General features: G+C 45.3%; 3 protein-coding genes across 3 annotated transcripts; 1 reads left to right on the top strand and 2 right to left on the bottom strand.

Moving 5' to 3' along the window:
* Window positions 1-21,453: 21,453 nt before the first annotated feature.
* IDS (iduronate 2-sulfatase) lies at window positions 21,454-43,364 on the bottom strand. The gene is given in 11 exon segments (XM_016190202.2): window positions 21,454-25,973; window positions 25,976-26,069; window positions 26,071-26,167; window positions 29,334-29,507; window positions 34,799-34,925; window positions 35,283-35,453; window positions 36,591-36,791; window positions 38,957-39,045; window positions 41,418-41,595; window positions 42,204-42,340; window positions 43,108-43,364. Coding segments are annotated over 11 exon segments (1,653 nt in total). The 5' UTR covers window positions 43,208-43,364; the 3' UTR covers window positions 21,454-25,688.
* Window positions 43,365-59,473: 16,109 nt separating this feature from the next.
* On the top strand, window positions 59,474-62,065 carry EOLA1 (endothelium and lymphocyte associated ASCH domain 1). Its single transcript, XM_007527613.3, has 3 exons — window positions 59,474-59,731; window positions 60,602-60,882; window positions 61,281-62,065. The coding sequence occupies exons 1-3, from the start codon at window positions 59,679-59,681 to the stop codon at window positions 61,616-61,618; spliced, it is 672 nt and encodes a 223-aa protein (XP_007527675.2). The 5' UTR covers window positions 59,474-59,678; the 3' UTR covers window positions 61,619-62,065.
* A 7,822-nt stretch (window positions 62,066-69,887) lies between these two features.
* On the bottom strand, window positions 69,888-71,578 carry LOC103117539 (heat shock transcription factor, X-linked member 3-like). The gene is made up of 2 exons (XM_007527612.2): window positions 71,016-71,578; window positions 69,888-70,591 (listed from the first exon to the last, which is right to left on the bottom strand). The coding sequence occupies exons 1-2, from the start codon at window positions 71,505-71,507 to the stop codon at window positions 70,007-70,009; spliced, it is 1,077 nt and encodes a 358-aa protein (XP_007527674.2). The 5' UTR covers window positions 71,508-71,578; the 3' UTR covers window positions 69,888-70,006.
* Window positions 71,579-71,829: the final 251 nt, after the last annotated feature.

The following is a 71,829-nucleotide window of genomic DNA, read 5'->3' as shown; positions in this document are numbered from 1 at the left end:
GATTCTCCCTCCCAGGTCCCAGGTCCTGAAAGGGACACACAAAATCATTTCCATTTGAAAAAAGGAAAACATTGTTATACAGTATTTGATTTATTTGGTTTATATGCCACTGATATTTCAACTGGCTTGAGTCTAGCCTCATTTCTAGTACCCTAAGACAATCCAAGACCAGATTCCACAACCAGACAATAAACCTGGGCTTTACTGTCTTTTAGGACTGGCCTTGAAAAGTTCAGCAAACTCCCTGATGTGTATGTACAAATATACAAACAAGTGGAGAGGAGGAGCATGTGTGGGCTATTTCAGATTCCCAGGGTGGTTCATAACAATAAATAGAGAGGTTAGCAAGCCCTCCCCCTACATCCTTACTGGCTTTCTATGGAAGTATTACAAGTGTGGCTTACTCAGACAGGTACGGTGGTTCTGGGTTTCCGGTCCCACTACCTGCCCTATGCATCTCTCCCACTTGACTATTCCTGAGTTACATCTATTATGTTAAACCATAAAAAGTAAGTTATAAAGAAAAGACACTTCCCTATAATGTGGTCACCCAACTAAGAACTTGATTTTTTATGAGAAACACTGCCCACCACTAACAGTCACTCCCTACTTGGCACCTTGGTGCCTGGAGAATGTGATTGCATCCCTCCCATTCCAGAAGTGCACTTCTCACCCATACTAGACCATGCCATTTCTAGTATTCCTAAAGATCATCAAGGCAGTGTTACTATTTCTCTCAGTCATAACCCAAGAACGAAACATCTCTCCTCAAATAATTATTCTGTTTTAGGCTACCAAATTCCTTGCCCCACAGACAGGTTGGTGATTTCTATACTGCTAAGTTCTAGCGTAATTGACCCATCTCCCAGGAATTAGAAGAGAGGTGTGGTGGAAGGCTAGTTTTCCTCAATCCAATAACATCTGGATTTCTATGCCCTGTGATATATGAGGGCTCAAAAAGAGGTTACATTAATCTCATAACAATTAAGTGGAAACACGATGGCCAATTAACAGTAGCGAACAATGTATGAGCTGGCAGACTGTGCAGATGTCCTCTCAGACAAAGCAAGCCTTTCTGTGCAGTCAAATATACTGACAATAACATCACAAATTTATCATGGTGGTGGATGCCTGCACGGTCCCACAGAGTAAAACTTCACAGCTTCAGCCTTGGCAGCTGGCCAAAATTCACAGGCCATAAACAATGAAACCCTTTCCATGCAGAAAGGTAGGTGAGGGACTCACTTGGGGTCCCCAACTTTCTGAGGAAGTGCTCAAGCCATATGTCAAAGTAGCATTTTCACCGGCCGGCTGGCCAGAGGTGGCAGGCAGGATAAATGACCTGGCCATGAATGCACATGTTGAAAGGGAGCAGGGAGAGAGCCGAGCCCCTCCGGAAATACCTGTGGAATGCAGCCTTCCACCTCAGCAAGCCTGGGCTGGAGGGAAAGGCCCCATGGAAGGTGTTACACCACTGTGGGAAGACCAGTCTCACTCCAGTGCAACACAACAGCTTCATTGTTGACTTTCCTGTGGGAACAAAGTTCTGGTTTTTACTAGCAGCCAAGATTTGGGGTATGCTGGCTGCGCTTGTATGTGATGTGAAGCCAAGAAAGTTGAAGAAGGTCCTAAATCTGAGTCATAGATATGAAGGCCTCATGTAGGCCGAGTCCAGGAGAGTACATTTTTTTCTGCCATTACTGCTGCTCCAGGTAAGTAGATGTTCACACATCCTATATGAGATTTTCTGAAGGTGTTGGCATTTTTTGAGCTTTTGAAGATGTTAATTTGTGGTGTGTGAAATGAAAAGTGCAGTACCACTTCTTTTGACAAGCTAAAAGGAAAAAGCCTTTTAGAAAGAATTCTTTCCTTTTGAGGTCACTAAGTTGCTTCCACCTCCAGCTGCTTGTTTTCAAATTTCATTGCTAAGACTTCGTTTCTAAAAAGCAATGTTTCTTGATATTGAAGCAATGAGGATTTGGGGGGACTTGGAGTGACCAGAACTCTCAGTAGCTGGCCAGTTGGGACTCAGATCCCAAACAAGGAGTTTTCCATTGCTATAAGGCTCAATCAGTGGTCTCAAATCCACAAGGAATTGTGTAAATGAATTTACTTATCCTTTTATTCAAGAGGTAGAATATCTACAGGGTGATCTTGGGGTAAAGAATGAATCGATAAAAGGAAATGTGTGGCATAGGCAGAGCATGAAAGACATGACTTTTTTCTCATCCTTCACATTAAATCAACATTTCTGTTCTTTTTTTTTGGGGGGGGAGTGTTAATGGATTACAGAATAGTTGTTGACATAAATGGGGTTTAATTTCTAATATCCCTGTGATAGATGTCTGCAAAACACCCCACCTCCAATTTAGATGCATTTCTATCATCATGCACCATGGCCCCCCAAAAACAGATAAGTGGCTAAGAAAGCTGTGGTATACATCGGTGGGCTAAAATTAGATAGAGATAGATATAGATACATAGATAGATATAAGCTGTGGTTTATACAAATGGAAAATTATATAACTGTCCTTTGCCTCATCTTGAATGGGAATTGAAGGAATCATGTTAACTGAAATAAGCTAAAAAGAGAAGAATAAATACCAGATAAGCACTACTAAAGGCACTCCTCCTCTTGTCCTTATAACCTCTACAGACAAACTGTCATTCTATCTTGGCCCATTCAGAAGTCCCCTGTAACTGGTCTCCTTTTAACCTGTGGAAATCCTCCAAGCCTGTCCCAGCATGCCCCACTGTTCCATCAAGAAGATCTATATAAATTCATATCTGATCGCCACATCATCCTTGCTAAGACATCTCAGTGGATACCCTTGTACTTAGAATGAAGATTAAATCACTTACCATAATATGACAGGTAAAAGACAAAAGCTGAATAAGAGCAAGAGACTGGCATACTTTAATTATGACTCTTTAGTCACTATTAGGCAACCCCATCAGCTGGGTCCCTAGTCAGGGAGTCCTGGGATCCCCACACAAACACGATGAGCCTAGACCTCGAATAGATATTTATCTCTATTATCACTGGTCTTCTCCATCAGGAACAACATAATGTACCCCTTTGGGAGTCCCCATAGTACCCTGCCCTCAATGTGGTTCAACAATGGTAGAGAATGTTTCATCCTCCAAAGGAGGGTTGGACAACATACTCTATCTAACACCTAAAGAAGATGGGTCCTGAAATTGGTGCAACTCAGAATGTTCCTACTGACGACCACAAAATGCAAGTTTGGACCTACAGGGATATAGAGGTTACATAGGCTCCTAAGCTGAATATGGGCCCCAGATCAAGTTGATGGGGTTTACAGTCAACAATATTTATACACTTTTCCCATATTTGGGAGATACTCTCTTCCCTGATCCAGTTTTCTAGCCCTTTTTTCCAGCCATTACATCATTTCTCCAGACAATAGCTTGGGTCCACCTGCATATCAGATGTCAGGCTCAGGAAAAAATTAGTAAAGTCATGGGCCCTTTGGAATATAACTAAAATAGACCTACCAGCTATTTACAAAATGGGGACCCCCAAATCTTCATCTGCAATATTCCAGCCTTTATATTCATGATTAGTCAACAATTTGTATGGCTTTATATGTTAACTCTTTTTTAGCCACTGGGTTCCAGATGCTGCCATGATGCCAACTAGACTTCCGTGGACAGGTGACCCCACCAAAGTGTCCTGAAGCTCTGCTTCCTCAGAGCCCTGCCCCACTAGGGAAAGAGAGAGACAGGCTGGGAGTATGGACTGGCCTGTCAATGCCCATTTTCAGCGAGGAAGCAATTACAGAAACCAGATCCCACAATGACCCTGAGTCCATACTACCACTGGATTAAAGAATAGGAAAGCTGGGGGTCGGGTGGTGGCACACCTGGTTGAGCACACATGTTACAGTGTGCAAGGACCAAGGTTCAAGTCCCTGGTCCCCACCTGCAGGGGGAAAGCTTTGTGAGTGGTGAAGCAGGGATGCAGGGTCTCTCTGTCTCTCTCCCTATCTCCCCCCCTCAATTTCTGGCTGTCTCTATCCAATAAATAATTAAAGTTAATTTTAAAAATTAAAAAAAGGAAAGCTAACAGGGGAGGGGATGGGATACAGAGCTCTGGTGGTGGGAATTGTACCCCTCTTATCCTATGGTCTTGTCAGTGTTTCCATTTTATAAATAATACATTTAAAAAAAACAGCGGAAGCAGCCTAAATGCCCATCATTAGATGACTGGCTAAAGAATTTATGGGATATGTATAGTCTGTGGAATACTACTCTGCAATAAAAAAGATGATATTGTGTCTTTTGGGATAAAATGGATGGAACTGTAGGTGATTATGCTTAGCAGAATAAGAAAGATGAAAGACAATTACTAGATGCTTTTGCACATATGTATAATCTAGAGATGATTTACATGAACTATGGTGGTTAATTTTGGGGAGGAGGCAGGGTGGGGGTACAGAACTTTGGTGGTGGGTGTAATCTTGTAACAGACTATTAGTAACAAATAAAAAAAAATTAAAATAAAAAAAGACAAATGCAAATTATTTGCTGCTTCCCTTTACCCCACACACATACTTTGAGAGGTGGAATCTACTTCTCCTCCCCTTAAGACTGGATTGGGTTATATTTACCGAAGTCCTAGCTCTCAGAAGTAATGTTCAGGGATGTCTGCGATTATGTCAGCTTCTACCCAGCTGGCTGATTATAGTGCCCTCTAGAGAAATTCAGGTGTCATATAACAAGATCAAACACATTGGGCTGGCCATAATTGAGTTTGAAATGTCATGTGAGGAGAAAGATCAAAGAACACCAAAGCTTCATAAATGTGAGCAAAGAAGTCAACCAGAAAGTGGACCATCCAATCCTAAGCTTCTCCAGCTGAAGATACATGGACTAGAGATAACTTTCTCCAAAGATGAAACCACCCAGCCATCCCTCCCATGTTTCTGATCAGCAAAAACATTAGTAAAATGACTGCTTTAGACCACTAAGTTTGTGGGGTGTTTGTCATGTATTCATAAAGAATTCCTAGTATTGAAAAAATAAAAACTCTGCTGGGCTTTTCTTTGGGGTTTATATAAATGATGGGTTTATTAGGTATATAAAACCATGGTGGGAAAATAGTCGGGAGAAAAGGGATAGGTAGACATGTGGAAGGAGCCATGAGTCCTTAAACTTAGCCCATCAGTGTTCAGCTTTAACAAGTGCAGGCCCAAGGAGAAGATAAGAAAAGAACAACAACAGTGGAAAAGAGGCAAGAAGAGAACCGAAATGCCTGAACTTTCATCAGACACTTGCTAGAGTAATCTCCCATAATCATAATCCCTTGCAAGTCTACATGCTTTGCTATAGGTCACAATACCAGCCATATACTAATTTTGTTCATGCCCCTTAATGCCTTTCACTCACCATCAGAAAAGCAGTGTTCCCAACACATAAACTATAAGATCTGTATGAGTAAACCTCTGTTCCTTTTCCCAGAGTTATTTCTTGTCATTCTTCCCCTATTTTGCACCCAGCCCTGCTGGCCAGACATGATTTTTTAATATATATCATACCCTTGGAATATTCCCCTGTATAATCCCTTCTCTGTCACCATCACACAGTTACCACCTACTTCCTCTGTTTGAATGACTTTGTCTTTCAGGGCTCCAGTTCTCATCATGCCAAAGAAGTCCTCCCCAAATGCCTAGACTAGGTTTAGACTGATAGCAGCGGCCTTATAATGTCACTTACCATAGCATTATGTCATCATATATGGGTCCACTTTCCTCTCCAGGCTAAGCACAACCAGGTTATATTATATTACATAATTTAACATGGGAGTCACTCAATAAAATGTTTTCTATTTCTAATAATCCACAGACATATATATTTTTAAATGCCCCACATCACTTATCATTAGGGAAATGCAACTTAAAGTCACAATGAAATACCACCTCACACCTGTTTTTCTTCTAGCATTTGCCCTTCTTCCGTAGCCAGTCAACAGCGTCAGGTTGAGCCTGATGTAAAGTTTTGAGACCTCCTTTGAATCTGGAGAGGTGGCAGTCGTTGACTATGTGGGTCATAGTCTGTCTGGAGCCGCAGGGGCAGTTCGAGTCGTCTCTGGCTCCCCAGCGATGGAACATAGTGGCGCACCGGCCATGGCCTGTTCGATAGCGATTGAGGAGGGCCCAATCATAACATGCTAGGTCAAAGCCGGGTTGACGCTTGCACGGGTCTGTGATGAGGTGTTTGTTCTTTACCTCAACTGACTGCCAACTCTGTTTCCAAGAGTCTGGAACAGAGAAGTTCAGTGTAGGCATAGGGGACCAGATTGGGTGACGAGACGTCAAGCGTTGGACAGGGTGGGCGAAGATATCCGTGTATATTGGCAGGTCCAGTCGAGCGTAGACGTGGGAAATGAACTTAGATGATGCCGCATCCCGACGAATATCTGGCGGGGCGATGTTGCTAAGAACTGGCAGCCATGGAACCGGGGTGGAATGGATGGTTCCAGAAATTATCCTCATGGAGGAATATAATTTGGAATCGACCAAGTGGACATGGGGGCTACGGAACCATACTGGGGCACAGTATTCTGCAGTGGAATAGCATAATGCCAGAGAGGATGATCGTAGTGTGGAAGCGCTCGCGCCCCATGAGGAGCTGGCCAGTCTTGCAATGATGTTATTCCTCATGCCCACCTTTGCTGCAGTTTTTATGAGATGTTCGTGAAATGAAAGAGTGCAATCGAGAGTAACGCCAAGATAGACTGGCTGGGCTTCATGCTGGATTCTCGTATCGCCAAGCTGCACATGAAGCTCACGCGAGGCCAAGGCATGGTGTAGATGGAAAACAGATGATACCATTTTTGCAGTGCTAGGGATTAGTCGCCATTTTTTACAGTAATCAGATATCAGAGACATGTCTTTCGTGAGTGTTTCCTCAAGGATGTCGAACTTGGATGCCTGAGTTGCACAGCAGATGTCATCGGCGTAGATGAACTTCCTTGAAGAAGTTTCTGGGAGGTCATTGATGTAAATATTAAATAGCGTAGGAGCCAGAACAGAGCCCTGGGGGAGGCCACTTGAGACAAGTCTCCATCTGATAGACTTGTCACCCAGGTGCACACCTGTGAGACTGGTTCACATCAACAAAACAGAAAAATGACAAGGCAAGACTGAGAAGGAAAAGAATTCTGTTTCACTGTTGTTGGTACTGGCAACCATTGTACTTCTTTTTATTTTATTTTATTTATTTATTTATTTATTTATTTATTTATTTATTTTTTACCAGAGCACTGTCAAGCTCTGGCTTATGGTGGTGTGTGATTGAGAGACCAGAGCATCACTCTGTTATACACAATACAGGGTGTAGTAGAGAAGGCTGTTATTCAATGCTCCCCCCACCAGAGGCATCATGCACATGAATAAAGTGCTTTGCCTACTGCCTCTCCACCTCTCCACACAGCTCTGTGGATTTATATATAGCCAAGAATTCAGACCTGACTTTCCTCTCTCCCAAGAAATTAAACAACTTCACACTTGTACATGGAACACAATTCAGGGTGTGTTCATCAGGTTCTGTTTCTGTGATTATTCTGGAATCTGATATTCCTATGGGAGAGAAGGGTAGAGAGCAGGTTATTATGGGGAAGAGTACCAAACCCTCTTATAAAAACAACCATGGGGAGCATGTGGTGATCTTGCCTCTTATACCCAGAGGCATTGAGTGATCCTGTTGAGAGCATTCACAATGCCAAGCTCCTACTGGACAGGAAGAGAACGCCCATGGTCTACTGAATACCAAGGAAACATCAGTGACTGAAATATAGCTCATTTACATAATATAACAGGAATTTCTACATGGCCCTGTGTGATTGGCTATCAAACACTTTCATTTTCATGTATTGCACACTGACAACCCATACTCCTTTGAGTCTGTCAGTTTTGTACTTTATCTCAACTGATGATGAATGAATGGGTATTTCAGACTACTGCTCAATATTCTTCCAGTCATCCAGCCCAACAGCATTGCATTCTCTCAGTGACAATGTCTGTGAAATTGTTTGAGCATTGGATTGCGTTGTGCTACTATAATTTCATAAAGAAGTGGAAGACTAAAGATAGTGAAATGCTGGTCCAATCAATAAGATTGGTTTCACAGTCTTAATAAGATATAGAGAAAGCTGGAACACACTAGCCTTTGAAAGCAACAAGTGCTTAGTTTTAATTGACCATTCACTGTGCTTAAGTAAGTAGAGTGTCCAATTATAAAGGATAGGGGCATTTTAAGACGTGTTCAAAATGTCAGAAATCATTGTCTAAGATCATATAAGAGAGATTTGAAGAGGAGAGATTTAAATAAGCTAAGAAATCCCCCATCAGCTGTCACTAAAAATTAGAGATGAATCACACAGCTTCTGCCTGCTAGACATTCACAGGCTAGTTATAAATACAGTGAGAGAACTTCAGAATATTGTGAGGTATGGTATCCGCTAGGTAAGTATGATGTGTGGGTGCACAGAGGAGAACTGTCTAAACATTCCCGGGAGACGGGGGTCAGTCTTTCTAGTGGAGATGATGCCCCTTTGGAGTCACGATGTAAGCTCAAAGAAGTTAAGAAGGATATTTTCATCACAAAAAGGGCATATGACAACATGATGTCTATATAAATTATAAAAAGATAAGAAGAGTATCATTGTCCTCAAGTGCTTGAGGTTTTACAGACCATCAGAACCTGGTCCCCACCTACCAATCTGACCTCATCTTTTTTCTTCTTCTTTTTAAAACTGTCATTGCTGGACTTTACTGCCGAGCTCCAAGGTTACTGGCATGAACCCTGGATAAGAAGAAAAGAACACGGACTAATAAGAAAACTCACCTGGATAGTATGTCTGTTTTGCCATGCATGCAGCCCAGATTCAAGCCCAGGCCCCACTGCACTGGAGGAAGCTTTAAGATGGTTGTGTCTTTCCCTCCTCCACTTCCCTCTCTCTTCCTATCTGAGAAAAAGTCTGTTCAAAGCAGTAAAGTGTTGGGGACTGTGTGATTTATAATGACTGATGCTGATACATATAGTTACGTGTTTATATTGCTATTTTTCTGCTAACTCATTTCTCTGAGTATTAAGAGCCATGTATTAGAATTATAGAATGTCTGACTGGTCATTCTAGAAATTCTTTGTCTTCTCTTGAAATTTCTGTTTCCATCCTCCAGGGAAGTTTGGTCTGCATCAGGATAAACACAGATAATGGGATAAAGGGCTTCACAAGCAGAAAGACCTGTCTGATACCCCTAAACAATTCTGACATCCTTGAAGTAAGAACAGGGAATGCAAATTAAAGATATAATGTGATAGAATCACTAGAACTGGGGACAGAAAATTTGATATATAAGGTAGTTTATAAACTAGGAGAGAATCTACTCAAATGTGTACTCTCTTGTAATGTTTATACTTGATATAGAGCTTTTAATGTATGTGCATATACTCAATAAAAGGACTGAGGGAAAAGTCAGTGCACATGACACTAGGTGAAATCCCATCACAGGACATATACTGGAGGTTGGCCACCTCCAGACTCTTCTCTCACTGCTTGATGGTGTTTGAAGTAATTTACTCAATCCAGGGTTCATGCCAGTAACCTTGGAGCTCGGCAGTAAAGTCCAGCAATGACAGTTTTAAAAAGAAGAAGAAAAAAGATGAGGTCAGATTGGTAGGTGGGGACCAGGTTCTGATGGTCTGTAAAACCTCAAGCACTTGAGGACAATGAAATTATAACCAAAAGAAATCTCATCTCAAAAACATCAAATACCAGTAAGGAAGTCATTGATCTAGCCTGGATGGGAGGTGGTTAGTTTCTGAAAAGATGGAAGAGTGAAGATGGAGGAATCATCGGTTGGATCAAGTTTCTGGAAGCTGATGTCATTGACTAAAATGAGCAATATTTGGAGTGGAGTAGATGACAATGACATGAGGACTGAGCCTGGGCTATGGGAAAGTCATGGAATGCTCCAAAAGGAGGGCCTGAGAGAAACTAATCAAATTCCACAGGGACAAAAGTCGTTGTAGGGGTAACCTCAATGTACTTGGACATGCAGAACTCCTATGGCTGAGGCAAAGAGGACTGAGAACCACAGAGAAGATACTCTGGCTTTTGACTTCATCAAAGCTAAGGATTCTAAGTTAATAACCATGTTACTTCTTTATGTAAGTTTGAAGAGCCACTACACATGGTTACTATTCCTTATTCACCACCTTAATGGTGATGGTAAAAGCAAATGGTGACAGGAAATTCTCCCAAGTGACTAGGGAAGACAAATCTCCCTGCTGAGGTGGACTGAGGTAAGAATGAGAAATTGAACTTAGTTGTGTGTCACTACTAAAATATGTTGGAATGTTTATTATTGTAGCAACAATCCAGCTTATACCGACGGATACAGACTAGCTTTGAGGGAAAATTCATCTGTAAGGAAGTTGGTAGTATAAAATCTAACTTCAGGGGTTCTGGTGGTGGTGCAGCCAGTTAAGTGCACATGATACTAATCACAGGAACCTGTGCAAGGATCTCAGTTGGAGACCCCAGCTTCCCACCTACAGGGGGGTCACTTCACAAGCATTGAAGCAGTCTGCAAGTATCTTTCTTTCTCTCCCCCTCTCTGTCTTCCCCTCCTCTCTCAATTTTACTCTGGCCTATCCATTGGGGAAAAAATGGCCCCCAGGAACAGTGGATTTGTAGTGCCAGCACTGAGCCCCAGTGATAACCCTGGAGGCAAATAAATAAATATGAATAAGTAAATAAATCCTAACTTCAAAGGTGAGATGATTTGCATAAAAGATTTTCTTTTTTAAAATTATCTTTTCTAAATCTTTTTAAATTTTTTTGTATTATCTTTATTTATTCACTAGATAGAAACAGCCAGAAATAGAGAGAAAGGGGGAGATAGAGAAGTAGAGAGACAGACAGACAAGTAGATCAGAAGCAACCAATATCACAGCTATATACAAGATACTGGGTACTGTACAGCAAACCCTAACAAAAGGACTTTTCAAAGTTAACCCAATTACCAAATAATGTGATGATAACATTAACTATCGATTGTCTTTTGGAACCCTAAGACAGCAGGAACCTCACATCTCCACTATAGAGCCTCTACTTCCCCCAGTCCTAGAACCATTGGATAGGGCCCACTTTCCCGTATGCCTCTCCCAATTCATATCAAATAATATTGCATCTGCCAATCACAACCTAACCAACACAACGATTGCCACCTCAACATGCTTCAGCTCAGACTGTGTCCAGAGACTTCACGTGTGGAATGACAACCCTTCAGCTTCATTACTCGGGTGAGACCTTTCCTTTCATAGTATACTCTAATTCCATCTCAGGTGGTTCACTTTCTAACAAAGTCCCAAAACCTAGATATACATCAGTTTCTGTGAGAGAGAGCATATGTTCACACATATCCGTAAACTACTGCAAAATATATACCTGAAAGCAGAAGTACACTAGAGTTTGCAGTGCGTACCCCCCTAACACGTCCTTTCCACTATTCCAAGCTTTGGGTCCATGATTGCTCAACAATTTGTTTGGCTTCGTATGTTAACTCTCTTTTCAGTCACCAGGTTCCAGATGCCATGATGCCAGCCAGGCTTCCCTGGACTGAAGACCCCACCAATGTGCCCTGGAGCTCAGCTTCCCCAGAGACCCACCCTACTAGGGAAAGAGAGAGGCAGACTGTGAGTATGGACCGACAAGTCAACACCCATGTTCAGCGGGGAAGCAATTACAGAAGTCAGACCTTCTACCTTCTGCAACCCTCAATGACCCTGGGTCCATGCTCCCAGAGGGATAGAGAATGGGAAAGCTATCATGGGAGGGGGTGGGATATGGAGATTGGGTGCTGGGAATTGTGTGGAATTGTACCCCTCCTATCCTATGGTTTTATTAATTAATCCTCTCTTAAATAAAAAAGAAAAAAAAAACAATTCTGTGAACTTTTGTCACAAGTGCCCCCCAAACTACATGCCCCTCTTGCTTGTGTCTGTCCCTGCACTAGTGGCCTGGTGCAAGCAGAGTGAGCACTTTGAACTGAGGACCCACCTTTTTTCCAACTCCATGGAGTCTGGAAAAAGTAACCACACTTATGGTACAGGTACCAAATGTGCCCCAGCAGCAGCAGAAGATGTCCTCGGTGCTGGTTCACTGAAAGTGCCTAAGCTGGTACTGGAGAGGAGCCCAGAGAAGGACAGTGCTTGGTATGAGGTGACCCAGCTACAGGGGCAGAGTGAATCGACCTAGGTCTGGTTTCTCCTGGACCCCCTGAAGGTCCAAGCAGAGCCCAAAGAGGAAATCAGAAATTGGAGAAAGAGGGACTTTGTTAGGAAATCTGCTTTACTAACCTCACCAGAATGTGAACATTCTAGGGCTGCACATCCTCACTGAGTCCCAGAGACTTTGTGCAGAGAAGGTGAGGTCTAATGTGATCTTGGGGGACTTCAGGAGCCCCAAGATCAAAATACCTGGCACTTCCGGCACAATGCTGGGCTCTTTCTCTGATTACCCAGAATTCAATCTCCCAGCCATCTGGCCTGTACCCCTGTCTGGGAACCCAGTGAATGTCAAGGATCCTGTTAGTCCTCTGTCTCTGCAGATGTGGCACTTATTATCACTGCCCTTGCGACCAACCCTTCTGCCTGGCTTCGGACATGACCATCCCTAAGGACTCAAGAGTTTCCTCAGGAGGCTCACTGCCACCCCACCTGAGCCACTCTTCCTGGGTTGGATGACTGGATTCCACAAATAAAAATTGAGGGTGCCCAGTGAAGTTGGAATTTCAATAAAGCAGAAAGGCTTGTTTTTGTTAGACATGTCTAGATCCTATTTGAGTCAGCAGGTACTGTCCATCTGTAACTCCTACTTCACTGGGCATCCTGGATGTTGTTACTCTCACAATCCTATCTCTGTCACCCCTAGGTGGCTGGCACCTGCTACCAGCTCTAGTGGCTAGAGAACACCAGTAGCTGATCCCACAAAAGGGCTTGAGGATAAACACAATAGCAGCCTCCTTGACGTGGTGGTGTTGCCTCCTCTTCTGGCATTGGGATGGAAGGATAGATGAGAAGTGGGGTGGGGAGGGGCACGTGTTCCCTCTACAGAAAGTCGGTGTCTAGTGGGGTGTAAATGAGACCCAGTCCTGCAAGGGAAATGAGTTAGTAAGTATTTAGAAAACATCCCCGAGGGATCAGAGTACCATGCCTCAGCAGCAGGGTCTTTTCTTGTCTCCAGTGCCTAAAACAGGCTTCAAAATCCTGGACTCTACTACGAGCTAAGTTGGTGCCCAGTGTGACAGTCAGTCACAGTCAGCACTCCTGGGGAACGCATCCCTCGCCCCCCCCCCCCCCCCCCCCCCGTCTGCAGAGCGGCCTAAGCGCGTTCTCGGTACCACAGCGACCTCATGTGGCCACTGGATGAATTGCGCGCTGTGGTCTGCCTAAGAGGAAGGAGACCCCAGCATCTTGCTGCCTTGGGGCCTGGGCTACATGAGAGGTAACTTGTTTAAAGGGTCAGATCCAGCTACACTATGCAACACACAGCTCTTCCCTAACACTGCGAGGCTCCGCTCACTCCAGGGCTGTTTCCTCTTCGCTGCCTACTGACCCAGTGTCACAGATCTTCTCTTCCATGAGGACTTGACTCTGTGAATTTTTCTTTATTAACCTGTGTGGATGAAAATGTCACATGTGCACAGATACACCTTCAAATTAAATGAAGGTTGGACCCCCATTGATTATTCCCCTACCAGTCAATTATGCTGAAATGGATGCCTGAGGGGCAGGAGGTGGGCAGAAGGTGAAACCAGTGCAATGAAGACCCCCCTCCCCCGGCCCCACCTGCAGACACCTCCACCCTAGCAGCCATCACTGTATTTCCTACAAAGGGGAGTACCACTCAACCATGATCGAACACACACTATTCACATAGACCTGTTCATTTGTTCATTTTTCATATATGCAGATCAGAGCAAGAAATTCTGTGCCTCCACTTCTTTTTGATTCAAAAGCAATACAAAATACAAAGGGAAATGAGAAATACAGCCAGAGAGGTCAGCACTTCACACACACACACACACACACACACACACACACACACATACATACCATGGCAATGGCACCAAGGGAAGCTCCAATGCTATAGTATTCCAGCCTCTCTCTGTCCCTTTTGCCTCTGTCTGAATAAAACTGTCAGCCTAGGAGCTGTGAAATTACATGAGTGAGATCTCAACTCTGAAGAAGAAGAGAAAGAGAGAGAGAGAGAGAATTCCTAATTCTTCTGTGATGACTATGTAAATAATTCCATAATATGGGGAGAATCCAATATACTTTCTTTTTTTAATTTTTTATATTTATTTCCTTTTGTTGCCCTTATTGTTTTATTGTTGTAGTTCTTTTGTTGTTGTTGATGTTGTGACTGGATAGGACAGAGAGAAATGGAGAGAGGAGGGGAAGACAGAGAGGGGGGAGAGAAAGACAGACACTTGCAGACCTACTTCACCAACTGTGAAGTGATTCCCCTGCAGGTGGTGAGCTGGGGGCTCGAGCCCGGATACTTTGCCATCCTTGGCTTTGTGACATGTGCGCTTAACCCACTGCACTATGGCCTGACTCCCTGCAATATACTTTCTTAAAAGAAATTACCTAGCACATCTGCCTAACATTTCCTCTGCAGGAGAGTTGGCTGAAACTCTCTCCCTGGACAAAAGGAAGGAGAAATGCAACCCCTCACAGCCAGTCTACTTGTTTCTACATCTGCACCTTCATTGGAGAGGTCCATGGCTCTTGGTATATATATATACATATATATATATATATATATACATATATATACATATATATACATATATATATATAATTTATTGGATAGAGACAGAAAGAAATTGAGATGGAAGAGAAGATAGGGAGAGAGAATGAGACACCTGTAGCACTGCTTCACTGCTTGCAATGCTTTCTCCCTGCTGGCGGGGACAAGGAGCTTGAATCCAGGTCCTTGTGCATTTGGGCTCAACCAGATGTACCACTATCCAGTCTCCAGTCACAGGATTTTCAAAGCTTTATGCAAAAGGTTACCACCTCATGTAGTCTTATTTTATTAGCTGACTGCAGACACAGAATCCTTACAGTCTCAGAGACAGAAGGGGTTTAGAAATGAGCACTATAGCCATTTGAGGACCCCGAAGTTTTGTTATTGGGGGCTGTCCACTGCCTTCTCCTTGTCATCCCTGCTCTCTCTCCTAGTTGATACCAGTGGCAGTTATCCTCCTTGTGGGGCATGGCATCCTCAACTGTCAGTGCTGGGGTGACAACATAAGTATTATGCAAATAGATTCTCCTGCCTGAGGCTCTGAGGTCCCAGTTTCAATCCCCAGCACCACCATCAGCCAGAACTAAGCAGGACTCTGGCAAATAAATAAATAAATAAGAAAAAGAAACCTGTCACCAGCCTTGTCCAAATGTCTCCTCAGGGTAGAATCACCCCCATGTTGAACCCCCTGCCAAGGTGATATTGGACTGCTAGGGGACAAAGAACTCACCACCCCTAAGGGTGAGTTCCCACAGAAGTCCTGAGGATCCCTGCAGTTTCTGGTCCTGGGGAGGAGGTTCCTAAAAGCCCAATCAGTCTCTCCTGCCTGCATAGTTGGAGATGGCAGGGGCATGCCATCCTCACTGGACACCTCTGCCTGCTCAACTCCTCAAATCAACCTGACTCCTCCAGCTGGTCCACACATAGCATGTTGTCCCTCCTGGCTATCAGCATTTTCATGATAGTTCAGAGTCTTGAGCTCAATGCAATATCCAGATGCTGGCTGACTACAACTTCTTCTTGTACACATGCATATGTAGTCCCCAGCCACCACTTCTGGACAGTTCTGTTACACTAGGTTCTCACACAAAGTCACTGAGCAGAATGCTGATGGTTTGTTTGTGTTACAATACTCCCTGCGGTCACCCCCTCCAGCATCTTGGTTTTGGGGCCTACCTGTGAGGTTTAGAGGTACCCTTGTTAGCACAGATTCACAGATAGCTGGAAACCCTCGATGCTCCTGAGGATGGCAGCATGGCTAGAAAGGGGGTGGAAGAGAAAAATCACTTCTCAGGGTGGCTTTTTTTCTGCCTCATAATAGTCGACCCATATGTGCATTTTACTGTCACCATCAGTACACCAGCAAAGAAAACACTCTACAGTCCTTCTGACCTGCCCTATACTGCTCAGGAAATGAATGTTCTTCTAGTGGCTTCCTTGTCCTCCCCAACCACAAGAAGCACATGCCTTCCAGATCTCCCTAGAGAACTGTCAAGAAGGAAAGGTGGGGGAGTCGGGTGGTAGCGCAGCGGGTTAAGCGCACATGGCGCAAAGCGCAAGGACCAGCATAAGGATCCTGGTTCCAGCCCCCGGCTCCCTACCTACAGGGGAGTCACTTCACAAGTGGTGAAGCAAGTCTGCCGATGTTTCTTTCTCTCCCCCTCTCTGTCTTCCCCTCCTCTCTCAATTTCTCTCTGTCCTATCCAACAACGATGATATCAATAATAACTACAACAATAAAACAACAAGGGCAACAAAAGGAACAAATAAATAAAATATAAAAAGTAAAGGTGGGCAAAGGCACACCAACAAGGCACTTTTTTTTCTTCATACTTTAGTATCGACTATCAGATTTTATAAAATCTACATACATAGATACATACTTTTATTTTTGCTGGGGCATGGTCCTCACATATCTGTAATTTAGGCCACTTTTATTGGGGAATTGATGGTTTCCAGTATATATAGTTGTTGGTACATGTGTACAATTTCTCAGTTTTCTGCAAAACAGTCTCACCTCCAGCTTGGGTCCTTCTTCACCATCATACACCAGGATCTGCACCCCCACTTTCTCCCCTCCCCAGTCCTTTACTTTGATGCAAAACACCAAATCCAGTCCAAGTTCTACATTGAGTTTCCTCGTTCTGTTCTAATTTCTCAATTTCTGTCTGTGAGTGGTATCATCCCATATTCATCTTTCTGACTTACACATTTCACATGATCCCTTACAGCTCCATCCAAGATGAGGTGAATAAGGTGAATTCCTCATTCTTAATTGCTGAGTGGTATTCCATTGTGTATATAGACCACTACTTTCTCAGCCACTCATATGTTGTTGGACACTTAGGCTGCACAAGACACTTTTTAGTCAATGTCTCACCAGATGGCTGCATTACACACTGGGAGCCCAGAAGCCACCCATTGCCACCAAGCAGAGGGGTTGATTCTCCTTGACGTGGTGGCTGTTGTAGAAATGGCTTCCTTAGATAGGGGCCCACCTGATGAGCCACCTGCTTCCTCCTTCTCCTCCTCTCTGGGAACACTGACTACAGGTCAAGTGAAGGAAAGGTCACCACCCAGAATGGTGCCTCTTACATTCAAATGTATCCCACTCCCAACCATGGAGAAGCTAACTCCTTAAAAAATAAACCTTGGGTCCATACTCCCAGAGGGTTAAAGAATAGGAAAGCTATCAGGGGAGGTGATGAGATATGGAGTTCTGGTGGTGGGAATTGTGTGGAGTTTGTACCCCTCTTATCCTATGGTTTTGTCAATGTTTTCTTTTTTATAAATAAATAAGTAAATAAATAAACAAATAAACAAATAAACAAACTCAGGAGTCAAGCGGTAGAGCAGCGGGTTAAGCACACGTGGCGAAAAGCACAAGGACCAGTGTAAGGATCCCGGTTCGAGCGCCCAGCTCCCCATCTGCAGGGGATTCACTTCACAGGTGGTGAAGCAGGTCTGCAGGTGTCTTTCTTTCCTCCTCTCTGTCTTCCCCTCCTCTCTCCATTTCTCTCTGTCCTATCCAACAATGACAACACCAATAATAACTACAAAAACAATAAAAAACAAGGACAACAAAAGGGAAAATAAATAAATATTAAAAAATTAAAAATAAACTCACAGTACAGCTGCCCTGTCCGCACATGGGGGGGGGGGCAGAGAAGGGGCACTTGAAGAAGACAAACCTGCTTTGTGAGATGATTTGTTAAGTAGTTGCAGGTATTGGTATTTTAAGGAGGCCTCAAGCGATCCTGGCACAGCAGCGTGAATTGCATGCACAATAATGGCAAATTTAATTAGATTTATTCATACAATAACTCACGCTGCACTTAGCACAAATATAAGGAGGCCCTTTTTCAATAGTGCGGAAGAGACGAATTCATAAAACCTGTTCAGTAAATAATGAGTTTTGAGTATAAATCACCTGCAAAAGGTTCTTTTCAAAGCACACCGGAAATGACAATAAATCAGGACAAGGGTTTGTAAATGTCACCTTGGGCCTGCTCCAAGGGCTCTTACCCACATCAGTTATGGTCCCTGACTTTTACAGACAGGACAAAAGCAAATGCTGTTAACCCCTGACCTCAGCTACACTCTTCAGCTTCCTGTCTCTTGTTTCCCAGCAGGTGCCAAATGGATTAGGCCTTGACCTTTGTTCCTACTGTCAGTGGGCCCTGCCACTCCTGTTTGGCAAGTGCCATGTCACCTTGGGCGGGCACCTACAGCTGATTTTCCTGAGATCTCATCTGGAGCTGAGATAAACTATAGGGGTTTCCTTCAGTCCAGACTAGCTCCATCAGAGGCTTAGCGCCACTATCTTCCACCGAGTCCACCAGGCACCTCAGCAATTAGAACCATTGGCTGCTGAGTGAACTTGGGCAGGAGCAGCCAGAGAGTTCTGTCCCAAATGCAATCACTTGTGGGTAAGCTGCCCACATCACACTGCCTGCACTTCAGCAGACACTGGAGAGGAAAGTGGCATCTGCCACCAGTTGGGTGAATGAACAGAGGCACCAACAACATCTTCAGCACCCATGAAGACCAGTCTGAAGAGTATGAGTGCTTTTACCCATGATATCCACCTTATGGGGCATCAGAAGGCATTGTCCTCCCAGCTTCTGGTTTGCTTAGAATAGCCAAGAAAGCACCAAGGACATTGGGGCAGAAGGAGCAAGGCCAAGTTCAGCCATAATGGGTCATATCTAAGGCCCATAAAGGTAATAGGGCAGAGACCAAAGAGGCACCTGGGTTCTAGTTAAGTCCCACATCTTAGGCCAGATTATGAGAGGTGATGTTATGGCTGGCAGGTGTCAGTGAGCATGGGAAGAGCCAGCCTCTTGTCATCTAGAAAAACCTTGCCTCTGGGACCAGCAAATTAAGTCACTTGGCTAGTACACATGTGCACAACCCAGGTTTGAGCTCTGCCCCAGTGCACTGAAGGAAGCCTCGGTGCTATGGTTTATCTTTCCCTTTCTACAAACCAAATCAATACCTTGCCTCTGACACGGGGGAGAGGCTTCTTCTGAGTCACCCTGCTCATCTCTCAGTGTACACCCCAATTGTTAAGTGATACAAGTTTGTACTCAAGGGGAACTGGAGGTGGTGCACCTGGTTGAGTGCACACATGACAGTGTGCAAGGACACTGGTTCAAGTCCCCAGCCCCCACCTTCAGGGGTGAAGCTTTACATATGATAAAGCATATCTGCAAGTGTCTATCTCCCTCTCTATCTCCACTTCCCTCTTAATTTGTCTCTATCCAAAATTAATAAACTATTTTTCTTTTTTTTTTCACTTATTCCCTTTTGTTGCCCTTGTTTTATTGTAGTTTTTTTATTGTTATTGATTTCTTCGTTGTTGGATAGGACAGAGAGAAATGGAGAGAGGAGGGGAAGACAGAGAGGGGGAGAGAAAGACACCTGCAGACCTGCTTCACCACCTGTGAAGTGACTCCCCTGCAGGTGGGGAAATAAACTATTTTTCAAAAAAAGATTATACTCTAGGCTGAGTAAAGACCCAGAAGAATTCAAAGCACAGATTCAGATATATGCACACCCATGTTTACAGTTGCGACGTGGTGGTGACAACAGCATCTCTATCAGGAAATGACTGGAGAAGCAGAATGCAAAAGTATTTAGCCTTTACAAGGAAGGCAGTTTCTGGTCCATGCTGTAATATGAGTGACCTTTAGAGACTCTGTGCTCAGTGACTTCACCTCATATAAAAAGGCAAACACTGTATAATTCCACTTAGGCAAGGTGCCTGAAACAAAGTCATAGAGACAGTGAGTACAGGCCTATGGTTGTTGTCAGGGACTGCTGGGTAGGGACTATAGAGTGGGGAGGGTACCCCACTGAGTTTCAGTTTTACAAAATGAATGATATCTGGAGGTAAATAGTGGTGATGGTCACACAGCAAAGAGAATATGCTTAATTCCACCAATCTACACACTCATTAATGGTGAAGGCAGGCCATTCTGTCATGTGTATGTTACCACAACTTTTAAAGCTACATACTAAGATTTGAGACTTCCAGGTAAAAAGTCTTCATGTGGACAGGACAGTGCAGGCATCGTTAAGTGCTAATCAAGAACTAGCAATAACAGCAATAACAACCACAACAAGGGCAACAACAAGGACAACAAAAATGGGAAAAATGGCCTCCAGGAGCAGTGGATTCATAGTGCAGGCACCGAGCCCTAACGATAATACTGGAGGCCAAAAAAAGAAAAAACAAACAAACAAAAAAAAAGAACTAGCAGTGGCAGGAACCTCACGTGACCATTACTTTAGATTGAAGGAGCAAGATATGACATTGTCCTTGGCGGATTTCAGTTACCAAAGATGATTACTATGCATATCTGTGTGTATGAGTGTAAGTAGGAGAGAGCAAGCAGGCAGAAACTCACAGAGGTCAAGACTCACTTGTGGAGTGTCAGGCTGAGCTTCATTGACGGGAGACAGACAACCAGGGACTCATGGCTGGGTTGTACGCAGTATCTCTTTATTCATGCAGGACGCAGCGCAATCTAAGCCGAGCTAGACTAAACTACAAACAATCTTGTCCTTATATACTAGCCCAGTAGGGTGGGAACAGGATGTGACGCAGAGAGGGTGGAGAGAAAAGTGACTGGTGAAAACCAGGGTATGACAAGGAGAGGGGGCGGAGCAGGCAAGAATTCTATCACTGAACCACCAATGCCCTGGAGGGAGGGTGGTGCTTGTTAACAGCGGTTATGTAAATAGAATGAAGTGGTTATGTAAATAGAATAGTGTTAAACAGGGAGGATTAAACCAAATGAAACAGAAGAGGTTTTTAAAAGCATACCAATAGTGGAGGGTGGGTTTCTTTGCTTCTTCCCAAATCATTTTGTTTGATGTTAAGGGTTAACTGTGTAGTTGTTGACATGGGTACAATTTTTCATCCTCCATGACTGATGTATCTACAGCCCTGACATCCCCAACCCCACTCTCCCAACCCCACCCCCCAGGTAGACTTCTGTTTATCCTCACCAATGGCCACATTCTTCACAAGCATATGTGAGTTCAATAGTAGAGTGAAATGATGGCTAAATTAAGTATAAAACCAAACCACACCAAAGTAAAGGAAAATGAATATGTATTCAATGTCCAGATTGGAAAAAAAAACCTCCATGTCTGACAGGAAAAGAGCAAAGTCACATAGAAAAAGAGTCATTTGTTTAATTACTTTAAGAAGTGAAACTCAGAACCAACATTTACAGGCAACTTCACACAACTGGAAATACAAATGCCCACCAATTACACATAGAGAACAAGGAACAAGGTCACAGATAAGCAAAGGAATAGAAGCTGAAATAGGGTACTAGTTCCATGTGTTATATAGGGTGAGTTCTTTCTTTTGTTGGTTTGTTTGATTTTATGTTTTTGTTTATATGTTTTTAATTTCTGTTATAGTTTTATCATCCCAGGTCAGCACCAGAGTAGAGAGAGACCAAATGAAAAAGCTTTCAAAAATCTGGCTCTAAAATATTATCCTAAAGGAATAATTTGAAGTACATAAAAACATTTGCTCTACAAAGTTGTTCATCACAGCATTATTTACAATACTGAAAATGTGTGAATCACGTACATATACAACAACTGAAAGAAGCTTGGCTTAGGATAAAATTTCACAATAGACTGAATCACAACTAGTATAAAGCTTCTTTACATAAGTATGTAATGACCATATATAATACTAGGTGCAAAACAATAAAATTACGTAAGAATGTGTCAATCATGATCATAACCATGTAAGAAATTCACATCCCCAAAAAGACAAGATATATTCCATATTCCATGATTATGTCAGGATAAAAGACTGATGAGCTTGCTTACCCTGCACTATATTTATAGTTACATGAATTTATGCTTGAATTTCATAATCGGACAAAAAGAATGCTTTTTGTTCATTAAAGCATCACACGATCCTTTAGTAATTTTTTTTCCATCTCAGGATACAGTTCAGAAAATCACAGCCCAAGGCCTTTTGAAGGAGGGAACGGGTGTGTGAAAATGGTCATGATCCCATGATGAAGAAAGGGGGTAGGACCGACCTAAGGGTGGGAGGGAGGCAGGATTGGCCAGGAGAGGGAGGGACCAGCAGGTAAACTGGTCAGCCAAGGAAAGGGGCTTTGTGGAGTCAGGGAAGACTCTGACTGCTCAGCAGAGGTCTGTGTAGACCCAGTAGTAGGCACTAGCGGTGTTGTCAAAGGGCAGGATCAAAGAGGGATTCCAGGAAGACACGTGGATTCCTTTAGGGACCGGGGAGGTGAACGGAGGGGCGGTCAACTACTAGGTAAAAAAGGAAGAAGGGATGATGGTGATGCAGAGGAGGAGGCCTTGAGCCAGAGTGAACTCCCACCTATGATTCAACCAGACACTTTGCTCAGCTCCAGACAGAAAGGGGAGCCACAGAGGGGAACTGGCAGCAGCCAGGGGCATCTAGTTCAGACTCCCAGGTCATCTTGGGTAGCTCTGCTGAACCAAACTTTCTGCTTCCTAGACATGTGTTGGCCAATTTCAACAAAGTGTGGGAACAGAGTACTTGAAACAAGCCAAGTGCACCTGAAATTTCTAAGACTTTTTGAATTTGGTTTCTAAAGTGCAAAGAGCCATCCATGTGTACCCTGTGGCACCCACACTGGACAAGCATCAGAATGAAGGAATGAGTACAAAAAGCACACTTCTGGGCTCACTTGCTATGAGTTCAACTAAACCAGATCAAATAGACCCAAGTGAACTGGGGATTTCTGCACATAAAGTGGCTGGAAAGTCACTGATGCAACATGCCCAGCTCAGCAGGATCAAACAAAGCAACAAAGATGTGGTTTCAGCAATCAACCAGAGTGAGGAATGCAGTCAGCCTTGAGATCTGAAAGCTACGGCACAACTGATTATGCCAATGTGGTTCGGAGGCATGCAACAGAAAACTCAACATGGTTCTAAGTGGGGTTCAGTGTCAAAAGCGCAAAAAGCAGCCATTACCAGTCAGAGAGTTCCAAGTGAGTCCCTTAACAGGAGACATAGTATACATATTTAAAAGGAGGAAATGTGGGAAGAAAAGTCAAGGGAAAAAAAGGAATCCTAAAGAGAACAGAAGCACTCTGTAGCTACAGCCTTAAACAGAGAAAAGGAGAGGGGAAAGGAGAGGAGGGCAAGGGGGGTGGGCAGGGTAGGAGAAGGGAGGGAAAGGGACACATTTCCAGTAAAAGAGATGAACACACAAAAGCACCCCATGTGCCCCCAGACTGGGGTATAGTTTTGGTCATGCAGAGATACTGCTACCCAAGGGGCAGCTGCACATGTCACTTGACTGGCTTCCAGCACAGTTCAGCTTACAGCTCAACAAGAACATAATTGGGAAATTTTGAGATTAAAAATGAGCTTCAAGGCATATTACAAGAAATAAATTGATAAAGGTTAATGTCATGGCCAACCAAGGGCAACAAGTAGATGGAAATAAAAGCTGGACATCAGTGGAAGGTGTGGTGACCTACACTCACCAAGTATGGGTTTGAAGCTAGAGCCTTGAAAGTTTATCATGTTGTAAAGCACTGTTAAATCACTAGTAACAAAACAGACATTTTAAGAGCATGTGCTAAAACTTAGCCTTCTAACTGTGGAGTAGAAAGTATATCATGAAGAATCCACAGGTTGTGTTGTAAAACCTTAGGAGAACAGTGGAGGGGAGGAAGAAGGAGAAAGAAAAGGCTATGGGAAACTATTTGTGAAATCTAAGAGTTCCAGAAGATGGAAGAGCTCAGGCCAGGGAGAGAGGAACTTGAATCAGAGCCTGCACTCTTCAAACAGAAAATGTTGCTGCTGGAACATTACTTGATGGAATTATTTTGAAGATCACTGTGCTACCATCTACAGCTCTACTGGAGACTAGTCAGCTAAAGGAGAATGGTGCTGAAGTTTTACTGATTTGATTTGATCTTTTAAATAAGATCTTGCCTTTTTGGGGTCACAATTTAATACAACCACAGTAACTTAATCAGACTCACCACATATTGTCTCACTGACACTTTTAAACACTGAAGCAGAACTCATAAAAAATTACAGGACTACAATTGGTGTCTCTGTAGAAAGTGCTTGACTCTTCTGACTACTTAAAATCAATCAACTTCCACGGGCTGTAAATATGACTCATGAATAGCCTATCTCTTTTAAAAGACTGAGTTTTATGGCTACCATTTGGCTTTCTGGTTACTTTAATATTTAAGAAAAAAAGAACTATATTTTGGAAGCTTGGGAATTGTCTAAGATACTGCTGTATAAGTACCATGCGCAAACCGATTGTGCCACTGGAGCATGCTAGGTAATTGTCTAAGATACTAATGAAACATTTACATAGCTCTCACAATAAATCAGAACATAGTCAAGTTACTATTGTCTTAGATAAGCAATAAAAAGCAGAATAATTTTTTGCCTCCTGGTTAAGGGGATGTCTGCAGCCAACCAGCTCTACAAAGGGAGAATTAATGACTTTGAGTGAATCCACTGAAGGATCTACTTATGCCTTGATTTGCATATTCAGGAGCAGTGCTTTTTAACGTATGGCCTTTAGGTTCAATGGTCAGATCATTTACTAAAAAGAAAAATGTAACTTGGTCAAAAAATATTTGAAATGTTCTTTCACATGTTAAGTTTAATGAAGATGATTCAGTATTTTGGCATAGAATTTCTACATAAATCATTCCATGCATACTCATTGAATTTTGAAAGTCTGAAACTTTACTCACAAAAATGTAACATAAGAATTTCAGACTTGAACATCTACCATCATTGTTTAACTTGACATTTTGAAAAAGAAAGGTGGATGGATTACATGTTGACCTAGTATTTCTATCACACTCGCCTAATTCATTGATACATTGATAAACTATAAATAAAAGAACCAGAAAGTGAGTGTCAAAACCTAATTTGATACATGGCTACTTTTTGAAATGTACTGAATTCCACAAATTTAGTAAGAATGTTTATGAAGTGTAGTGTTTTCCAAAGTCACTGTTGTCTTGATATTTCAATGCATGACAGTTTCAGTTTGCTTGATTAGTTCTTATTCACTCATAAAATAAACAAAGATTGTCTAAAAGAGAGAAAGAAAAGGCCCCACCCATCCCCACTCCAGTTACCAATTAGAACTTAACAAAGACTAGACTAAAGGCTTGGCTGCTAGACATCCTTAGGCCACATTGTTGATGCACATTTTGACAGCCTTTCAGACTATTCCCAGTATTGGAAATAATCACAAAATAATCAGTTCTCCTTCACACACCATAGGCGGGAACTATGCCCTCTGTAACAACACTCAAGGCATCAATGACTGGAAAAGTTCTCCACCTTGGGAGTTATTGTACACATTGTGATCCTGCAAAGGGTCAGAATCCACAAAATACAGTTCTCCTGCATGGACATCAGAGAAGTTAGCCAGAAAGGTATGGGGATCAAAGCTCACCCACACAGTATACCTATAGTCTGTGGTGCGTATGGAGTAGCCCATGACCTTGATATCTTTTAGACTTGGCTTGTCAGAATTCCACTGAGGAGTGTCTGCAGGCCGGGGATACTGGCTATAGGCAATCAACTCATGGGGGTTACCAAGAAGGAGTGGATCCTCTTCTGAGTCCAAGTTGTGGAATCGAAAATGCTTCTGAAGATTCCGACCTTCTCTGCATAGCTCAACATGAAATGAGGGAACAGGGCAGCGGGGTGGAACACGCAGTCCCGCGAGTCCCACCAGTGTGGGGAAGAGAGAGACCAGCTCCACCAAGTCCGAGGTTTGGTGGCCTGAAACAGAATAATTCAGGGAAACGGAGGTTAAAGGGCTCTGTCTAGCCTTTGGGAAGCTGTCTTTGTTTCATCTACAGTCATTTTTAACACACAATTTTTTGGAATGACACAAATAGGGCATCACACACAGTGACAAGATTCAAAATAAAGGCACAATTTAAAAACTATCTGCACTTTGAGAACAAAAGTATAGCCAATGATTCAGGCAAGAGTCACCATAGAGGCCCATGCCACTGGGTACCAGTCTACTAAGGAACAAGACAGTCCTAGCCTCACCATTTCACCCTGATGTTACTCCTTCATGGCTGTCTCTATTTGACCTGCTTTTATGATGGACAAATACAAATAACATGCAATTCATCATCTCATCCACTCTTGTATCTCTATCTCTTGGTAAGTATCATTAAGTACATAATTGTGAAACCATAACAACTATCACCAATATCCAACTCTCTCCATGCTATAAAACTGAATCTCTGTCCACTTGCAGCACAATTTTCCTTGTCCTCCTGCCCCAGCTGCTGGTACCTGCCCTTCTTCTTTTAATACCTAAGGATCTGATCTCTAAGGCTCTGGGTACTTTATATGAGCAGAATCCCATGGAGCTTGTCTCTCTGTGTTTGGCTTGTTTCACTCAGAACAATGTCCTCCAGATTATTTTATACTGTGGTATATGTCAGCCTTTCTGCATTTTTTAAGACAAGACATATCCCACTGGATGTATGTACTGGATGTCATTTACCTGTTCACCTGTCAATGGGCAACTGATTGCTTCTACCATTTAGCAACTGTTAACACTGCTGCTATGAACACTTTCAGAAACATTTGTTTTGTTTTTTAACTAAATACCTGTTTTCAATTCTTTTTTTTCAAAAACATGATTCTTTTATTTATTCCCTTTTTGTTGCCCTTGTTGTTTTATTGTTGTAGTTATTCTTATTGTCGTCATTTGCCAGGCTGGCTAGCTTCGCGGGCAGGAGAGAGAGACGACCAGAGACTCGCAGTTCAGTCTTTATGCATGTGGAACGCAGCACAGTCTAAGCTAAGCTATCTAAAACTATATATAATCACAATCCTGTCCTTATATATATACTCGCCAAGTAGGGTGAAAACAGGATGCGACATACGGTGGAGTGAAAAAAGACTGGTGAAAATCAGGGTGTACTAGGAGAGGGGGCGGAGCAAAAAGACATCATGAGCCAGTGGGGATTAAACCAATGCCCTGCAGGCAGGGTTGTGCTTAGTTAACAGTGGTTATGTAAATAGAATACAGTGTTAAGCAGGGGGGATTAAACCAATGAAACAGAAGGGGTTTTAGAAGCAGAATTAGAAGCATACCAACAGTCATTGTTGAATAGAGAAATGGAGAGAGGAGGGGAAGACAGAGAGAGGGAGAGAAAGATAAACACCTGCAGACCTGCTTCACTGCCTGTGAAGCGACTCTCCTGCAGGTGGGGAGCTGGGGGCTCGAACCGGGATCCTTACTCCAGTTATTGCGCTTTGTGGCACATGTGCTTAACCCACTGCACTACCGCCCAACTCCCACCAGTTTTCAATTTTGTGGGATTTGTACCAAAGATTGGGATCACCGAGTCACAAGGTAATTCTATGCTTCGTTTTGTAAAAAAAAACTCCCAAGCCATTTTCCACAGCAGCTGCATTATTTTACCCTTCTACCAGCAATGTCTGAGGTTCCCAGGCTCTCCACATCTTAACCCGCAGTTGCTGTAGTGCCATTTGTTAAAGAGTCATCCTGATGGGTATGAAAAGCTATGTCACACACCTGATGTTCCATGTCTAGGTGCTGTACTCTGTGTCAATCCCTGTTAATTTTATCTTGGCTTCAGATCATCACAATGACTTTTCGGGATCTTTATGAGCTACTTTAACAGCCCAACTATATTTACTAGATAGCTGATTTATAAATAAAGAGAAAGGGAATGAAGATTCTAAAAAAGATGCCATTACAATGACACACATCTTAGTCAGAAGAACAAACTTAGCATCACTAACCAAGGGACAGGTGCCTTGGATAAAATGCCCTGGATATGGCATCATGGAATCTCACCACTTCATGTACAAGGCACACATGGAAAACATATATCCTCAATCTAGTCAGGAAGAAATGGTCAGACCAATGCAGATTATAGGCTGTTACCCAAGACAGTTGTTCGTTTGTGAAAATATGAGATCAGGAAGATAAGGGTACTCAGGTCACATGGGGTCTCATGGGCCACTGTGAGGATCTGTGTTCAGTAGATGAGGTTCCAGAGCAGGGCTGCCACAAGATAGAAGCTGGGTGTTAACAAGATCACTTTTGCTTGCTGTGAAGAGGGAAAAATTCTCAGGGACCAAAAGCATAAGCAAGAAAGCTTTGACAAGCTATTGATGGCAGCAGTGTGGTTCAAGGGGGTGACACTGTGGATAAAAAGTGATATGAATGGTGAGCGACAAACTTGCTGATAATCACATGTGGAGAGTAAGAGTTAGAAAGGAGTTCAAGGACACCTTGACTTGGTGGCCTGAGCCATATCATGAAAGAAGACTGTGTTGGGGGAAAAAAATCAAACATGAAGACAATTAAACTGGACATCAGAAAGCAAAGTTAGAAGGATGCAGAAAAGCCAGAACAATGGGTCAGAATCATTAAAAAAAAAGTTACCAGAAGTCACTGCAAGATGCAAGCTTTGCATACTGAGGCTTGGAAGGACTGGCACATGGAAATCAAAGTGAACTTGCCCTTCCTGGTTGGGAGGTGGGGGACAGAAACAGAATAAGATATGGCAGGTCACAAAATTGCTGAGTTGCTAGATGTATCATATCTCCTTCACAAAGGACTGAATTCTTACCAGACATACGTGGGTGATGGGGTCCTGATTACCTGGAAGTCCTGCCCCTTTCCTCTGAGCTCCTGAGCATGTTGTTGTCACTTCTGTGATACATGATTTCTTGTCACTACACTGTCCAAACATGTCTTATGGACAAGAACTATAACTGTGGGCTCTGGTACAGCCACATTACCTGTTGAAGGGCCAGGGATGGAAGGCCCCAGTGAGTAGGAAGGCAGACTAGGGGAGCTCCAGGTTGTGACCCCATAAGGTGCTTTATACAGAAACTGCATGTCTATTACTATCAAGAAATAGCACTCCAGAAGATTTGGTACCTGTCTCAATCAATTCCGCAGCAGAATCAAAAGGGTCGATGTAAGGGAAAAGCTTCTGGCCTGCTTCCGGAAGTGGAGCTGTTTTTCCAGGAACGTAGAACATCAGGGGCACATGAGTAGTGACATCAAAATTGCTGTATTTTGCCCACTCTCCATGCTCACCGAGGGCCCACCCTGGGTGACAGAAAGCACAGAATGACACAAATTGAGTAATCAAATGGCAGCACGCACATCTCAGATACCACTTCATTTCTGAAGCAGCAAAAATCACCCCCTAGAAGGAAAAAAAAGAAGAAAAAACCTCTCAGTAATTACCACAAAAGGTCGATTTCATATAAGTATTAATTTATTTAGCAATAAACATTTGGCCTGAGTAAGGAAATCTTTAAAATTAAGACACTGACTAAATTACAATTGGAACTTCCAAAGAAGTTCACTGATCCACAGATGGGTGCAGGTGCAAGTGAATAGCGGTATGGGAGACAAAAGAAACAGTTTAAGCCAGTAGCTGGAAACACCACTTTCGTAGGTACTTAGCTAAACATAGAATCCACCCCAAGAAGGCAAGGAACTTAGCAGGTGAAAACCTGGTCAACAACTGAAGTCATGTACTCTTCCAAGGCTATCGCAATGGGTTTCCAGAAACCAGAGCACAGACTGTCTCTAGAGATAATAATTTTCCCAGGGACATACTTTTGACTCTCCCCTCCTACCAGGACATACAAACATTATAGTCTCAATGCCACCTGCAGGCTGAACAACAGAAAACAAACTTAGCCAAACACATGGGGAAAATGATCAAGCATACAAAGAACTGTGCTATAAACCATTAAGCCCCCAATAAAAAGGGAGTAATTTTTTTAAAAAATGAAAAGAATACATTAAATTTCCAGATGAAAGATAAATTTCTTTTAGTTAACAAGTAGCAATAATGGACCCATATTGGGACTCATGGGATAAGTAGCTCCACAGATACACAGTCTCTGTTAAGATGGGCTCACTGGGGACTAGGTGGGCTCCCATGCTGATCTACCCCTTGACTTGGGTCCCTCAGCTCAGGTTTTCACTTTGTGGCATGTGCCACCATAATGCCAGCTGTTAAATCCAATTGCTTAGATTTTTAAGAAGATAATTATAGTGTGCCCAACCTTCAAGACATACCAACCACAAACCAAAAAAAAAAAAAAAAAGAAGGAAAGAAAGAAATAGAAAAAAAAAAAAAAAAAGAACTTCTGATTTCATACCTTTAACTTTAGCCCTAATTTGGAACTTCCTTTGCCAAAGACAGCTGAAATACCCCAACTTGGAAAGTTTCCATCTTTTTTTAAATAATTTTTTTATATTTATTTATTTTCCCTTTTGTTGTCCTTGTTGCTTTTTTATTGTTGTTGTTATTGATGTTGTCATTGTTAGACAGGACAGAGAGAAATGGTGAGAGGAGAAGACAGAGAGGGGGAGAGAAAGAAAGATATCTGCAGACCTCCTTCACTACATGTGAAGCGATTCCCCTGCAGGTGGGGAGCCAGGGGCTCAAACTAGGATCCTTACACAGGAACTTGTGCTTCATGTGCACTTAACCCGCTGGGCTACCACCCGACTCCCAGTTTCCATCTTTCTGTGTTTGATCTAAAATTTTAAGACAAATTGTATGTTGAGTATTTCATGTTCTTAAATAACCCAAACCACAATGGACAACACGTGGGTTTGAGAAGGCTTTTGTGGTTTAGCTGTAGGAAGTCCTAGGAAGCCATCTTTTGAGAAAGGCCATTTATAATCAATTGTGGCTACATCTGAGTTAAAGGATCTTCAAGGGGGCCTTGCCTTTATGGGGGTGTAGTGGATTACTTAGCACTACCAAAGGAATCTGGGCACCAGTAGAAGGGTCAAAATTGGATGGTAGTACATTAGGGAACCAACCAAGATATCTGACACTCCCACATAAAACAAGATGATGGTACAGGCCTTGCATAGGCCTGTGAGAAGTGGCATGGGAAATTGTCTATGGGATCAGTAAGTGGGAAAAATAAACCAAGGAACAAAATGGTACCCACAACATAATCAACCCTTTCTTGTCCCATGGTCATACATTATACATCCACACAACACAGAGGCATGAATAAAAGCCCTGGGCAGGTGGCTGAAGTGCAGGATACTCTGACTCTGTTATCTGCTTTGTAGACTTTTTATTTTTATAACAAGAACATGTGATGATCTAATCTCCTTTCATGCCATAGTTGTTGATATTAAAGGACTGTTCTTCCTCTTTCTTGGTCTTATGATGGTGGTGTGCTTATACTTCAAAACAGGAAGCTTCTTAGAAACTATTTGGAAAATCTGTAATTAATGTCAAAATCATTCAGTATGGGAGGTGTAGTAGATGAAGGTGAGACAAATTAGACTGAACTGGATAGCTAATTGGGGGGCAGAGGACTGGATATCCAGGTGGGTGGGATTTTATCTTCTACTCTTAGGCATGTTTACAGTAATACAAATCATAAAGAAAATTTAAGCTGTGGCGTTAGCTCAGCCCATTAGAGTATCAACTTGTATGCCCAGAGGCCATATTCCTCAGCACCACCTTATGCCAGAGATGAACTGTGCTGTGGTCTTATCATAATATATATATATATATATATATATATATATATATATATATATATATATGAAAATAAATATGTATTTTTAAAACTGTAAATTCCCAACTGGGTTAAAACATGCAGAAGAATAAAATTGAACCACTTTATCTTGCCAGAAACAAAAATCAACTCCAAATGGATCAAAGACCTGGATGTTAGACCAGAAACAATCAAATACTTAGAGGAAAACATTGGTAAAACACTTTCCCACCTACACCTCAAGGACATCTTTGATGTAATAAACCCAATTGCAAGAAAGACTAAAGCAGAAACAAACCAATGGGACTACATCAAATTGAAAAGCTTCTGCACATCCAAAGAAACTATTAAACAAACAAAGAGACCCCTCACAGAATGGGAGAAGATCTTCACATGCCATACATCAGACAAGAAACTAATCACCAAAATACATAAAGAGCTCAGCAAACTTAGCACCAAAAAAGCAAATGACCCCATCCAAAAATGGACAGAGCATATGAACAAAACACTCACCTCAGAGGAGATCCAAAAGGCTAACAAACATATGAAAAACTGCTCCAGGTCGCTGATTATCAGAGAAATGCAAATTAAGATAACACTGAATTACCACCTCACTCCTGTAAGAATGGCATACATCAAAAAGGACAGCAGCAACAAATGCTGGAGAGGCTGTGGGGACAGAGGAACCCTTTTTCACTGCTGGTGGGAATGGAAATTGGTCCAGCCTCTGTGGAGAGCAGTATGGAAAACTCTTAACAAGGCTAGACATGGACCTTCCATATGATCCAGTAATTCCTCTCCTGGGGTTATACCCCAAGGACTCCATAACACCCAACCAAAAAGAGGTGTGTACTCCTATGTTCACAGCAGCACAATTCATAATAGCTAAAACCTGGAAGCAACCCAGGTGCCCAACAACAGATGGGTGGCTGAGAAAGCTGTGGTATATATACACAATAGAATACTATACAGATATCAAGAACAATGAACGCACCTTCTCTGACCCATCTTGGACCGAGCTAGAAGGAATTATGTGAAGCTAAGTCAGAAAGATAAAGATGAGTATGGGATGATCCCACTCAATAACAGAAGTTGAGAAAGAAGATCTGAAAGGGAAACTAAAAGCAGGTTCTGACTAATTGAAGTAGGGCACTAAAGTAAAAACCCTGTGGTGAGGGGGAGGGTGGAAATGCGGCTTCCTGGGCCGGTGGGCGGTGGGGGTGGGTGGGTGGGATGGGACACAGTCTTTTGGTGGTGGAAATGGTGTTTATGTACACTCCTAGTAAAGTGTAGTCATATCAATGACTAGTTAATTAATATGAGAGGGGTAAAATTAATTGTATGTCTCAAGTTTTTAAAACAGGCTGAGTCTTTTTAATATATAGGCTGTGTATTTGATATGCGGACTCTCTCGAAAGCCTAGACCAAGTAGATCAGAAACAACCAGTGGCACCGCTATATAAGATACTGGGTACTATACAGCAAACCCTAACAAAAGGACTTTTCAAAGTTAACCCAATTACCAAATAATGCGATGATAACATTAACTATTCATTGTCTTTTTGAACCCTAAGACAGCAGGAACCTCACATCTCCACTATAGAGCCTATATTTCCCCCAGTCCTGGAACCTTAGGATAGGGCCCACTTTCCTGCATGCCTCTCCCAATCCATATCAAATAATATTGCATCTGCCGATCACAACCTAATCAACGCAACGATTGCCACCTCAACATGCTTCAGCTCAGACTGTGTCCAGAGACTTCACGTGTGGAATGACAACCCCTCAGCTTCATTACTCGGGTGAGACCTTTCCTTTCATAGTATTCTCTAATTCCATCCCAGGTGGATCACTTTCTAACAAAGTCCCAAAACCTAGATATAGACCAGGTTCTGTAAGAGAGAGCATATGTTCACATGTATCCATAAACTAGTGCATAATATATACCTGAAAGAAGAAGTACACTAGAGTTTGCAGTGAGTACCCCCCCCCCAACACTTCCTCTCCACTATTCCAATCTTTGGGTCCATGATTGCTCAACAATTTGTTTGGCTTTGTATGTTAACTCTCTTTTCAGCCACCAGGTTCCAGATGCCATCAGGATGCCGGCCAGGCTTCCCTGGACTGAAGACCCCACCAATGTGCCCTGGAGCTCCGCTTCCCCACAGACCCACCCTACTAGGGAAAGAGAGAGGCAGACTGGGAGTATGGACCGACCAGTCAACGTCCATGTTCAGCGGAGAAGCAATTACAGAAGCCAGACCTTCTACCTTCTGCAACCCACAAGACCCTGGGTCCATGTTCCCAGAGTGATAGAGAATGAGAAAGCTATCAGGGGAGGGGATGGGATATGGAGATTGGGTGGTGGGAATTGTGTGGAGTTGTACCCCTCCTAGCCTATGGTTTTGTTAATTTTTCTTTTCTTAAATAAAAAATAAATTTAAAAAAATGTAAATTCCCCATTTTAGGGAAGAGTAAGAAGGTGCCTTAGAAGAAATAGCCATGAATCTCAGGTTTCTAGGATGAGATTGGAGGGATGGAACCCGGTCTGAGGGCCATTCATGATTCTGGGTCCTTCTAAGACAAAATGAAGGTCCTGTAACCCTAGTGGTGGGTTAGAAATGAGAGGAGAGTTCACCAAGAAAAATTATCACTACAAAGTTCCCCACAATCTCCACCACACACATATCTGACAGGCTCTTTGATCCAAGAGGCCTTCCCTCATGAAGAAAAGCTTCTGGAAGACTCCAGACTTGGGGTACTACTGGTTCCCGAAAAATAACACATCTAGGAAAGTCCACTTCAGAGGCAAAATCAGTCATTATGTGTGGCTCAGTTCAAAATGCTCACCATGATCTGAAGTGAATGCAACGATGGTGTTCCTGGCCAGCTGCAGGTCCTCCAGGGCACTCAGAAGGCGGCCTACCTCAGTGTCCAGATACGAAACAGAAGCAAAGTAGCTCTGGCGGATTTTCCGCTGGAAATTCAAGTGATAATAATAATAGTAATGAGACTGTGATGTTACCTACAGATGACATGTTAACACTCAGCCCCACTGAAAATCTCCAAAATATGTGTTACTATGGATAGAATTCCTCCATCTTGGTTCCATTTTACAGAGAGGGAAACAGAGGTTCAGGCAAATTAAACGGCTAGACCAAAGGTGTAGCTAGTATGGGGTGGGACAGGAATTGAGTCCCAGACTGTTTGGTGCTAATAAGACTCAACATGGGAGGGGGGCAGATCATGTCCCTGCAATGTCACCAGAGGCAGGTCCCTATCCCCTCTTGCCTTGAGTTTTCTTACTTGGGCAAGAGAAAGAGCAGATACCAACCTGAAAGTCCACAGGAATTGGGCCATAGGGCACGCTGAGGTTCAAGGCCTGTACGTCCTCACGCTGCCTGATGTCCATCCAGGGGTTGTAGGCCACTGGAGGGAGGCCCGAAGGGACCTGGGGATCGGGAGCCAATGTGATGTTGTCCAGGGGGTACAGTTTCTGGAATTCCTTTGGGGGAAACCACACAGAACCACCAGGGTGTCATTATTTGTGGTAAAGACTGAGATTCTGTCAATGTATGCACTGAGTTTCCTCTATGACTTTAATGCCCTCACCCAGGAGTCAGGCCAAGGTCATGCGAACAGCAATGCCACTGCTGCCCAAAAATCATACAGTGGTTTCCTCATCGATGCAAAAATGATGATGTCCCTTATTCTTGCCCCACCTCCTTTCCATCTAGAAAAGGTGTGTGTGGTATACAGGCCAGACCCTCCCCCAGGTCCAGTCATTCATGGGGAGGTGTGTTCAGAGGGCCCAGTGTAGTCCTGTGCATGGGTATGGCCGACACCAGGCAAAGGACAGCCAGAGTAGGCAAAGGGAGAAAGGTGCAGGGGCAAACTCTGGGAGGAACCAGGCATAAGCTTCCAGAGTCTTCTCCTAGTGACATCACACAAGATGTCTTTCATTTCCCCCAGACAGAGAAGAAGTCTATGAAAAGTTGTTGGAGTCTTAAGGAGGACAGGCTACCTAGGGACCCTCTGCTCACATAATCCAACTAGGGAAAGATAGAAACAGGCTATGGGTATCGATCAACCTGGCAATGCTCCTGTCCAGTGAAGAAGCAGGACCCAAAGATAAAAGATGTCCATGTTTATCAGGAAGCAATTACAGAAGCCAGACCTTCAACCTTCTGCATCCCACAATTACCTTGGGTCTATACTCCCAGAGGGGTAAAGGATAGGGAAGCTATCAGGGGAGGGGAGGGGAGGGGATACAGAGTTCTGGTGGTAGGAATTGTGTGGAGCTGTACCCCTCTTATCCTACTTTTATCCTGTGGTTTAGTCAATGTTTCCTTTTTATAAATAAAAAAAATTAAAAAAGAAGAGGAAAAAAGGAGGGATATTTGGATATAGTAACAGGTGTGTGTGTGTGTGTGTGTGTGTGTGTGTGTGTGTGTGTGTGTGTGTGTGTGTGACTTAGAAAGGAAGAGAAGATGAGACCATAGGAAAAAATGGGCAAATATTTACAGATATAGACAGCTGTAGAAATAATATTTAACCCCATATCTGGGAATGGTACAGAATTACACCACTATACCCTCCCTCCTTCCCAGAGCTGCCTGGCCAAGTACAACCAGCTCTTCACCTTGGGGTATCTGAAGGGGATGTGTGGCTTATGGTACCCCACAGCCAGGAAGAAAGGGCTGGCTGTCGTCTTCATCTTTTCCAGCAACTGGATGGCTTGCTCAGTGCTCTGCTTGTCAGGCAATGTGCCCTCAGGCACATCTGCCACATTCACGGGGCAAAGCAGGTTGGCATGTAGTTCTCCGTCTGGGCCCCTACATGTCTTCAAAAGCAAACACAGAAAGCTAGCATTTAAAATGTAATAGTGGAAGTCACAGAGCTTACAAAGGATGGGTTAAGGGTTCATATCACAGGCTCTTTCTATCTTCGTCACCCAGATTGAACAGGCATGAAGGAAGTGGGACTGAAATAGAGAAGTGTCTCTTTCTTCCCAGGCAGGGGCCACAAATACACCCAAATTTAGCCACTGGCTGATTCTAATACTCTATCTCCAGATCCTAGTTGAAGGATACTCAAGTGATGTAATGAATAAACACACAAACACACACACACACACACACACACACACACACACACACCCCTAGCAAAATAGCTCACTTGGATAGTGCACTGATTTGCTATGTGTATGACCCAGGTTTAAGTCTGGCCCACAATGAATTGAAGGAAGATTTGGTACTATAGTGTGTGTGTGTGTGTGTGTGTGTGTGTGTGTGTGTGTGTGTGTGTGTGTGTGTGTGTGTGTGTTTGCGCGTGCGCGCGCGCGTGCATGTTCCTTCAACCTGAAAAATACCAAATGGATTCATCCAATTAAAAACGGACAAAGAGGGCTGGGGATATGGCATAATGGCTGTGGAAAAAACCTTCATGCCTGAGGCTGCCAAGTTCTAGGTTCAATCTCCCGCACCACTATAGGCCAGAGCTAAGCAGTGCTCTGGCATTTTTCCTCTTCCTTCCCCTCCCTCCCACTTTATCCCTTCTCTCTCTCTGTCTCTCTCTCTCTGTCTCTCTGTCTCTCTCTCTCTCCTTCAGACGAAATAAAAATTTTTTTTTACAAAATACACAAAAAAACTTGAGAGGATTATTCTTCATAGAAAAACCAATGTCTAATGAACACACAGAGATGCTTTTCATCAGTCAGTCATCAGAGAAATACAAATAAAAACCAATGTGACACCATTTCATACCGACTAGGATGGTTATAGTTCTGGAAAATGACAACAATAAGTGTTGCCAGCAACATGGAAATTCTGGGATCCTTATACATAGCTGGTGGTGAGGATGTGAAAAGATGTGGTGAGAAATAAAAGTTTTTTGAGAAATAAAAGTTCCCCAAATAATTCATTACAGAGTTATCATATGACCCAGCAATGATACTCCTTAATGCATATCAACAAAGATAAAACCAGAACCCACATAAACATTTGACCTAACAAGTCCCAGGTAATTTAAGGTTCAAGCTCCCACAAAAAACCACCTACAAATACTTATAACACCTGATTCAGAGTAGACAAAAAGTAGAAACAGCCTAAATATGCACACCCACTAGTGAATGAAACCTGTTATGCCCAGATAGCATAATTCAAGCTAGTGATAACAAGGAATGAAAGTGTGACACTTGCCTCAGCATAGAGAAAAGAAGCATAAAGAAGGCTTATATTCCAGGCTGAAGTTTTAAAAAAATGGACAGTGAGTGGTAATGGGTAATGGGGCTAAATAACTTGAATTACTTTCAGCGATGGTATGGCATGACTTACAATTGAGGAGGCATAAAGCTACACTCCCAAAGCATATACAGTGCTATAAAACATTAACTCAGAAATAAAATGATCAAATACATCTCAAGTAACAAAATAAACTCTTGTGGGAGGTAGTATAGTGGTTATGCAAAGAGATTCACGCACAAGGCTTTGAAGTCCCAGGTTCAGTGCCCCTCCCAATCATAAGCCAAAGTTGAGCAGTGCTATGATTTAAAAAAAATAAACTCTCTAATAAGGGAAAAACATCTATCACAGGTCCCAGCATTTGAAGGTATCTGTTAGGCCCAAGACACAGAGTTTTCCTTCCTGTGTGAATGGCAGGTCTCTCTTCTCCCTTCTGTTTCTAATCATCTCTGAAAGCCCTCAGCACAGAGCAGCATCCAACATGAGCCTTGAAGAGCCAGGCAGATTCTAGACTGAGGTATTTCCAATTATGTGGAAAAAAATTAATTTAATTTAATTTAAAAAGCCTCCTCTCCCCTTTGCACCTGCTGCTAAAAAATTCCATCACTAGTCTCTTGCAAGTCATGGTTCCACATGAAACCTACAAAACTCGAGGTATAATCAGGAAGAAAGATGGTGCAGAATACCCATCCATCAACTTCACTGGCTAGACAGGAGAATGAAGACGAGTTTCTCTTCCAAACAGCATGCCCCCCCACAGCCTTACCTTGGTGTTTTCGTACTTTTCAGAAGAAGGATGATAGGGTGGGACAGACCAGCTATATGGAGAATCATCGCTGTGATTTGAAGATATTCCTTGAGAGGGAAGAAAGGAAGATATAAAATAAAACCCATGGAGCCTTCCAATGATCACTTCACCCCCAAATCAGAACTCTAGAAGCAAGTGGAGAAGAATGAGCTCCCGGTTTGGGGCCTGATTCCTCTTCTGTAAAATTAAGAGCTCAGATTACATGATGAGAAGTCTCTCCAGATTTCCACTCATCACTCCAGCCCTGGCAATTCTGGGATACGTTGAGGAAGGAACCCATTGGGCAAATCAGCCAGCCTGTGATGGCAGTACAGCCCATGCAGCTCACAGAGGCTGCCAGCCACCAATAGCAGGGAGGCCAGGGGCTGGGGGTACAGTAGGGCCTCAAAGGTTGGTGCCTTGCCCCATACCCACAGATGCTGACAAGTGAATCCACCCAAGTTTGAGTTCAGAGATCAGCAAAGAAGCAAAAGCCTGACCCTAGCTCAGGAGGTGACAGTATTTTGAGAGGTCAAAACCACAACATGCAAGACCCAGGAAGGGATGATCGTGATCAAATTGAGAGAAGCATTGGGAAAGGGGTCCAGGTGTGAAGTTCAAGCTTACTAACAGCAAACACCAAGGATAATGAGAGTTCACAGTCCTGGGTGCAAGTCCCAGCTCTGCCCCTCTCACTCCCATGCAACTATGGCAGAGCTATTACACATTTGTAAGCCTCATCACCATCTCCTCTGGGAAGGGTGAGTGATGACAGTGGCCAAAACCCACTTTATGGGGCCCACAAGATAGCTCACCTGCAGAGTGTACCTGCTGTGTCATGCACACAACCCAGGTCCTAGCCCGACCTGTAGTGTCTTTCCATTTCTCCCCCTTTGTGTGTGTATGTGTGTCTGAAAAACTTGATTTGGGGCACTGGGCAGGGCTACACCTGGCAAAGTGCACACATTACAGTGCACGAGGACCTGGGTTCAAACTTCTAGCTCCACCTGTATGGGGGAAGCTTTACTAGAAACAGATCTGCAGGTGCCTTTCTCCCTCTTTTTAATTTTTTTTATGTTTATCTTTATATTATCTGTTTATTTGACAGGGAAGCGGGAGATAGGGAGGAAGAGAGACATATAGACACCTGCAACACTGCTTCACCACTTGCAAAGTTATCCCCCTGCAGGTGGGGACAGGTGGCTCAAACCTCAGTCCTTGTGCAGAGTAACATGTGTGCTCAATCAAGTAAGCCACCATCTGGCCCCTCTATCTCCCCTTCCCTCTCAAATTCCCTCAGTTCTATCAAATAAATAAATTAAATTAAAATTAAAGCTGGGGGGCAGGAGGTGATGCACCTGGTTAAGCATACACATTGCAGTGTGCAAGGACCCAGGTTCAAGCCTCTGGTCCCCCCCTGCAGGGGGAAAGCTTCAAAAATGGTGAAGCAGGGCTGCAGGTGTCTCTCTGCCTTTTCTCCTCTCTACCTCCCTTTCCCCTTTTAATTCCTCTTTGTCTCTAACCAACAATAAGTACATACTAATAAAAGAAAAAAAGAAATTAAATAAATAAATAAAAGCTTGGCTTAGAGAGATAAAGTCCTGATTGGAAAAGAAAACACCTTTGTTACAGCTAGGGAGATATCTCACCAGGTAGGATGCATTCCTTGCCATATGTGCTGCCCAGGTTTGAGCCCTGGCACCACCTGTGAGTTACTATGGCACTAGAGGAAGGTTTGACTTTGCTTTATCTTTTCTTCTCTGTCTCTCTATTTAGATTAAAATGAGGCTCAGGGCAGGGAAATTGTGCACATAAAAGGCTCTTGCTGGGGTGGGGCACACGCCATGCTTGCTGTTGAAAAGATTGAAGGCGCGGCCACCACAGAGCTTGACACAACCCTGGCACTAAGTGGTGGCTGCTGGCATCCTTCAATTGGTCCTTCCTCACAGACCAAGTTCTTGAGAACAAAGATCCTGTGTAGAAGACTGAAGGACTGCATGCCCAGCTTTTGTTTTCTGCCCATGGCATGGGCTGTTGAGGCTGACCTCCGAAATCCACTCCTCAGGAAGAAGGAGGCCACACTATAGCACTCAGGTCCAGTGTGACCTACCCTCGTAAAGCCCCATCTCCCCCTTCTATATTCCTTCTCTTCCCCAAATAGTCCCTTCCTTCAAGCTGTGCTCAGGCCAGGGGTGTCAGTGTGTGGAGAGTCCTGGTGATGGTGGGCTTCCTGTAGCATGACCAGACTCCTGGAAGATTCTCGCTCACATCCCACGCAATGGAAACCCAGCTCAGCCTGGCTCTAAACTCCCAGAGAAACAAACTGTGACAGAAGCTAAGTAGCTCTCCAGGTCTTTGAGAAGGCAGTACTAAGACCAGGAGGGGATTCCCACACCGGGGAAGGGCAGGACAGAAAACCCACATTAGAGACAAGTCATACCAGGGTGAAAGACTTTTCCGACGGACATGGTCACATAGCCATTTTCTTTGAAGTACTGTGGGATGGTGGAGAAGTTACCAGCATGCACCCTCCAGTAGGAGTTGAAGTCATACAGACGGGTCGTGTCTGGTCGCCTCCCAGTGAGGAAGGACACACGGCTGGGGGCACACACCGCTTGCTGTTGAGGAGAGAAGCAGAGGCAAGTGTCCTCACAGGACAAGGGATTCCATGAGCTAAGTGGTAACTAGGCAACCACCTCAGCAAGCAGCTTGGCAGCTGAGTCATATGGAGCTCAAAGTGAACCAAGGAGTGGGGCCTCACCCTCTCTCCAGAAATAATCTCTATGTAGAGGGAGCTCAGGGGCTCAGTGGCTGCAACCAGCCTTTGCTTGTTGGCATATCACAGGTGTGCAGAGCTGGTAGCAGTGGGGATACCCTCCTGAATGGAGGGGGGTGGCTATACATGGGAGGTGTCTGGCACCCTGCCAAGCTCAGTGAGCATCCCAGATGGGGGAATTGTGAAGCACTTCTCCTTGCTCTGCATCTAGACCATCCCTCCTGACAAAAACAGCAGCAGCAGCAACAACAACAACAACAAAGCTGGCAGTCCTGACATGGTACACACCCTCCACCAACTGGCAACCCATTTTCTTCAGTGCCATTTTTCAGATTCTGCTTCTCTTTGACAAAGCTGCCTGGCACAGTCTGAGCCATCTAACAACAGCCCTCTAACCACCCACACACACCAATCGCGGGGCACAGGACACACATCTACACCCAGACATACCTGGGCAAAGGCATTCTGGAAGAGGAGGCTGTGGGATGCCAGCTGGTCAATGTTTGGGGACCTTACCAGCCTGTCACCATAACAGCCCAGGGCAGGACGCAGGTCATCCACGATGATAAGAAGGACATTTAGAGTCTCTGTGCAGGAGGATGAGACATTAGTAAGATGACCTGAACTGACATCGAACACCCCCAGATGCCCCCCTCCACACACAAGGTGCCCAGCCAGCTAAGCTAAAGTGGAGAAGTCCAGGACTGTGTGGCTGGGAGAAGGTACATAGAGGACACATCAGTCCCGGGGCACAGAGATAGATGGGTCATAACTTCAAGCCTGGATGGTGAAAGAGAGGAAGGGAGGGGAAAAGGTAGTGACTGAGGGAGGGACAAGGGGAAGAAGGAAGGAGGGGAGACGATGAGGGAGAGAGGAAAAGAAAGGAAGGAAAGGGAAGGATAGGAATGGAGCATCTAGGGGGGCTGGGCAGTGACGCACCTGATTGAATGCACACTTTATAGTGTCCAAGGATCCGGGTTCAAGCCCCTAGTCCTCACCTGCAGGGGGAAAGCTGGGCTTCAAATGTCTCTTTCTCTTCTTCGCAATCTCCCCTCCCCTCTCAATTTCTCTCTGTCTCTATCCAAAGGAAAAAAATAATGAGTCTAGGGAAGAAAGGAAAAATGCAGGCAAGATAGCATGGCGCATGGGAGGGAAGAAAGGAAGCTGGGTGACAGTGAGGGAAGGAATAAATGTAGAGTGAAGGGAGGGAAGGAAGAGAGGGAATCAAGGCAGAGGGAGGGAAGGATGAAGGAAAAGAAGGGGAGCGAAGGAGAAAAGGGTGAATGAACAGCAAGGAAAAATGGGGGAGAGGAAGAACCCCTGCGAGGTGAGTGCAGGCGGGCATGGGCAGCACCTGCTGTCAAGTTGCCAGGTCTCTCGGACTCCAGGAAGGCGCCGACCAGGGGGCAGAGAATCAGGCAGATCCAGAACAGGCTCCGGGCCAGTGGTGGCATTCTGCCTTTGCGGGGCCACGGTGACAGGCTGCGACGGGTGGACCGGGCCGCCGTCGCTGCCGCCGCCGGGCCCCGCGTCCACCACCAGCACCTACTACGCAATGCGGCCGATCTCACAGCCCGGGCGCTGCCCAGAGCACTAGTGCGCCTGCGCGCTTCTGCCCCGCCCCGCCCTCGCGGTGGGGCGTGGCTGTCCACTGGGAACTGCGTTGAAGTGGGCGTGGTTATCCGGTGGCGATGGGCGTGGGCCAGGGGGAAAAAAAACGAGGTGTACCCGCCCACGTAGCAAACCAACTTCAGGACACTGGAAGTGGGAAAGCAGCAAAGAACTTTGCAAATGCTACCAAAGATGAGTCTTTAACTAGCAATGGCCGGGATCTCTGTCTTTGCTTAGGTTTTCAGCTGGAATCCCTTCCTGCTGTCTCTCCACCTCCCCACCCCTTCTCACTATTGTAAGAAAAGCACCTTTGACCCAGTACTCTCCCTCTAAAAGGACCCCTTCCCCTAATGTGAAAAATCCCTCCCCCAAATTAAAAACAGACATTCCACATGATGCACTTACATCACTTCTGGATATTTACACACCAGAACCCAAAAACGTTCTGACAAGATAACTGTGGAGCAAGGGTGGGTGGTGCAACTAATTGAGCACACATGTTATCATGCTCAGGAACCTAGATTCAAGCCCCGAGTTCCCACATGCAATAACACCTATGGTTGAGAGAGAGAGAGAGAGAGAGAGAGAGAGGCAGAGAGATAGATAACTGCACTCCCTGGATGTTTATTGAAACCTCATTTCTGATTTATAAGATCTGCAATAACCCAAGTACCCACTGACTTTGAATGGATACAATGCCTGCAGTGGAATACTAGTCAACTATAAAAAGAGGCAATTCTGTCACTTAAAACAACATGGTCAGACCTAAAGAGAATCATTATGATTGAAATCAGTTAGAAGTGTCTTTTTGAACCCTAAGACAGCAGGAACCTCACATCTCCACTAGAGAGCCTATATTTCCCCCAGTCCTGGAACCTTAGGATAGGGCCTACTTTCCCGCATGCCTCTCCCAATCCACATCAAATAATATTGCATCTGCCGATGGCAACCTAATCAATGCAACGATTGCCACCTCAACATGCTTCAGCTCAAACTGTGTCCAGAGACTTCAGGTGTGCAATGACAACCCTTCAGCTTCATTACTCGGCCACCAGGTTCCAGATGCCATCAGGATGCCGGCCAGGCTTCCCTGGACTGAAGACCCCACCAATGTGCCCTGGAGCTCCGCTTCCCCACAGACCCACCCTACTAGGGAAAGAGAGAGGCAGACTGGGAGTATGGACCGACCAGTCAACGTCCATGTTCAGCGGAGAAGCAATTACAGAAGCCAGACCTTTCACCTTCTGCAACCCACAAGACCCTGGGTCCATGCTCCCAGAGGGATAGAGAATGGGAAAGCTATCAGGGGAGGGGATGGGATATGGAGATTGGATGGTGGGAATTGTGTGGAGTTGTACCCCACCTACCCTATGGTTTTGTTAATTTTTCCTTTCTTAAATAAAAAAATAAATTAAAAAAAGAAGTGGGACTAGAAGTAACTCAGTGGATAGAGTGCACATGTTACCATGTAGGAAGACAAGGATTCCATATCAGAACAGTGAAATAGTACTGCAGTCTCTCTCTCTCTCTCTCCTCTCTCTCTCTCTACATATATATATATATATATATATATATATATATATATGCTATATATATATATATATATATATATATATATTTCTCAATCTCATGCTCTATCTGAAAGGGAAAAATAAATACATACAAGGAGGCCAGTAGCTATTGAGTTATGCAGGCACCAAACCCCAGCAAGAAATTTGCTGGCAAAAATAAATAAGGAAGGAAGGAATCAGTTAAACAGAGTCAGGTAAGCACATGATTTTAGTCCTATGTGGAAAACACAGAAAACAAACTGATAAGCTCAATAAAATAAGACAATGCCCCCCACACCTATGGACATCTAATCTTTGATAAGGGGGCCCAAAGTATTAAATGGAGGAAGAAGGATCTCTTCAATAAATGGTGCTGGGAAAACTGGGTTGAAACATGCAGAAGAATGAAACTGAACCACTTTATTTCATCAGCAACAAAAGTCAACTCCAAATGGATCAAGGACCTGGATGGTAGACTGGAAACTATCAAATACTTAGAAGAAAAGATTGGTGGAACACTTTCCTACCTAAACCTCAAGGACATCTTTGATGATACAAGGAAGACTAAAGCAGAAACAAACCAATAGGACTACATCAAATTGAAAGGCTTCTGCACAGCCAAAGAAACTATCACACAAACAAAGAGACCCCTCACAGAATGGGAGATTTTCACATCCCATACATCAGGCAAGAGAGTAATCACCAAAATATACAAAGAGCTCAGCAACAAAAAAGCAAATGACCCCATTCAAAAATGGGCAGAGGATATGAACAGAACATTCACTACAGAAGAGATCCAAAAGGCTAACAAACACATGAAAAACTGCTCCAGGTCACTGTCAGAGAAATGCAAATGAAGACAATGAGATACCACCTCACTCCTGTGAGAATGGCATACACTAAAAAGGACAGCAGCAGCAAATGCTGGAGAGGCTGTGCAGATAAAGGAACCCTTCTGCACTACTAGTGGGAATGTACATTGGCCCAGCCTCTCTGGAAAGCAGTCTGGAGAACTCTCACAAGGCTAGACATGGACCTTCCATATGACCCAGTAATTCCTCTCCTGGGGATATACCCCAAGGACTCCATAACACTCAACCAAGAATAAATGTGTATACTAATGTTCATAGCAGCACAATTCATAATAGCTAAAACCTGGAAGCAACCCAGGTGCCCAACAACAGATGAGTGGCTGAGAAAGTTGTGGTATATATACACAATGGAATACTATCCAGCTGTTAAGAACAATGAACCCACCTTCTCTGACCCATCTTGGATGGAGCTAGAAGGAATTATGTTAAATGAGCTAAGTCAGAAAGATAAAGATGAGTATGGGATGATCCCACTCATAAACAGACGCTGAGACAGAATAACAGAAAGGAAAACTAAAAGCAGGATTTGACTAAATTTGGAGTAGGGCACCAAAATAAAAATCCTGGGCTGAGAGTCAGGGTGAATGTTCGGCTTCACGGGGGGGAGGGGGGATGAGATGGGACACAGTCTTTTGGTGGAAATGGTGTTTATGTACACTCCTATTAATTTGTAGTCATATAAATCACTATTTAATTAATATGAGAGGGCAAAATTTGATTGAATGTCTCAAACTTTTTAAAGCACAGACTGAATCTATTTAATACTTATGCTGAGCCGTTGATATGTTAACTCTCTTAAAAGATTAGACCAGGAAGAACAGAAGCAACCAGTGGCACAGCTATATACAAATAATGTCAAAGAACAAAAATTATGGTGATGTTGTGTATGATACAGCAAATCCTAACAAACGGATATTTCAAAGTTAATCCAATTGCTAAATAATGTGATTACAGCAATAACTATCGATTGTTTTCTTAAACCCTAAGACAGCAGGATCCTCCCATTTCCTCTATAGAGCCTGTATTTCCCATGTCCTGGAACCTGTAGGGAGGGGCTCACTTTCCTGCAAACTTCTCTCAATTCATACCAAATGATATTGCATCTGCCAATCCTAACCTAATCAATGCAGTGAGTATCACCTCAGCATGCTTCACTTCAGACTGTGTTCAGAGAGGTCAGACATGGAATGTTAACCCTTCACCCTCATTACTCCAGTGAGACCTTTCCTTTCATAGTATTCTCTAATTCCATTCCAGGAGGTTCACTTCCTAACAAAGTCCCAAAATCTAGATATAGACCAGGTCCTGTGAGACAGAGCATATCTTCACATGTATCCATAAATTAGGGCAAAATATATACCTGAAAGCAAAAGTACAGAATAGTCTGCATTGAGCCAGTATCAACTTCATAATGAAATAGTGTCTACTTAGATACCTTCCCCATCTACTTCCTATTACAGTTCTCTCACTCACTCCAAAGTTAACCTTATCAAAGCAAGGACTGCAAAAACTGAATAAGGGCAAGAGACTGGCATACTTTAACAATGATTCTTTAGTCACTATCAGGCCACCCCATCAGCTGGGGCCCTAATTGGGGACTCCTGAGATTCCCAAACAGACATGATGGGCCTAGAACTCGAATAAATCCCTCTTTCCATTGTTATTGGTTATTTCTATCAGGATCAACACAATAGACCCCTTTGTGGGGCCCCATAGGATCTTGCATTCAACTTGGATCAACAGTGGTAGAAAATATTCCATCCTCCGAATGGACAACATACTCTATGCTACACCTGAGGAAGATGGGTCAATATTGGGGCAGCTTGGAATGTTCCTACTCATGACCACAGAATGTGAGCTCAGATCTATACTGATGCAGAGGTCACACAGGCTCCTAAGCTGAATATGGGCCCCAGATCACATCAAATCGATGGAGTTTACAGTCAACAATATTTATACACCTTTCCCATACTAGGGAGCTACTCTCTTCCCAGATCCAGCTTTCTGGTCCTTTTCCCGGCCATAACATCATCTCCCCAGACAATAACTTGGATCCTCCTTCATATCAGATTTCAGGCTCAGGGAAAAAAAAAAACTTTGGAATATAACTAAAATATGCCTACTAGCTATCTACAAAATGGAGACGACCCCCCCCCAACTCTTCATCTGCACTATTCCAGCCTTTAGGTCCATGATTAGTCAACAATTTGTTTGGCTTTGTATGTTAACTCTCTTTTCAACCACCAGGTTCCAGATGCTACCATGACACCGACCAGACTTCCCTGAACAGACAACTGCACCTATGTGTCCTGAAGCTTTGCTTCCCCAGAGCCCTTCCCCACTAGGAAAAGAGAGAGACAGACTGGGAGTATGGATCAACCTGTCAACACCCATGTTCAGTAGGGAAGCAATTATAGAAGGCATAACTTCAACCTTCTGCATCCCACAATGACCTTGGGTCCATACTCCCAGAAGGTTAAAGAATAAGAAAGCTATCAGAGGAGGATGGGATACAGATTTCTGTGGGAATTGTACTCCTCTTATCCTATGGTTTAGTCAACGTTTCCTTCTTATAAATAAAAATAAAAAAGACATTGCCAGGCACCATCCCCACGCCACATGCTTGTGACTTTCTATGAAGTGGTCAGGTCAGGCTGCACTAGTAAGGAGACATTTGAATACATGGTAAGGGTAGGGCTTTGGAGTCCTGGTGCATGATGGTAGAAAAGAACCAAAGTTGGGGCTAAGTGTGTTTTGCAGACTTTACCACAGAGAGATGAGAAATTGTACCTGTGTGTTAATAACTGTGCAGTAAACCATTAACCCCCCAATACAATAATTAAGAAGAAAGGAACAGAAGCTTGAAAGAGGGGAAGGAGGGAACCAGGGATGAGGATGGCTACAAGAAGCAGGCCCAGAAGCAGGTGTGACTGGCAGGGAAAGCAAAGGTGGAAGGAGCCCCAAATGGTAGGAACCATCCACTGCTAGGGATGAAGGCTGGGCTGGTCATCCCTGTCCTTTGGCTCCCTGACTCTGATTTGTCCCCACTCCCCAGTGAGGGAGCTGAAGACACCACCTGGCAGACAGAATGTGGCGTTTTGCAAGTAGGCATACATCCAGAATAGCGTTTTCAAGGGCGCCACATTGTGCTCACGTTCTCCCAAGGCTACACTCTGAACTCATCAAGCCTGGTTCACAAATTACACAGAGATTAACACTCATAAAGGCTAAGTCACTTGAGCAGACACATACTCAAGAGTGGAGGAGTGTGCAGGCTCTCCCAAAAAAAGGTGTACCTTCAGGAGGAGGGAGCCAGAGCACCTATCTGGGGTGTCACACCAGAGCCAAGGGCACACTCTGCCTGGTTTCAGGCTGGTTCTCAGATGTCACTCTTAATCTTGAGAGTACCTTTGTCCTAGCAACCATTCACATCTCATATGCTTTCTCTTCCCCTGCCCAAATTACCTCCTTCAGGTTCCAGGAAAGTCTGAGCCCATTGTCAGCACAGACTCAGGTGGAATTTGAGAAAACTGCTCTCACTCTCATTTCCTCTGTTCTTCCATGGTATTGATGATCCTATCTCATTGCACAAAAACAACCTGTCCCTCCAATAAACTCATAAACTGAGGATTTCATTATATATCCTCAGCCTTACCACAAGGTCATGTAGAGCAAATGACTTAGTCAGTCCTACTATGGACCAGGAAAGGGAATGAGACAACAGGCACACATGGTTTCTGCCTCTGAAATGGCCTTGATTCTCTTATGGGCAGGTTTTCAAATGTTGCTATTCTTTGCTGCATTTATTCCTGAGCCAGGAGGCAAGGGAAAAGCATGTGGGATATAGAGACCCACAGGTGGACTTTCCATCTGTCCAAACAAATCGTCTCTCCAGAGGAAGCAGTCAGATTTGTAGGCAAATTTGCTCACCCCACAGATTCATACTCTGGGAGATATTGCTGGAGTACTGGGGACCATTGAAAGGGGTGCCTGGGGTCCAGTTCTAGAGAATAGCTGGGCATTTCATGATAGATGTGAGACAACACACCCCACAGGACCCAGGGTGCATCTGAGCACACAGTCTCACCTGTCTCTTGCTAGGAGTGTTTTGATTTGAAGGCAGGTGAACTGGAAGCATTCCTTCATGACTGTGGGCAGCCAGGAACTGTGAAGACCTCTGAGAGCAACACCCTTGTATAATCCCTTACCACTTAAGGGGGAGGCACCTTCTCAAGTGAGACAGCATGCCACCCCATGACCCCATTGTTGGTCTGCTTCTAAATTCTGCCTCTAAGACCCCTTCTGTTTCATTGGTTTAATCCCCCCTGCTTAACACTGTATTTTATTTACATAACCACTGTTAACTAAGCACTACCCTGCCTCCAGAGCACTGGTTTAATCTTCACTGTTTTGCACGTTTTTCCCTTCTCCCCACCCCCTATCCTACATACAACCTTTTCAGACCTGACACTTCCACCTCAGGATATATAAGGACAGGATTGGGATTAGAGATAGTTTAGATTGCGCTGCGTTTCACATGAATAAAGACTGAACTGCGTACCACTCAGCCATGAGTCCCTGGTAGTCTCTCTCTCCCGCCCGCGAAGCTAGCCCAGCACCCCATGACTTTGTGAATCCTGCTTGCCATCTCATACTGCAGAGTTCCTGCCAGTCTTGAGAATTCATGTTGGAGATGCTCCTTGAGAGGGCCACATGGCAGAGGACAGGGAGCAGCCTGTGGGGACTGAAGGTAAGGTGAACTCCAGGAAACAGCCAGGAAAGAGCAGGAGTTAGGTCCTATGGGCTCAAGCAGAGGGTGAAGCCAACTGTGCTTGGCAACTGAGTGAGTGAGTGTGTGTGTGTTTGTGTGTGTGTGTGTGTGTGTGTGTGTGTGTGTGTGTGTGTGTAAGGGGTGGCCCTAGAGTCTCATGTATATGTAATTGCACCACTCCTGGGCCAACAGTTTTATTATACTGAATATTTCAGAAAGGCAGGGAGCGAGAGCTACCACAGCACAGGAGCTTCCCTCTGCTGCTATGGTCCCCCCATGTGATGCCAGGACTTGGACCTGAGTCGCACACAAGGCAAGGCTTGGGCCCTACCAGTTAAAGTCTCTCCCACTCCAAGTGTGTGTTGCTTTCAGCTACTAAATTGACTTTAACTTGTTGCACAGCAAAAGAAAATAAGTTCAGCACCAACTCACGACACTCTCTGATGTCTGACATCAAAGTCAGGTCCCTTCATGAGTGACCCTAACAAAACTCAAGCAAGTATGGACGTGACTTTTGATGGGTGTGACAGCTTTGTTAACATGAGTCCTCGAGAGCAGGTAGGAATGACTTGACAGAAATCACACTGTGAATGCAAATCTACTAGCTTGGCTGAGGTATGTGATGGTGACTCGATTCTGAAAAGAGAAAATAGCAACTCTGTTCTCCATCTAGCAATGGCCATAATCTGTGAAATGGGAGGGGGGTGGAACAGGCGATAGGCACCACTGAGGTGGAAAACTCAGGACAAATGAGAGCCTGGAAAGATGAAATGCAAGCATGGATAGAGATGATTATGCAGAAAGAAAAAGGAAAACTGACAGCTTACTCAGATTCCATCCCCAGCCCTGCACATGCCATAGCTGAACAGCACTATGATTCTTCTCTTCCTCTTTCTCTTCCCCTCTCTCTCTCTCTCTCTCTCTCTCTCTCTCTCTCTCTCATAAAAATTAAGGAGTATAAGCGACCAGTCAACATCCATGTTCAGTGGGGAAGCAATTACAGAAGCCAGACCTTCTACCTTCTGCAACCCACAAGACCCTGGGTCCATGCTCCCAGAGGGATAGAGAATGGGAAAGCTACCATGGGAGGGGATGGGATATGGAGATTGGGTGGTGGGAATTGTGTGGAGTTGTACCCCTCCTACCCTATGGTTTTGTTAATTTATCCTTTCTTAAATAAAAATAAATTAAAAAATTAAAAAGTAAGGTTATGCACAAATCGATTTTAAATGAATTTTTGTAATGTTAAAGAATGATTGGTTTCACTTCCAGTTCAAGCTAATGAAATATAACACATGCACACACACACGCACACATACACACACATGCACGTTTGCACACTTCTTACCTATTATTGGTTGAATTCATGAGGAGACAGTTTGTAAAGCACTGTGAATGTAGCCCAAGAGGTGGCACAGTGGACAGAGTATTGGATTCTCACATATGGAATCATGAGTTCAACCCCAGCATCATATGCAGCAGAGAAATATTCTGGCTCTCTCTCTTTCTCTCTCTCCCTTTCTTTCTCTCTCTTATAAATATGGCAGATATGCTAGTATAAAGGAGGAGTAGGGAGAAAGAGTGGACAGAAGGATCCACGGATCTTTGTTATTGGCCTGGGCTGACGTCACCAGACAATCTAGAGCTAGACAAGCCCTCCATAGTTGTCTCATTGTAGGCCAGTATGGACAGACACTCAAGTATTATCTTAATGAGCCATTAAACTTGGCTCCCCTGGGAGGAGTCAGCTCACAGTCCTCCCAGCAATTAGAAACATAAGACTCTCATTGAGAGGGGAGTTGGTTGGTAGATGTCTATTTTCACCAAATCTTTCTCTTTAAAATAAAAAAATGAGTCTCCAGGAGGTAGTGCAGTGGATAGAGTGCCCTGTCTACAAGCATGGCGTCCCAAGTTCAACCCCTAGAATCACATTTTCCAGAGTAGTCCTCTGATTTTTCTCTGTATGTCTTTGTCTATGCCTTGTTGATAAATACATATATGACTCTTCAAAACATACTAATGAAGGCAGAGAAGCAATATGATTGGTAACAAGGCAGAATGGGATATCTTCAAAACCATGTACTGCTAGGAAACTGCAAACCCAACACACCATAAGCTATTACTTCATATGCACAAGGGTGACTAGTGTCAAAAGATAAAGCAGACAGTAGTTGTATATTGGGTAGAATGACAGGATTGCAAGTGTGAGGTTCTGAGTTTGATCCCTAGCATCAAATATGTCAGACTGAGTATCTCATTGATCAATGCATCTTAAAGCAAAGACTCAACATCCTTTAAAAATAAAATGACAACACATGTTGGTGAGCATGTAGAGAAAATGAAGCACATCTATAGTGAGCCAGAAATAAATAAAAAGATTCAGCTGGGGGCCAGGTGGTGGTACACCTGGTTAATCACACATGGTACTTCTTCTTCTTCTAGCATTTGCCACACATGGTACTAAGAGCTAGGAACTGTGCAAGGACCTGGGTTCGAGCCTCCTGCTCCCCACCTGTATGTGGGGGGACTTCCCTAGCGGTGGGTGAAGCAGGTCTGCAGGTATCTTTCTTTCTCTCTCCCTCTCTCCCTCCCCCTCCTCTCTCAATTTCTCTCTGTCCTATCTAATAAAATAGAAAAAAATGTCCACCAGGAGCAGTGCATTTGTAGTGCTGGCACCAAGCCCCAATGATAATCCTGGAGGAAAAAAATATATATCAGTTGGAAAACAGTCTTGCAGCTCCTCCCAAAAAATCTCACCTAGAATTAGCATGTGATTCAGCAGTTCAGCTCTTATGTATCCCCAAAGACTGTAAAATGAACACTGACAAATACACATACAAGCATGTTCACAGCAGTACTGCTGACAACAGCCAAGAGTAAATCCAACCAAAATACCCAGGGACTGATGGATGGACAAGTGGAACAGACATTTAGTGAAATATTATGCAGTTAGAGAAAACAGTCAAGGGCTGGGGTAGATGGCATAGTGGATATGCAAAGAAACTCTCATTCTTGAGTCTTCAAAGTCTCAGGTTCAATTCCCTGTACCACCATAAGCCACAGCTGAGCAGTGATCTCATAAATAGAAAATTTTTAAAAAAGCAATCTGATACACGCTACAACCTGGATAAACCATGAACCCACCATGCTAGGCGACAGCAGTTAGACAAAAAAGCTCACAAGATAGCTCACCTGGGTAGTGAACCTGCACATAGCCCAGGTTCAAGCCTGACCTCCACTGCACTGGAATAATGAAAACAAAAATCCTCATGCTTTATCTTAGTCCACTTTCATAAAACAGAATAGGGCTGGGAGAGAGCTCTCCCAGTAGAGTGCATGCCTTCCATGCATGAGACCCTGGGTGCAAGCCCCCAAACCACAGGGAGTGCCATGGGATAGCACCAGGGAAGTTTCATAGATTATTGTTGAAACTTTAACTTAAAAGGAGCTTAGGCTGCGACACATAAAGGATTGACTGTGGGACATTGGAAATGGGTTTAAACAATTAAAGGTTTTATCAGGGTGAAACGGGTAAAAGGCAAATATCTAGGTGCTGCAAAATAAGCGCTCCATTTAAGGTTAAGTAAAAGAGAGGTTTACTCATAAAATTACTGAGAATGAGAGGGGAGAAGTATAGTTAGGAAAATAGGCAAAAGTCCAAAGTCCACAAACTAAGTTACCCAAGATCACCACATGAAAGACCAGGATTAATCTGGAGCCATGCCAAATGGAGAGTCCATGGTGAAGGTAATCTAATCAAGAGCCAGAGCTGCTCCAAATCTGTCCTTAAATACATCCCCTTGTCAGTCTGCTCTGCCTCTGGCTGATGTCATTTATATGCTAATTATCCCAAACTCCTACTGGGGTCACAACAGATGATGGAGTGATATTGTGGTGTCTCTCTCCTTTTCTCCTTCTCTCCCTTGGTCTCTCCTCTTAAAAAACAAACAAACAAACAAAAAAAAACTCAGGAGTTGGGCGGTAGTGCAGCCGGTTAAGTGCAGGTGGCTCAAAGTGCAGGGACCAGCATAAGGGGTTTGAGCCCCGGGCTCCCCACCTGCAGGGGAATCACTTCTCAGGCAGTGAAGGTCTGCAGGTGTCTATCTTTCTCTCCCCCTCTCTGTCTTCCCCTCTCTCTCCATTTCTCTCTGTCCTATCCAACAATGACAATATCAATAACAACAACAAAACAAGGGCAACAAAAGGGAATAAATAAATAAATATTTTTTTAAAAATTCCCAAAAACTCCTCTTTTGTTTGTGTTTTTGCAGGATCTAAGGTTCTCAGAATGAGCTGTTAATTGTGACTATCACCAGGTATGCGGGGCACTGTGTGAAGGGCACCTGTTCCCAGATGTTTGAGGCAGTGCTGGAACCCAGTCCTCCCAAGGGCCTGGGAAGTGCTGGATCACTAGAACTGGCCTGTGAGGCTGCAGACACAGTGTGGACCCAGCTGGGGATCCAGAGGGAGGGAGAGTGAATCATATGACAAGCAGAGGCTCCCTTATGTTTTGTTTCACATGTCAGTGGATGTCAAGCCCTCTGGAACAGGAGTGGGTGGAAGAGGGGCATGGAGGGGTGGCACTGGCATGGACTGAGCTCCTGGTTTGAGTCACAAGCATAGTCAGGCACTTCCTCAGATGAGCTGGTTCTGCCACCAGGGAAGGGCTTAGTCACCCTTCTCTTTGCCTCTCCCTGTGAACTCTCCCTCCCCTCCCTTCCCTCCTCTCTCTTTCCCTTGTTTTTTTCCACCCTGCTATTCACTGACTCAGGCAGCTCAGCTTGGGGTAGGCAGGCAGGCAGGGAGGCCCTGAGACAAGTCACCCAGAGCTGTCAGCGGGAAGCAGCCAATTTCCCAAAGCCACCAGCAGGGCTGCACAGGTGACTCATTTCCTTCCAAATACACACATATATTTTTTAAATGCAAGCTTCAGGCAAAAATCAGGAACAAAACAGCTACATGCCTCATCAGGCCTCAGGAAGCACTGAGTCCTCCATGTTGTGAAGAGACAATTTCAGTTGAACACTAGGAAACCAAATGGACCTCCCATGGGCCTCATTATTCAATGAGGTTAATCATCAAAAGGGATGGCAGCACTGAAACAACATAATTGGCTATGCAAAGAGACTTTAGTACCTGTAGCTCTGATAACCCACGTACAAAACCCAGCACCACCATAAGCCAGAGCTGAGCAGTATTCTGAAAAAAAAAAAAAAAACTCCAAGAACCCCAGATGCGACCCTTTTTTAATTTATTTATAAAAAGGAAACCTTGACAAAACCATAGGATAAGAGGGGTACAGCTTCAAACAATTCCCACCACCAGACCTCCATATACCAACCCCTCCCCTGATAGCTTTCCTACTCTTTTAACCCTCTGGGAGTATGGACCCAAGATCATTGTGGGATGCAGAAGGTCTAGCTTCTGTAATTGCTTCCCCGCTGAACATGGGCGTTGACGTGACCCTTCTATATACTGTATGCTGACAATTACTCTTGGAGAAATGTGGAATTTGAGGAGCAAGGGGTACCGCCCCTGTGGAATCAGTGTGGTGGAATATTTCTCTAAAATCCTTCAAAATTCTATCAATGCAGGAAACTTCTGGAAGCCTCTCTGACAGACCATTCAAAGTGTGAAGGGGGAAGTTGTGCTGGAGGGGATTCATGCTAAAGGGCATCTGTGTTTAGAGAACAAGTACAGCCAGGGACTTTGGCTCCAATGGCTGAATCTTGGAGATCCCTCGCCCCCGTCCTGGGCTTTGCTCCACAGATCTTTCCAGCGCCCTTATGTTCACCTCTAGCTCTGAGCCTGATTTCAGTCCCCAGGCCACAGTACTACAACTCTTCCCCGGGAATCTGGGGCACATGTGCATGCCACAAAGAGACTCCCTCTGGTCCCAGTCCTGGTATTCAACCAGACAACCATTCATGGAGCACAGGTTGCCCTCTGGCCCAGACTTCAGCCCCCAGGGTTTCAGATCCCATCCTGTCAGGTCACCTAGCTGCAGAGAAGGGTGGATTGATTGCTGACTCTCCTGAGCCCTGTGTCATGGCTACTGAATTCCAGAGTTCCCAGCTGTGCCAGTAAGATGTCTCCAGTAACAAAGCTGTTGCTCAGGGCTAGGAGACTGCTCTTGAGGTTGGAAGATCAGCACTACTTGCTGGCACTATGAACAACACCAGCACCATGGACAGTGAAGCAGTACTGTGGTGTCTCTCTTTGTCAGGCTATACCCAACCCCAAGCTAGGCACCATGACTATTATTATTATTATTATTAGTAGTAGTAGTAGTAGTAGTAGTAGTAGTAGTAGTAGTAGTATTACCAGACTGCTATTCAGTTCTAGCTTAAGGTGATACTGGGTATTGAACCTGGGACCTTAGAGCCTGAGACGTGAAAGTTGTTTGCAGAACCATTACGCTGTCTCCCCAGCCTCTGTGATAATTAGAGTAACTGTTTTTACAGGCAACCAGGAGACAAGAGAGATCCCTGGGGTGAGAAAAGGCTTCCAGATCACTGGATGATGGAAATCACCAAAATTACAAGTCAGGGTCCAAGTGAATTTAAAGGCCCTTACCCCCAGCTACCAAGGGAGGAATGAATGAGAACTAGGGGCCACTGTCCAAAGGACTCCCATGTGCCAACAGGGGGGTGGATTCTACCATCTTCAAGTGGCAGCATGTTTGTAACAATGCCTGTCAGCCCTAGTACTCAGTGCTGACTTGGAGAAAAGCCTAGGAGCATTGTGGAGCTGGCTGTAGCAAGAGTGTCAGGCCCTCTGCCAGCTGCCTTGGCTGTGAGGTCACAGATTTCTCCTGGTTGCTTCATCTCCTTTAACTTTATTTATCCTTGGTTTTTCTCTCCCTTTTTATTAAGATGATGTTGGATCACAAGAGTGGTTGTGTTGAGGATATGCAAATTATGTAGGGGTAGAAAATAGCTCATCTGCATAGTGCACCTGTATTGCCAAGTATGAACCCAGGTTCAAGCCCACACTCCACTGCACTGGAGTCCAGGATGGGATTCCCACACTGGGACTTGAATCCTGCCATTTTCCAGACTCTGCTCTCCCTGGCATAGTTGCATGGTACAACCATATAAGGTCATTGAAGGTCACTCCTGAGCCCTTGGGACTTGAGGCATCCAGCCACCCAGGGGCTCTTCCAGACATACGTGGGCAAAAACCTTCCTGGTTAACATCTGAGGACCTTTTGAGCTTAGTCAGAAACTTCACCAAGTCAGATGTGGTCACACTCTATATATAAAGTTCCACCTGGCAAAGAGGAGGGAGAGGCTGGGAAGCAAGTGGAAGTGAGGTGTGACACAGTGGAGTCAGGAACTTCAGCCCATCTTTTGGAAAGCTCTAGAGCTGTTGGGACCTGCAGAGGTACACTACATGCAGTTTGGGGATCAGACTATGTGACTACACCCCCATCACTGATGCTCTGGCCCATCCACTGACAGGGGTCAAGGGGTTTGGCCTGCCTGCCTTTCAGAAATGGGTTGCCTTTCAGAAATGAGTCCTTTTGGATCCTCAGTGGAAGAAAGGGTGCTGACAGGGAAGGGGGATATCTTGGGGTGAACTGTACCTAGTCCTCTGCACCACAAGTCCCTGGAGGTGGGGTGATGACTAGAAAAGCTGTGACTTGCTGGGGACCAACAGCCACTGTCTATGAAATCCATCAGGAGACGTTGAAACTAGCATCTGTTGCTCATCTCAATAGTCCACAGTCCCAAGAGCAGGCAGCGAGCTGGGGCCTTGGCACAGGGCCACTCCTGACTCATCCCCTGGTAACAAGGAACCAAGTGGGGTCTGCACACCAGTCTTGCCACCAGAATGTTCACCTTAGTGCCTCCCTAGGCCTCCAGGTGCAGGGTCCAGGCATGTGTGACTTAAGGAAGTAAAATCCCAGGTCCAGAAGGTGGCACATCTGATGGAAAGCACATGTTACAATGTGCCAGGGCCCCAACCCGACCAGAAAGGGTAGAGGGGAGCTTCACAAGCAGTGAATCAGGGCTGCAGGTGTCTCTCCCTCTCTATCTTTGCCTCCCTCTCAATTTCTCTATGTCTCTAGCCAATAAAAATAACTAAATAGAGGGCTGGGAGGTAACACACCCAGATAAGGACACACATTACTATGCACAAGGACACAGGTTGAAGCCCGTCACCTGGGGGGGGCATGCTTCATGAGTGGTGAAGCATGTCTGCAGGTCTTTCTCTTTCTCTCTCCTTCTCTATCTCTCCCTCCTCTCTCAATTTATCTCATCCTAACAAAAACAGAAAGAGAAAAAAAGGGGAGATGGCTGCCAGGAGAGGTGGATTTGTATTGCCAGCAGTAAGTTCCAGCAATAACCCTGGTGGCAAGAAAGAAAGAAAGAAAAAAAGAGAAAGAAATATAACTTAAGTGAAGCAGTGCTGCAACTGTTTCTTTTCCCATCTCCCACTCTTCCTCTCTCCCTTTTCCATTTCTTTGTCTGTATCTGAAATCAAGCAGTCAATGAAAGATCTTTTTAAAAAGGAAGTGACAACATTAAGAACAGGAGAAGCTTCTATTGATGTGCCCTCAGCTTGCTCAGAGCCTTGCCCCCCACCTGGCTCTCAGCCCCACCCACATCTCTCTCATAGCCCCGCCCCACCCTGTTCACAGCCCCTCCCACAGCATTCCATAGCCCCGCCCATGTTTCTTGCTCACAGCCCACCCCATCCCGCTCGCAGCCCCACCCACATCTCTCTCATAGCCCCGCCCCACCCTGTTCCCAGCCCCTCCCACAGCATTCCATAGCCCCGCCCATGTTTCTTGCTCACAGCCCACCCCATCCCGCTCGCAGCCCCACCCACATCTCTCGCATAGCCCCGCCCCCCTGCTCACAGCCACGCCCCTTCCCCAGCAAGGTCCCCCACCTTTTCTCCACGCACTTCACGGAGGCCGTCTCCTAACAACGCGTCTGCGCGCGGACCTAAGCCTGCTTTCACGTATGCGCAGTCGCCCAGCCTGGAGCCCTATGACCCCTGCGACCCCTGCGACCCCCGCGCAAGCTACTGACGTCCTGCCGGCGTGCGTGACGTAGAAAGGTGGAGTCCGCCTGCCGGGCCGCAAACGCGGAAGTGCCCGGGACCTCCCATGCCTGTTCTTTACCGGTCCCATGTCCTCGCGGACTCTGACCCTGAGCACAGGTAGCACCGCCGGGGACTGGCCTGGCCCCAGTGCTGTGGACAGGCCTGCGGTGTGTCTCCTGGGGCGGAGGGCTGGGGAGCTCCCTGACCCTGCTGTCGGGGTAGGGGGAGCGGGGCGGGGGCGGCCCCTATAGGCGCGGTGGATGGTCCCCCAGCTGACCCGCCCCAAGGGACAAGGGACTCCACGCTTTCGCTGGCGCGGCCGCCTCCTCAATGCGGAGCCTTCACCTCCAGGCAGGATGGCTCACCCTGGGGCTGAGACCCCGCCGGTCTGCCCCCTCCTCCTGCCCCTGCCCGGGACCCTCATGGCCAACCTGCACCGTGGGAGGGAGGCTACCCCAGCAAACAGCTCTATCCCTACTATCACTTGGACATAGCCCCAGGACCCAAGGGAGGGCTCACGAGGGGGACCCGAGCCCCCCAGATGGCGCCTGTTTAGGCGGGCAGCTGGAGCGAAGCTTAGGCAGGACAGAGTGCAGCCTGCAAACAAGGCTGTTCAGCAGCACATAAAGTCCTGGGCTCTCCACCCACCCAACCAGGGCTGAGCCCTATGCTTGCATAGGCAAGCGGTGCTGGCCAGTGCTGGGCTCTGCTGACGCTCATAAACCACACCCCAGACACCTCAGCACCCAGCACCAAGGCACGGAGGCCCCCAATATCCTGACCCCACACCAGAGCTCCAGGGTATGGAACTTGGCCTCCACACCCAGGGGACACCCTTAATCGCAGCGGGCTGGATGCAGGACAGGGTGGTGACTGAAGGACAGGCTCCTGGGCCCATGCTCAGCCCGGACAGGACACCTCCCAGCGTCCAGGGAAGTTGGGAGGGGCGCCTGTATGCTGGCTCAGACCCTTCTTGCTTTTGTCTAGGTCACCTGGGACCCCAAGAAGCCCAGCCATGAAGTTCCCCTGCCTGTCCTTCCGCCAGCCCTATGCAGGCTTCGTCCTGAATGGGGTCAAAACTCTGGAGACTCGCTGGCGCCCCCTGCTGAGCGGCTACCGGAACCGCACCCTGGCAGTGCACATAGCCCACAGGGACTGGGGGGATATGGCTTGGAGGCGGCTGCTGCTGGGGGCGAGGGGAATGCGCCCAGCTCAACTCCGGGTCCTGCTGCGCCAAGGGGAACAGTTTGGCCGTGGAGTGATAGCAGGCAAGCCCCCACCCCCAGCAGACACTTTCAGGACCATCCTGTGCCCATGTGCTGAGCCCTGCCTGGCTCCATGACTCCCTAGCATAGCTGCCCGCCCCTGGGCTTCTGAGCCTGTGCCCTTCTGCCCTCTTGCCCTAGGGTGGGGGGGGTCCAGAACTGATTTCTGCAGCCACCACCTAGACAGGCTTTCCTGCTTGCTTAGCTTTCCTTGCTTGCTTGCTTGCTTGCCCCTTTCTGGGTGGGTTCTTGAGAAGTTGAATCCTCTGCATTGCCTTCCTACCCTTTGATGCACCCCAAGTCTCTGCCAAGGACCCCGCCTGAGGTCTGGGCTGAAGGAAGAGGACATAGGTGCACCAGTCTGCATAGAGCTGGTGGACACAGGGCACCTCTCTACACAGGGCTGGTGGACATCGGAGAGACTACACGATACCCTGACAGCCTGGCCCCGGAGGAGGCGGCAGCGATGGAGAAGCGAGCCGTGCTGCCTGGCCTGCAGCACAAGTTCCTGACTGAGCTCACCAACCCCCGCTGGCTGCTAGCGCCCCTTCCTCTGCAGCATGGAGCCCAGGGCATCTTCCAGGTGGACATCCCCTTGAACCTCATTCCAGGGCTCCCCTCACAGGCAGCAGGTCCACCAGCTGCCCCTTCACCCCCATCTGCTGCTCCTGACCAAGTCCCTGGAATTCCCTGGGAGCTGCATGCCAGTGCTGAGCACGGCCCCCCAGCCCCCAAGTGATAGGGCTCAGGGGACCCACCCTGGGCTCAGAGTCACAGCTGCCAGGACCATGGCCTTGAGGAGAGGAAGAGCTTACACTCCTTGCCCTGAGCCTTGGTACTAAGCTGGGGGGGGAGCAGAGTGGGATCCTGGAAATCCCCAGACTACTGGTTCACTCCCCTTGGAGTTCCTCATGGGCCTCCTTGGAAGGATTACATGACAGACTCTGCGACCAATATTATAATTGTGAGGAAAGAACAAAGCAGAAGGTTCTGAAAAGCTTGGGAAAGGTCTCCCCCAGGGAGGCCCCAAAAATAAGAAGAGGAAGAGCACCCCCTCCTACTTCCCTCCCTCCCTCCCTCCTGAGTATGTCCATCTCTTTCTTAAACCCTGTCCTGGGCTGTCTCCCATTTGGTCCTCTGAGACCTCATGTGAAGTTCCTTATTAAATGCCTTCCTACTTTGCAAAGTGCTTCCTTTGTGCTGCCTAGGACCTGCCCTGCTCCCCTTTCATGTGTCACTTTCAGTGCCTTACTGGCATGGGGGGCACATGTACAGGTGGGGTGCAACCTAGTGTCCCTCTTCTGGGTGCTTATGGTAGTATTCGTGGCTCCCAGGTCTGACTCTCTTGTTGTTGCGGTGGTCTGGTGTCGGGCTGCACCGCGGAGAAGAGAGCGGACGTCCAGAGCAAAGGGGTACACAAATCTTTATTATAGGATGGGGGGGAGGTTTGGTTCAGACCACGTGGAGCCAGCCAGCAATGGCCGACCACGGGGGGAGAGCAGGGAGCAAGACCTCAGAGAGGGAGAGCCGAGAGCCCAGAGAGAGAGAGGGGAGGGGTGAGGGGGCTTTTTATTGGGCGACAACCAGGGGTGACGTGTAGGGCCAGGATTGGTTGAAAGGGGGCACTCTAGGATTTAGCGGGGCATAGAAAAACCTGGGGGCGGAGACTGCATCAGAATAATTCCTCAGCAACATCTCCTCCTATCCCTTTATATCTAAATGGACACAGTAAAGAAAAATGGAATGGAGCAGGCTTAAATGTTTTAGAGGAATGCCATGCTCAGGTGGGAAGATGTAGGACTTTCTGTGGAGGAGGGAAGGCTTAAATGGCTGCCAACCTTGTGAGATTTATGCGTCCTCCTGTGCTCAACCCCTCTTTAGAGAGAGAGACTTACCTGGAGAGACTCATCTCATAGGTTTAAGCGCAGCCTGCTCAACCATCTCTTCACAAAATCTCTACATCTTTTCTATCTTTCTATCTAGTAATTGAATAAGATGTACAAAGTCTATAAAAGACTATCATGGGGCAGAAACCTTTTGGGCATAAGCCTAAATGATATAACAAAATAGGAAGGGACAAGTAGGGGAGAAGTAAAAGCCAGTGTGGTGTGAAGGGAAGGATTGGTGTGTAAAGGAACATTCCCTGTTTGGGTGGGGAAAGGGGCAAGGGTACATAATGAGGGGGAGGCGGGAGGCATGACCCACCAAACAGAGGGGCTATTTGGCATTGTATAGTCCTCAAGGCAACAGTCTATAAAGTCTATGAATTACTCAGGATCAGTCTATGAAAAACCAGCAGCATGAAGGGAAATAAGCTGCTTCAAAATTGTGTAAAATGTATATAGGGTATGTCAGAAAGTCCGATACAAGTCTCAGTCCGAAGTAGATGGCTAGGGGAAGAATTGGCAGGGGATGCAACACTGCATGAGGGAGGTCAGCCGCTGGAATGTTGCTCTTTTGTAGATAGCTAGCTGGAACTGCCAACACGTAACAAGCAGGTCAGAAGCAGGAACGGTAACCAGGCATGAAGAAAGTTCTGTCCTTGGAGTTCGTGTATCAGGTTCTTCAGATCGCGTTGAGTGACATCTAGGGTTTCGGGGGGTGTGCCACGGTAGTCGTGCCATCTAGTGAGTGACGTCAGGGTGTGCAGGGGTTCAGATGGTTTTTCCGGGATTCCTGTGAAAGAAACACAAACAATCTGCTTCTTGTGGTTAATTTGAACTTGTAACAAGTTATAGATTTGTTATAGTTGATACCTAGATGATTATAATTGGTTTAGAATCTCTTTATGATTTTATTTAAAGGTCATCTAATGTGACCTCCTGTAGCAGCCTCTACTGCAGGATCTTAAGACCAATTTTAGCTAAAATATGTATTTTAAACAGACTCAAATTGCTTAGAGAGTTAACGCATATTCGTGACAATGATTTCAACGTTTACAGTGCCAGATTGATGCCAGATCTGTTGTGGATTAATTTCCACAAGATTGTTTACAGGGCACCTTTGGGGGCCCTTCAAAGGTGTCCTGTATATAAAATTTATATAGTTTAGTTTTGGGAATGAATAGTCACGTTGAACATTTAAACTTTTACCTAAATAGTAAGTTACCTTAATAAATTAATTTTTACCTTGTCTGGTAAAAGTGTAGCTGTAGGGTTACACTTTTGACCATTAAGTTAGTGTTACCAAACTTGAGACATACCCATAAACATTTAGTTGTAACAAACTGGAGGAAAAAGAACTTTTGTTATAAAAACACATTATTTAAAAACAAATTTAAATCTGTCATTAGTCACACGGTTTAAGACTAAACACATATATACCAAAGCTATATATAAAAATTCAAAAGAGGGAGAAAGAAAAAAAAATTTGGAATGTTTCTGGACATCTCCAGAAACTTTAGCTGTGTCCACCATTTTTATATAAAGCCAGTTAACTTTTAGAGTACTCCAAGCAGATGGGTCATGCAAAAAAGTTATTCAACACACTCACTCACAAAAACAACTGGCCAGTTATAACATAAGACATACAGGGAAAGGGTAGGAGAGAGGTCTCTGTGAGCCAGATTCTGCAGGTTCTGCCATGTCGTATTACGGGTCCTGGGATGTATCCTGCATCTGGTCCTCCTGTAGTATTTCTTGTTCTTCAGGAATAACAGCGCCATCCTGCGGGTATTGTCGGACATGGCGGGCAGGAACCCAGACAGGTTTAGAGAAATTTTGAGGGAAAATGCATGCGAAACCCCTTCCCATGGTCAATAATGGGTCAGGCCCTTTCCAAACTTTATCGAGTGGGTCTCTCCATTTGACCTTAATAGATGGGAGGGTAGATGGTGTTTGCCAGTGAAGAATAATAGGGGGTAAGGCCGAGTTATTGTAAATATTAAAGAGATTTAACGTAGTTAAGGCTTTTGCTAGCTGGATATTGGGGGGATATGTTCCTCCTTTATCTTTATTTAGTTGAGCCTTCAGAGTTTGATGGGCCCTCTCGACAATGCCTTGTCCCTGTGGATTGTAGGGAATGCCCGTGGTATGAGTAATATTCCAGAGGGAACAAAAATCTTTAAATTGTTTGCTTGTAAACATAGGTGCATTGTCTGTTTTCAAAAATAATGGGACCCCCATAACGGCAAAACAAGAGAGCATATGGCTTATAAGCTTTTTAGCACTTTCTCCTTTCTGAGCTGTAGCCCACATAAATTTAGAAAAGGTATCAATTGAGACAAACACATATTTTTGTTTGCCAAAGTTTGGTATGTGGGTGACATCAATTTGCCAAATAGCATTAGCTTTTAAACCTCGGGGGTTAACCCCAAGGGTCTGGATAGCAGGTGTCTTTATGAGACTTGCACAAGAAGAGCATGTAGCAAGGATATGTTTTAACTGTGGTACAGGAACATCAGGGAATCGAGCTTGAAGGCCTTTAAGATTAACATGGGTTAGAGAGTGAAAATTAGCAGGATCAGAGACAGAGACTGGGAAAGTTCCTGTGGAGGCAAGGCGGTCAACTGCGGCATTCCCTTCGGACAGGGAACCAGGAAGAGGGCTGTGGGAACGAAGGTGTTGAATATACAGTGGTTGGGTTCAAGAACAGAGCATAGAGGCGATTTGAATCAAGAGAGGGGAAAGTGGGTTGTCATCAATTTTCACATACGAACGAGCAAGCCATGGAAGTAAGTTAACAGTATACACACTGTCAGAAAAAAGGTTGAAGGATTCTGGTACAGCTTTTAGTGCAAGAAAAACAGCATAAAGTTCTTTGTACTGAGGGGAATTATCAGGAAGCTCAGTAAAGAGAGGTTTAGGAGATTGTTTGTCTGGGTAATATATAAGGGCAGCAGCTCCCCTTTTTCCGCCATCAGTAAAGATTGTAGGAGCAGAGGGAATGGGATCCCGAGAGAAAAGTTTAGGTGCTAGTAGAGGCAGAAGAGGTAAAGAAGCTATCAATTTATTAGAAGGAAAATGGTTATCTATTTGTCCTGGAAACCCCACGAAGCTTATGGCAAAGCGGGAATGATGGTGTATAAGCCACTCTGTATCTGTGAGAGAAAAGGGCAGAATGATTAAATCCGGTTCTTTCCCTAAGACCTGCACAGACCTATTTCTCCCTTGGTGAACCATGAATGCTAACGCATCTATCTCAGTGAGGAGTCTTGGAGCTCCTCCTACTGGCGTGTGAAGCCATTCGAGAACCCCATGGTCTTGCCACAGTGCCCCTACTACTGTGGGGGTGGAGTTGAAGATTAGAAGGTTTACCGGAGAGGAGGGGGAGAATCAAACAAGGTGCATGTCCTGGAGGGCCTGGTTAACCCTTTCCAGTGCCAAGGAGGCCTCAGGAGTTAACTTACGTTTTGAAGAGGGCTGTTTCCTTTCAACAGGTCAAACAGTGGTTGGAGGCAGCTTGTGGGCAGATAGAGATACTGCCTAAGCCAATTTAAATTTCCTAGAAAACTTTGTAAAGAAGCAAGAGTAAGGTTAGAAGGGAAGGTAACATTAGGTTTTAAGGGACGAATTTGCGTTAGAGAAATCTCTGAACCTAGGAAGGATATTGGAGGGATTAGCTGTATCTTCTCAGGGGCTACATTAAGGCCGCTTTTCTTTAATGCAGGAATGAGAAAATCACGTAAGGCATAGAGATCTGTATCTGATTTTCCCCATATTAAAATATCATCTGTATAATGAAAAATATTAAGACCCTTATGAATATATGGGACAAGGGCAGATTTAACAGCCTCCTGACAAATTGTAGGACTATTGGCCATACCCTGGGGCATCACCACCCATTCAAATCTATCAGCAGGGCTGGCATTATTAATAGACGGAACAGAGAAGGCAAAACGTTTACAATCTCGCGGATGCAAGGGGATAGAGAAAAAACAATCTTGTATATCAATAGCTATGATTGGAATTCCCGTGGGAATTGCAGAAGCAAGAGGCAAACCCTTTGGGGGGAGCCCCAGACCTGCATGGTTTTATTTACTGCACGGAGATCTTGAAGGAGGCGCCATTTTCCTGAGCGCTTTTTAATCACAAAGACAGGAGTATTCCATGGGCTTCGAGAATGACGAATGTGTCCCAAGGACAACTGCTCTCGGACGAGCTCTTTTAAAATTTTTAGCTTATCCCTAGGTAAAGGCCACTGTTCCACCCAGACAGGCTCATTAGAAAGCCAGCTTAAGCGGGGTGTTTGGCTACGAACAGTGGCATTTAGTATTGGGGGTGCTGAATAGACCTGGTATCGCGGGAATGAGTTTTACTCTCTGCAGAGGCGACTGTGGATATCCTAACATTAAGACATTCCAGAAGATCCCTGCCCAGTAAGTTGGTGCTAATATTAGCTACCAAAGGGCGGAAGTGTCCGGTAGAACCTTCTGGGTCTTCCCACATAAGCGAGTCTCGTGTGCAAAATGCTCTCGTCATCCCTCCTATTCCATGTAAACTGGGTCCAGGGATGAGTTCCCAATCTTGGGGAACCTCTTCTTGCCTTAAAATCGTCTTTGCTGCCCCCGTGTCAATCAAAAATTTAAAAGGAATATTGCCAATCTTTACTGTCATAGAAGGGTGACCTTGTTCTAAAACAGGAGTGGTCCACAAAATCTCAGGCCCCGAATTTGTACCATTCAGGGGCGAACCATCTTTATGAAATTGGGACCAACAATCTCTCTTCCAATGAAACCCCTTACGACATTTTGGACAAACAGTACGTGGTCTCTGGCTCCCTGACTGAAAGCGGGGTTGCTCTGGCTGGAGGCGTGGTTTCCCTGACTGGAGGCGTGGTCGCAACTTATCAGGACATTGGTTACGCCAATATCCTTGGCGACCGCACTGAAAGCAGGCCCCGTTTTGCTTACGTGGGGTAACTGCATAGACCTGCATCGTAGCGGGTGCCCCATAATTGCCTGATGTAAGTTCCTGTGTCGCTAGAATCGAATTATCTGGGTGTAGGTGTTTAAGATTAAGGCATACCTGACGGAATTGTGGTGTCATGCCTTCCCAGACAATAGAGCGCAGGAGTAGTTTGCGGACGTCAGGATTATAAACCTTTCTCTCTAAGCTTCTCTTCACCCTTGAGATGAAGCTCGCCAATGACTCATCAGAGCCTTGGTGAAAAGAGTTAATGGGAGCTGATGGATCTACATCAGGTGTGGTCACCCTTTCCCATGCTTGTGTTGCACAGATGCATACCTGTTCAAAATAACCGGTTGGAAACCTGGCTTCTGCCTGCTGAGCTCCAGATTCATAAGCTCCTGCTCCAAACAAAGCATCAGAATTCCATTCTACCTGTTTGTTACTATTTTCCTGCGATTGCCTAGAGCACTCATCGCGGAAACATGCCTGCCACTGAAGATAGAGTGGGTCTGGGAGTGCAGCATGAGCCAGATCTTTCCAGTCTCGTGGTGTATTTAAATGCTGGTAAAAGCTTCTCAAGACGGACTTGGTCCTTGTAGAATGCATACCGTCCTCCCTGACTGGTTGTCTGTGTGTTCCAAGTTTTTTAGAGTAATATGGCTGCCATGGCTGAGGGTTTTGTTTAGAAGGGGCCAAGTTTACCGGGAATGTGTGGATTTGGTCCGATGGCGTGGGAGAGGGAGCTACAGAAGTCGAAAGTTCAGTCGAAACTTCTGTAGTGGCTGCAGGGGAGACTAAATGCATATCTACGGGGACGGAGCTCCCGGGGTGGACTGTACATGGTTTAAAATCCTTAAATGCTGAAAAAATATCCTTCAGCTCTCGTATCTCAGCCACTAGGTCACTTATCCTTATGGCATACCACGTTTTACATATCTTGAAAGTGGCGACCACAGTTAAAAAAATCCAAGGGGTAGCGAAAATTAAACCTTTTATGACAGCAGGAATCTGTCCCAGGTCAAGAGATAATGACTGGGACACCTCATAAAACGAGAAATTTCCCATGGTGGAGGGAAACGCGGGGCCACAGAAGTGGGCGGATGCCACTTACCTGTGTCTGGGTGGTTTCGGAGACCTCAGGCCGGGCGTGGTGTGGGTACGGAACACGATGGGCGCCAGATGTTGTTGCGTTGGTCTGGTGTCGGGCTGCACCGCGGAGAAGAGAGCGGACGTCCAGAGCAAAGGGGTACACAAATCTTTATTATAGTATGGGGGGGAGGTTTGGTTCAGACCACATGGAGCCAGCCGGCAATGGTCGACCACGGGGGGGGGGGAGCAGGGAGCGAGACCTCAGAGAGGGAGAGCCGAGAGCCCAGAGAGAGAGAGGGGAGGGGTGAGGGGGCTTTTTATTGGGCGACAACCAGGGGTGACGTGTAGGGCCAGGATTGGTTGAAAGGGGGCACTCTAGGATTTAGCGGGGCATAGAAAAACCTGGGGGTGGAGACTGCATCAGAATAATTCCTCAGCAACACTCTCTTGTGTGACTGTCCTACACAGACCCAGTAGCCAGGATGCCTGCTTTGTTCCTGCTGCCTGGACCACACTGGGCTTCAAACCTGTGCTCTGTTCCCAGCACAGTGTCATCAGGAGGGTATAAGACAGAGATGAAGGCACACCCCACAGCAACACCCGACTGCTTGTGGAGCTTCCCCTCTGCACTGTACTCTTATCTTGGCCCAGGTCTCAGATCAGGGACTGTGCCTGCCCTCCATGTCTGCAGGAGGGGTCCTGAGTCCAGCTCTGAGGTCTTTGCCCAGTGGTGAGGTTCTGTGGGAATCCTGTGTCCTCCCTGAGGCTGCTTCCTGGGGGATGCTGTCCCCTCCAGCCCCACTTGACCAGGACCACCTACTACTCTGAGCCAGACTGTGCTGCCCTGCCATCCCTGTTAGCAGGGGTGACCTGGCATCTTGGGAGGCACGGTGCTCTGTGGAAGGACTCAGCTGCTGAGAAGAAATGTACTGGCCCCACCACACCCCTGAGGACAGACCCTCCCATGTCAGGGGCACCAGTGGCGTCCGGTGGTGTCTCCAGTCCGTGCTCGGCCACTCTGGGTTCCTGTGAGACACTTGGATGGTAGGAACAAAAGACAAGGACTTGAGATTCACTTCAGGATGTTTATTTACTCCCTTAGAGATCTAATATTTCTTTATTAGGGATGAAAATACATTCTGGCTTATGAGTGACCATTTTTTTTTAATCAATTACCAGTAACTCATGCCTCATGGTTTTGGATTTTCCTGGAGCTGATCACTAACAGAGCACCTCTGATCGGAATTATTTTGCTGATCAGAATTATTTTGCTCAGTCTCAGCATGAGTGTAGAGAGATATGGCAGAAAATACAGCCATTAGGACAGAATAGCAAGTGTTGAACAATGACAGAATAGTTTCATAATCAGGTGGAACTCTGAAGCTGTTGGACATTAGCCCTATTTCCTGCCCTCTGGCCATTGGCAGGGTCACAGAGGGAACCTCCCCACTCAGGCCACCCTGTTCACTAGGGAAGCTGATTTCCCTGGGGCAGTTAGCTGGACCGATCACTGAGCTGACCTCAGGGCATGGGATGGGTGGGGGAACCCGGGGTCCCTCAGCACTTGGGACACCCCCCAGGGCCTTTTCCTCAGTGTTCTCAGTAGAATCTTCCTGGTTTTGTGATTGTGCATGGCTAGTGGCTTCCACTAGCTTCCTTCTTTTTGAAGCTGGTGATGTGACCTTTAGGCTGGTGGTCGTTTTCCTGTTGCGTTTTTTCTGTATTTTCTGGATGAGCAGAGGACAGTCTCGCTTAAACTTGGCATTGCGATAGAGCTGGAAGAAAATGAATCAGTCACTTTGAGGCCATATGTCCCACCCCCACCCCAATCCTGCTGTTTCCTTTTCTGTGGAAAAAAGAAGCCCTCTTCCTGTTGCTGGTGAGTGGGTGCATGTCCTTGTGCCTGGGAGCCCAGGCTCAGTGAGGAGGGGCAGGCCAGGTTACAGTCTTGTGCACTTGCCACCTGTGACTGGGCTGTCAGGCTCTAGTCCCACCTGCAGATGTTCCCATGGGTGGGGAAGGGGAGGTCCAGTTCAGGTGAATGTCTCCATTGTCAAGGGCCCTTCCCATCAACAAACTCACATGGGAAAGAGCCATCCTAAAAGATGAGCCCTTCCTCTGTGTGTCCTTCCCCCAGGCCTCCTCCCAGGGTAGGGTAAAGGAACAGGACACAGGGGTAGGGGTTTATTTTTACTCTACCATGGTCCTCCTGTTCTGGGAAGAGCGAGCTGAGGGATCCTTAGGATGTGTTCTTCTGAAACCATGCATGTTTAACAGTCGGATGAAGGCCTTCAAGCTGTCTGCTTGAAAGATTTTATCTTGTCCTGTCCGCTGAAGGACTTCCCATTGGATTAAATCCTCTTTGATGACCACAGTGTCCCCATCATCGTTCCAGCACACCGACATGAATGAGTCATCTTCTGTGATCATCCAGAGTTTTACGGGGAAGGGAAAGCTTAGGATGTTACCTACTGATGGCTTGGCAGCTCTTCCCCTTGTAGCTTTGGGCTGCCGTTTTGGTTTGAGGACTGTGGCTGGTTTCTTTTGTTGGTCTAAGTCCATCTTCAGCTCCTCCCCAGGATCCCCATTCACATCTGGGGATATTTTAGCCTGGCACTGTGCTGCAGGTTCTTTATTCCTACATGGTGCCAACAGAGTCTCAACAGTCTCTATTCCACCCTGAGTTTCCATAAAGCTAGATCAGGAACATATGGCTCCCAAGACACTAAGACTGGTGTGTCTACTTACAAATGGCTTTAGGAGTGTTTTCCAGCTGCTGTAGTAACAGCACTCTTTATTTGTCATGTGATGTCACAAAAGGGCTCACAGCCATTCTAAAGAGAGAACCTTTACCAGGGCTGGGTGGGGGTGGGGCCTGTCAGGTCCTCTTTTCTAGAAGTATAGAAAGTATGACTCTTAACTGTTGTGTGGGTTCCTTGACTTTGCCACAGAAAGAATTACAGGGAAAAGTCCACTGATAGCAGATTCAAAGGCACATTTATTGAGCAAGTTT

This window comes from Erinaceus europaeus, chromosome X (genome assembly GCF_950295315.1).
Source record: "Erinaceus europaeus chromosome X, mEriEur2.1, whole genome shotgun sequence".
Classification (NCBI taxonomy): domain Eukaryota; kingdom Metazoa; phylum Chordata; class Mammalia; order Eulipotyphla; family Erinaceidae; genus Erinaceus; species Erinaceus europaeus.
The sequence above is the reverse complement of the archived record's forward strand: the minus strand, read 5'-3'. Positions and strand labels throughout refer to the sequence as shown.

Bases quoted from the DNA above. Each gene is read 5' to 3' on its own strand.
- LOC103117539 (XM_007527612.2), bottom strand. From the start codon at position 71,507: ATGGAAACTCAGGGTGGAATAGAGACTGTTGAGACTCTGTTGGCACCA. The intron at 70,592-71,015 runs GTAGAGTAAAAA...ATTTTCTTCCAG, and splicing joins CCCAGAACAGGAGGACCATG to CTCTATCGCAATGCCAAGTT.
- EOLA1 (XM_007527613.3), top strand. From the start codon at position 59,679: ATGCCTGTTCTTTACCGGTCCCATGTCCTCGCGGACTCTGACCCTGAG. The intron at 59,732-60,601 runs GTAGCACCGCCG...GCTTTTGTCTAG, and splicing joins GACTCTGACCCTGAGCACAG to GTCACCTGGGACCCCAAGAA. The intron at 60,883-61,280 runs GCAAGCCCCCAC...CTCTCTACACAG, and splicing joins TGGCCGTGGAGTGATAGCAG to GGCTGGTGGACATCGGAGAG.